At 38.5% G+C, this 72,089-nt stretch overlaps 2 protein-coding genes across 3 annotated transcripts; both read left to right on the top strand.

The window, feature by feature from the left end:
* The first annotated feature begins 61 nt into the window (after window positions 1–61).
* On the top strand, window positions 62–16,553 carry LOC125241415 (zinc finger protein 502-like). The gene is made up of 2 exons (XM_048149892.1): window positions 62–135; window positions 15,579–16,553. Exons 1-2 carry the CDS (start codon window positions 96–98, stop codon window positions 16,163–16,165), a joined length of 627 nt encoding a protein of 208 aa, XP_048005849.1. The 5' UTR covers window positions 62–95; the 3' UTR covers window positions 16,166–16,553.
* Window positions 16,554–29,372: 12,819 nt separating this feature from the next.
* On the top strand, window positions 29,373–58,501 carry LOC125241689 (transcriptional repressor CTCF-like). Of its 2 annotated transcripts, XM_048150279.1 has the most exons (16): window positions 29,373–29,480; window positions 30,829–30,929; window positions 31,750–31,886; window positions 34,089–34,244; window positions 35,959–36,131; window positions 36,696–36,865; window positions 38,129–38,265; window positions 39,481–39,631; window positions 40,263–40,429; window positions 43,510–43,646; window positions 50,915–51,032; window positions 51,703–51,819; window positions 52,294–52,311; window positions 53,829–54,027; window positions 54,930–55,078; window positions 57,649–58,501. In XM_048150279.1, exons 2-16 carry the CDS (start codon window positions 30,833–30,835, stop codon window positions 57,703–57,705), a joined length of 1,983 nt encoding a protein of 660 aa, XP_048006236.1. In that variant the 5' UTR covers window positions 29,373–29,480; window positions 30,829–30,832; the 3' UTR covers window positions 57,706–58,501. The 2 variants fall into 2 exon arrangements, with proteins under 2 accessions (XP_048006236.1, XP_048006237.1); XM_048150280.1 differs by lacking the exon at window positions 52,294–52,311.
* Window positions 58,502–72,089: the final 13,588 nt, after the last annotated feature.

Genomic DNA, 72,089 nt, shown 5'->3' with positions numbered 1-72,089 from the left:
TGACGTCTCTGATTTGAGCTAACGGTACTCATTCCGTCTTCGGAGCTCGCACGCGCTACATCTCACGCATAGACAAAGTTTTTTTTTGTGTAGTGATGGCGGTCGCTGGAAATTTTCAAATGCTGGATGTGAGCGGTAAGTGGTTTTTTTTTTGCGTTTCGCGATTTTTTCACCGGCGGCATTTTAGGGGTTTAATATTTTAATTTGCAGTGCGATTTGAATAATCTCTTTTTGCTGTATGCGTGTAAATTATTTATAAACGTCTTTATTAGCATTTCCAATATTCTTTGAGATTTGTTTATTATTATTACTGGCTACATTTTCACAAGAGTTAATTGTCCGATTTTATAGAAAGTTTGTACATGTTTTCATAAACAGAAAGTTTTTAATATTCGTCATTAGGTAATATGACACAAAACTCCAGTCTAATATTTAATTTTTGTTAGTTTTATTTGACAATTTGTGTGTATGTATAATAGTTACGGTCATATCTGTCCTACGTTAGCGATTCCTGACGTGCCTTTTGCCGCCGGCATACAATATTTGCGTAGTTATATTTTAACTTAGGTAAATCGATATTAAAAAATATTGCTCACTAAATACATAATATTTTTTTCGACATTTATTCATATTTAGTTCCTAAATTAAAGAAACATGTTTTATAAATACAACTACGCGATTTAGCGCCAAAAATATCGTACTATTTCAATAATACTATATCATTAAAATCCAATCATCAATTGCTGTTATTAAAAAGGTATCTATCGAGGTATACTTAGGCTATTAAATTTTAGTATATTAACACTATTTAAAACTACCTATCCTCATTTCAAATACCATTCTTAAACTTCAGAATTTAACACCGCTAAACAAAAATAAATTAAGAGTCATAATAAACAATACTGCGCGCCAATGCAAATATTTCACTTGTCTTAGAACACAACTGCAACGTCGGCAGGCATCCAGTTACCATAAGTACCTAGTACTAGTAGCCTCACGCTAGGCTAGGAGAGGGTCACGAGTTTCTGGCCCTCATTTTCGTCAGTGTAGGCACTCTGGTATTAGACCACGGTCGCTGGAAGGGGTCAACGCAGAATCTCCGACATCCCATGGTTCTTTCCTAACAGCTACGTCGCCCGTAGGAGTGGTTTTTAGTGGGTACACCTCCTCTCCTCCTCTCACTAGAAAAGGTGATACGTAGGATGGAGTCCCACATATCCCCCCCAATGGCTTCCCAGGCTGGGGGGAATGCGTAATGCATTTTACCACTCCTTAAAAAAAAGTACCTAGTAGCCTAGTACTGCAACTTGGTTCCAAGTTGGTGTTGGGGTCCATGTGTAAAAAAGCTGTTGTTTATTGTTTATAACTTTTATAAGAAACAAACCGTCGTATACAATCAGTTTAACACTTCATTTACAGTTTCCTTAATCCTTCTGTTACTGTTACTAATTAATATAAAAAATAATGGTCCGAAATATTGTTAGTTAAATCGCATATTATTAACGAAAGTAGCCGACTGATTAAACATTTAACAATTTATAAGTAAAAGTTATTTATGTGACTGTTTCATAATGAGATACATTAAAACAGGAGTGTTATTTTATGATACGAACCGAAAGGCGAGTTCCAAAGATGGAGATAAAAATGACTTTGTCCTCTGCCATCGCTCATTGCCCGTAAGTGCCCGTAACATATATAGGACAATCTAGCTTAAATTAGCATAAAAATCCAGGTAGGTTTTTACGACTTATTCACAGTAAGTATAGGTTTCGGTTTGAGATTCTTTATTTCCTTATAAGAACATACAGTTCACTAAAAGGAGCCTAAATATTTGATTATCGTATAGTTAGACTAAACACAGTTTGCATGATGGATAGATTTATATTACATTATTGTTTAGTATATGTTCTTTTAGATAATTTGACGTAACGTGAATGTTACGTCAAGAGACACAAAATTTAACAAAATTAGTTGATAGATTGAGACATTAAGATTTCAAGAATAATATTGAATTTATTAAGTACTGAATCACTAGCCGTCTTAATCAAATTAGATGTATGGCTTATAAAATAAATAAGATTAAAAACAAGTCCTGAATCACAATTTCATTTTCCCCTCACTAGCTCGGAAACACGTGTTTTGTCCTTTAATATCAGCGGGTAAAAACGCATTTTATCCACTAGTGGGTAAAGTAATTTGACCTTGAATAAAGTCAAATTAACTGCTTTAAAATTGATAAAAGTAGGTTAATCTAGTAATAAAGATGATTTACCACCTGTGGAACTTCTGGAAGCAGTGATAAACGCATTTTTTGCGTTGTAGTTTCCTCGCTATTGTGAGACGAAAAGTTTTGTGTTACACTCGGGTGCAATAGTTATTTGTTATACAAGGGGGCAAAGTTGTATTTTAACGCCGAGTGTGGAATTTAAAAACGAGCAAGTGAAAGGATTCTATAGTTGAACCACGAGCGAAGCGAGTGGTTCGAGAATAGAATCCTGAACTTGCGAGTTTTTTAACACACGAGAAGTAAAATACATTTGCACCCGAGTGTAACACAAAACTTTCCCCTCACTATAGCGAGGAAACTATAACGCAAAAAATGCGTTTATCACTGCTTCCAGTAGTTCCACAGGTGGTAAATCATCTCCATTACTAGATTCACCTACTTTTATCAATTTTAAAGCAGTTAATTTGACTTTATTCAAGGTCAAATTACTTTACCCACTAGTGGATAAAATGCGTTTTTACCCCCTGGTATTAAAGGACAAAACACGTGTTTCCGAGCTAGTGTGGGGAAAATGTATTTTACTTCTCGTGTGTTAAAAAACTCGCAAGTTCAGGATTCTATTTTCGAACCACTCGCTTCGCTCGTGGTTCAACTATAGAATCCTTTCGCTTGCTCGTTTTTCAATTCCGCACTCGGCGTTAAAATACAACTTTGCCCCCTTGTATAACAAATAACTATTTCTTTCAATCAATTGGCACTGAAGCTTACAGTTTCATGTAATATGCCTACCCCGTTTGGGAATACAGGCGTGAGTTTACATTTGTAAAGGCTGAAAAATACTTGCCATTAAGTATTAGGAAAATTTTCAAGAGAATTTAAAAATAAAAACTCGTCTTTTAATACTAAAAATAGCCTACGCGCTGTGACGCGGATTAAGAAACAATTATTTTATAACAGTTTTTTTCTGAGAGAACGGTAAGTAGTTGGACTAAAGTTGTAGATTTTGATTGGTTTCTGTTTTTTGTACATTGAAGCGAGTTTTCTTGTGATTGTTCTTAGTATATTAGGTTAGGAATGTTAAAATGTCTATCAGTGTGATGAGCACAAATTTATAATTGATGGATGTTTTCTATGTCTCTTATACTTATACATAATGTATGTCGCTGTCCGAGTAAGTACTTAGTACACAAGCCTTCTTGAGCTTACACCGTGAGACTCAATGTGTGTAAGAATGTCCTGCAATATTATTATTTACTATCTGTATCCACTTTGTTTTAAAAAAAGTATATTTGAGCGCAGGGACTATTTAATTTTTAATGTAAATATTTCGCTAGTTACCGCATATCCTAGAAACAGGGGGCCGATTTTTGAATCTCACGGCGTTCGAATTCAGAAAATTGTCACCGAAATTGCCTACTATTTTCAGTGACAATTTTCTGAATTCGAACGCCGTGAGATTCAAAAATCGGCCCCCAGGTCTTTTATTTCTAGGCCTTTCCTTGATGTGCTTTAAAAAAGCGATCCCGTTGCCTCAGTTACAGAGATTTGAATAAGTTATTCATTTTGCAGACGCGTAATATCTGAACAGTTCTATAGGGTTGTAAATACCGCAAATGTGTATGGGATAGCTTCGTTTCATGTATAAAGTCTTAAACTAGGTCGTAGGCAGATGCTCTGACCGCTCTGACGCCATGATTTCTAGTTCCTAAACGATTTCGAAAACTTGATTTGTTAAGCTTTAAAAGTTGACAAATTTGCTTTACTGCTTTCAACAATTGAAGGGTGTATATTAAGACGCTACAGGAGCGAACATGCTAAAATGGAAAGGAATGCGGCTATTTGGCTAGATTCAAACCAAGATAAGAAAAGAATAACCTAACCACAAAATTAAAATTTTGAAAAAACCCCCGACCGCGACATAGTACACCGATTTTCATGAAACATGGCTAAGAACACTCCCGATTAACTTAGCTTTCAGACAAAAAAAACCTAAATCTAAATCGGTTTATCCGTTCGGTTCGGGAGCTACGATGCTACAGACAGATACACACACAGACAGACAGACAGACACACACACACAGACAGACACGTCAAACTTATAACACCCCGTCGTTTTTGCGTCGGGGGTTACAAAAAACAGATGCGAGAATATTCAGAAACTACCGAATGAGCTCGACCAATTTTGCCAAATTTTAAATAATTGAAAATTGCGCTTAAAAACTTTAATAAAAAGTATTCTTGAAAACTTGATATCACAAAAAAGGGTCCCTTTTTTGAAGTTTTGTTCATTTTAAATAATTTTATTTTTATTGTACATACTTAAATGCAATGCCGCTAGCCTTCTGGGCACTTACCGGCCGGCTCCGACTTAGGTACTATTTTTTATTTTTTCTACTCCCGTACTGTTATTCGTGAGTTACAAGGTCGTGCATAGAACTTTAAAACCCTACATAAAAGATGTCAGGACAAGTCTATCTAGTCTATACCCTGAAAACATTTAGTAGCAGTAGCACGATATAGCTGTTACAGTTCAGTAAATACATTGCTACCAACTTAACAAACCAATTCGCAGAGTCGAGACTCCTTCGTTTTCTGCTGCGTTCATTGGCGACGTGTCGAATCGCATTCAAATGTATGAGAACTCGATTCAACTCGGCTCGATTCGTCTTAGTGGCCAGGCTTCAAAGAACCATACCATAGACAGTTTTATTTTCATGTTTGCACTCAAACTGCATATTCAAAATGGTAGGCGGTTCACTAGATAACTAAGATGACTGAAAGTAGGTATATGTTGATTTTTAATTTTCTTTCAACTTGCGAGTTTTTTAACACACGAGAAATAAGTGCTTGGTCGTAGACAAAAAAGTATTGTATGCAACGGTGTTTAACTGAGTCAAAAAATGCTCGTGGCGTCTTTATTAACAATTTTCGGCTTCGCCTCAAATTGTTACCCACGCCACTCACATTTTTTGACCTCTTTTAACCACCAGTTGCATAAAATACTATATAGTGTTTTATTTTATAGGTATTATAGATTTAGTTTAGTTATAGTTTAATTTATTAGTTCATAGTTATGTCTTTGGTTTTGTTGATTATAACTTTAACTTGCGTCGTGAATAAAACTTAAATGAAACAAAATGGTGAGTGACCCGGTTTAATAATTTTAATTATACCGGGTCACTCACGGTTTTTGCGAAACGTGTTGAAAAATTCGGGTTCCGTAAACGTGAGGGACCCGTTTTGGTAAATAATAACTACTTATAGTACTTATATGTTTATTGTTTATTGAATAATTTTTATTTATTCAAAATAAAGTCAATTACGATATAAATTATGTTTATTCTTTGAATTATTTTAAAGTGTTAAAGGTATGGTCACAGAACAAAAGGTATGTCAGGTATATGGTATGGTGTGACATGAAATATGTACTTAGTAAAAATAAATAAATAAAGAGGCCACTTTTTTCGTATATAACTAATATAACTGTAGCTTTTTCGTGCAATATACTCAAAAAAACTAAAACCTTCATACAGGTAAGTACCTACTTATAATCATTAATAATTGACTAAAATAAATAGGTACCTATACCGGGTGCCCCTGCCCGGTAATTAATGGACAACCTTTTAACCACCAAGAGGGCACCTTATACTGGTCCAGAAAATCGACATTAAGGTTTAGTAAAAGTCGCCTGGTTTTCGAGATTTTCACACTTTTTAAAATTTTAGGTAGTATTAAAATTTTAAAAAGTGTGAAAATCTCGAAAACCAGGCGATTTTTACTAAACCTTAAAGTCGATTTTCTGGGCCAGTATAAGGTGCCTTCTTGGTGGTTAAAAGGTTGTCCATTAATTACCGGGCACCCTGTATATACTAGATTGCATTGTAAGGCCGTTTTCACATTATCCGATCCGATATCGGATGTCGGAAGAATTTTAATAGAAAATATCCAAAATGGCGCCTGTAATGTATGGGATATCGGTCCGACATCCGATATCGGATCGGATAATAAATGTGAAAACGCACTTATGTAGTACCTTTTGTTTGTAGCGTACCTACTGTACCGCAGAGATCTCATTATATTCACGACCGGTCTGGCTCAGTCGGTAGTGACCCTGCCTGCTAAGCCGCGGTCCTGGGTTCGAATCCCGGTAAGGGCATTTATTTGTGTGATGAGCACAGATGTTTGTTCCTGAGTCATGGATGTTTTCTATGTATACAAGTAGGTATGTATTTATCTATTTAATTATGTATATCGTCGCTTAGCACTCCTCTTTGCTTAGTTTGAGCCGTTTGAGGCTAAGTAGATGTGTGTAAGGTGTCCCCAATATTTATTTATTTATATTGCAGGCTAATTGTAAAGTTAGTCATCATATTAATCCGCTCGTTTTTCCAACTGTGGGGCGTGCCCCCTAGTGGGCACATGGAAATTTCATATTTGACGACACCCCTGCCTACGATAGTATTCTTTATTATACGGTGCCCCTTCTGCTTAAAAAGGTTTGGGAACCCCTGGCTGAGACAATAGATAGAGACGTGTTCAGATATCTGTGAGTGCTTGGGCCGGCCACTATGGCGATTGTATGAAATGTATAAAGGCAAGGTGTGTTTCGTATTTACAAGCTCATATAGATGGCGCTGTACGAGAAGGACGAGAACTCTATCTATCGATAGATCGATACAACTTGTCGCAGATTACCGCAAAACAGTCATCGTAAAGCGACATCTACAACGCCAAGTATATAGTCTGAATCTGTAACAAATTAACTGTAGAGGGCAGCACCTGCGGTGACGTAAAGTTTTAAACGAGTAAAGCTAGGAACATACTACGCGGACGTCCGTCGTAAAACGACCGCGACCGCGACCTATCAGTGTGCACGGAACAAAACATCCAGAGAGCCAGATTTCGATCGGACGTCCGTGCGCTCAAGGCCACGTCCGCGTCCGTCGACCGATAGTTTGCACGGTTATGTGTATTTCCATTGTCCAGATTCCCGTCCGCGGTCGATTTACGACGGACGTCCGCGTAGTGTGTTCCTAGCTTAAAGCTAGGAACATACTACGCGGACGTCCGTCGTCGCGCGACCGCGGACGGGGATCTGGACAATGAATATACACTTAACCGTGCAAACTATCGGTCGACGGTCGTGGATGTGGCCTTGAGCGCATGGACGTCCGATCGAAATCTGGCTCGCTGGATGTTTTGGTCCGTGCACACTGATCGGTCGCGGTCGCGGTCGATTTACGACGGACGTCCGCGTAGTATGTTCCTAGCTTTAATGTACGCAACGCAAGTGCAATAAAATAACGATCAATAAGACTGATTCATGACTAATATGATCATAATTTTAGCTATGTTTTAGCTACGTGAAATGGTCATAAAATCTGGCAAATATCGTCTAAAATTAATGGCGCTTAGCCACACTGTGGCTTAGCTACTGAACACACGGCGCCACTGTCGCTCATACAACATGCAGTCATTGCATTGCAGTCAAACACTGGATGACATGGACCTAAAATTATACATAGTCTCTCTGCTTAGCCTTGAGGTTGACTGGTAGAGAATGCCTTAAAGCATTAAGTCCGCCTTTTGTACTGCAAGATTTTCTTTTGTGCAATAAAGATTAAATAAATAAATAAATAGTTCCTCTGTCTGTGGTCAAACAGTTTTTTTTCGCATCAACGTAGGGATGTGCCTAATCAAAATCACGCGTCAAAAACCACTTCAAAAGCCCTCATGATCCACACCTTCGCCTTAAAAAGAGAAGCCATATTATATTAGCAATTAAAAAAAAACGTAAGTGCATTCACTCTCGCCTATTTCGACTCCCGCGCTCGGCACAGGTGCATTCTGCGTCAGTTGTCTCCCGACCATCGCTCGGGACGGACGTGTTAAGCGTGGGGGGCCGCGCGCGCGGGGGCGGCGGTACCGGTCTTGCGACCTAACGACCTTATACACTTACTTCTGCTGACTAGGAGTTCGTGAGAACTGTTTTGAAGTGAGTTTCAAGTTTCCGTTCGCGAATTCCTTTGTAAATAAGTGTGGGTGAGGATTCCTTTCGCCAAAGCTGTGCTGTGCATTTTTAAGTTGGTTTGTTTATTATGGATCGCGCTTGATCGAATACGGTAATATAGAACCTAAGTTGTCCACGTTACTCTGTTTCCTAACTTAGAATATGCTCTAAAAGCATTCAAACACTATGCACTACACTTGTACTATTATATATTCTGTGGCACTACTAAACGCGGTTACTTTGCGATTTAGGATTCCGAAAATATGTGTGAAGATTTTTAGCATGCTTTTATTACTCCCAATCGTCATGTATGAGAAAATAGATAAAGGTAAAACAAATTCATGGCGATCACACATAGGCTTGCCAGATCGAATTACCCGATTATCGGGGAAAAAAATTTTTTTTTTCGGGATTTTAGGTCTCAAGTCGGGAAAAGAAAAAAAAACATTGAAATTAAAGTAGGAACTTAGTTATATTTAAAGAATATACTTTATAAGTTTGTATTAGACATTTGTGGCACACCTCCTGCTCATAGAAGTTTTTTTACTTGTATAATTATATATATTCTTTGAAATCTTGAATCTAAATATATAAAAGAAGAAGCTGACTGACTGACTGACTGACTGACTGACTGACTGACTGACTGACTGACTGACTGACTGACATATCAACGCACAGCCGAAACCGCTGTTCCTAGAGATTTAAAATTTGGCACGTAGGTTCCTTATATAGTGTAGAGGAGCACTAAGAAAGGATTTTCCAAAATTCACCTTCTAAGGGGGTCAAATGGGGGTTCAAAGTTTGTATGGGGAAACAAGATTAGTTTGACTATTTTATTCGAAACTTCACAGGAAGATTCTTTAAGACATATGACTGAATACGTGTTTCAGGTTTTTTGAAAATTTAACCCCTAAAAGCGTGAAAAGGGGGTGATAAAGTCAAAAAATCAATATGGGTATCGTTTTTATGGTTTATCGGGTCGCTGATTACGATAAATACAACATTTTTAAAATCTAACGAGGCGGAAGTGAAATACCTTCTCCCCTGTTGTGGTGCAATGGGGTTTAAATATCAAAAAAATATATAAAAGAAGATGTTGACTGACTGACAGACATATCAACGCACAGCCGAAACCGCTGGTCCTAGAGATGTCAAATTTGGCACGTAGGTTCCTTATATAGTGTAGAGGAGCACTAAGAAAGTATTTTTCAAAATTCGCCTCTTAAGGGGGTCAAATGGGGGTTCAAAGTTTGTATGGGGAAACAATGTTAGCTTCACTGGTTTATTCGAAACTTCACAGGAGGGATCCTTAAAACATATGACTAAAGACGTGTTTCAGGTTTTTTGAAAATTTAACCCCTAAAAGGGTGAAAAGGGGGTGATAAAGTCAAAAAACTAATATGGGTATCGTTTTTATGGTTTATCGGGTCGCTGATCACGATAAATACAACGTTTTTAAAATCTAACAAGGCAGAAGTGAAATACCTTCTCCCCTGTTGTAGTGCAATGGGGTTTAAATATCAAAAAATATATAAAAGAAGAAACTGACTGACTGACTAACTGACGTAATATATCAACACACAGCCGAAACCGCTGGTCCTAGAGATTTCAAATTTGGCACATCGGTTCCTTATATGGCGTAGAGTGCTCCTCTACGAAAGGATTTTTCAAAATTCTTCTCTTAAAAGGGTGAAATGGGGGTTCAAAGTTTGTATGGGGAAATAACATTAGTTTGACTATTTTATTCGAAACTTCACAAGAGGATTCCTAAAGACATATGACTAAATACATGTTTCAGGTTTTCGAAAATTTGACCCCTAAAGGGGTGCAAAAGGGGGTAAGTCAAAATCACAATATGGGTATCGTTTTTATGGTTTATCGGGTCGCTGATCACGATAAATACAACGATTTTAAAATTTAATGAGGTGGAAAATAAATTTTCTCCCCTGTTGTTGTGAAATAGGGTTAAAATGTCCATATAGCCATAAGTATAGGTTTAGTTTTTATCTTTACTTCTGGTTCAAGAGATTTTAAATTGACACGGAAGTTCCTTAGAGGAGCACTAAGAAAGGATTATTCAAAGTTCACCTCCTAGCTTGATAATTTGACAGGGACAGGGACAGGAACGGGATAGGGTTAGGGTTAGGGACAGGGACGGGGACGGGGACGGGGACAGATAGGGATAGGGATAGGGATAGGGGATGGGGACGGGGATAGGGATAGGGATAGGGATAGATAGATAGATAGATAGACGTTTATTGGTACTGATCATACACTGTCAAACATTGTTACAATAATGTTAAAATATTACACAAAAGATGTCTTAATATTATTTGTACATTAAAACAAAACCATACAAAAAAGATCAATAGGACAATTTATATAATATTTAAAAAATCACAATTAAAAATAATAGGTAATAAAAATTATAATAATAAATTAGAATTAATAAATACAATTATGTCGTTTTGAAGGATGTTCTACTCTTATTCATCAAGGAACTCCTTTACTGAGTAATAGGCCTTCGTCAGGCAAAACATTTTTAACTTTTGTATAAATTGACGTTCACTGTCAACATTCTTAATTGCCTCAGGAATCTTATTATATACTTGAGCGCCCATTATCTTGAGAGACTTACCCGTTTTCTGTAGTCTATGCGCAGGGATTGCCAGCCCAAGTTTCCTCCTTGCGAAGTTACTCCGTGCTAAGGGGAACTCATTTGGATTCCTTCTCACGTACTTACAGGGATAGGGATAGGGATAGGGATAGGGATAGGGATAGGGGAGGGACGGGGACGGGGACGGGGACGGGACGGGGACGGGGACAAGGATAGAGATAAGGACGGGGATAAGAATAGGGAATGGGGTCGGAATAATCGGTCGGCAATCAATATCTAGGCAGTGTAAAATGCAGGTGGCTCAGGGGGAAGGGATAAGTATGTAAGTAGGCATCGGTGAGTATCCTGCATCCGTAATAACTTTTACATTCAATGTGCTGTAAGAGGATCGTTGTTTGCTTGCCTTTTATATGTTTACGTTTGCAATTAATATAAGCAAAATGGAAAAAATTGTAAGCGATAATGCAATGAAGTATTTTTTACCTTACCGACCATAGCGTTGAGATTCGAGATACTGGCTATGTGGGTTGTATGAAGTTTCCCCACTATAAATATTTATATAGGTAAAATACATACATATTCGTACCTACTACCTACGCTGTGGTCGCTGTGTAACAATTCTACAATCATTGCAAGAATTTCTTTTAAAACAATAGTAATATGTGTAAGGTACAGTCAGCCAAAAAAGTGGTTTACCACTTTTAGATCAATAGAGTCGAACCTACCTACAAAGAAACCTACGGATCCAAATGAAAATCTTATTTTTTGTAAACGTTTCAATAAGAATACTTTTATTACGCGGGCGAAGCCGCGGGTAAAAGCTAGTAACAATACAAATCTTATCAAGAGGACTGATTCGTAACGAATTTGACAAATTCAGAGTGCTTTTTCTTGGATAATTTCTAGTCCACCATTTAAATTGCCTGAATCTTGAATCACAAAATTATTATATTTAAAATAATTTTTAAAAGCAAATCACAACTAACTAGATAAATAAAATTAAAGTGAACGCTGAAAATAATTCGGCGACAAACTGCTGTCAAAATCTTGATTTCTGTTGACGAAACTTGCATTTAAATAATTTTCAACACTGCCTGGCAACCAACATTATACCATATCTGAAAGGCAATTTCTTTACTATTTCTGTGAAACAATGAAAATGTAGACGTGTCTCCAAATATTATCTACTTTACCAGGAATAAGTTGATGCGGTATTAGTTACCTGGCAGTGGTTACTTTTCGATAGATAAATCTACAGCAAAGATTGCTGAAAGAATCTGTTAGCAGATTTTATTTAATAATACGATCTTTCAACTTTATTCTGACAATAGCTGGATATCATCCATGATATTTAGAAGCCAGCAGCTTGCTAAAGCCAGTGCTCTCGAAATCGGGACGAAAGACTTGACTTAACGAAGTCCCACAATATTGACCCATTAATCGGTATAGGATGTAGTGTCCAAGAAATTCGTTCATTGAAATGACACCCACGATGAGCAACCAAAATATTTTAAAAAACGTACCGCACGCGCACCCCGCACTGCGCATTGCAACAACGCGCTTCGCACACTAGGCGCGGGTTACAGTACTTGCTTTACGGTCATTCCAGAAAAATAATATAGCTTGATTTCTAGTTTGGAATTTGAAATTTTCGAGTATTTCGAGAAATCGGGACATTTTCTAATTTGTCGGGATTCGGGAACACATGTTAAAAATCGGGAAAATCCCGCCAAATCCCGACCGTCTGGCAACCCTAATCACACATGTGCTTACCTACCTACCTACAGATAACTGTAAAAAAGAAAAAAACACGAAGTGTACATCCAGTACATCAAGAAATAGAGTAAAATAAAATGAACACAAGCAAGGCAACCAATACTACTGAGTATAATATATAGTTATAAAGCCAGCGCCTACAAATAAGTACAGTCAAGGTACATATTAAACAAAGAAAGGACAAAATGCCAAAAATTTGTATCCCCCAAAAGTCGTGTTTACATATTTTTGGCATTTTATCCGCATCTATATTTAATACATATCGTCACTACTTTTTTAAAAACTTGTATCTTCGTCTGTCAATGAAAAGAAAATTGTAGTATAATGCATATAGACTTACTGCGTTTTAACTTTGAGGAACAGCGTGAGATACGAGATTTTTTTAAAGTAGTGACGATATCTACCTTAACTGTACAGTCAGCCAAGAAAGTGGTTTACTACTTTTAGACTCTTCATTCAAACACATAGGGTCAAAAAGTGGTAATCCACGTTTTTGGCTGACTGTACCTAAAGGCGCCCACTGACCATCAGTACGCCGCGCCGGACGACAACAACCTGTCAGTTAGAAGTAAAAAGACACCCAGCTTCCTACGGTCGTCCGGCAAAGGGATGTCTCAGACCAATTGGCCATATAAATATAAATCACATAATTATCACAATAATGATTAGAGACTTATTAGAGAGAGATTAGAGACACCCACTACTGTCTCTGCCTGGGTGCCTTATGTATGCAGACATTTTGATCCCTCCGTCTGTCAAAGCTTTAATAACTTAAATTAAAGGTCAATAACAAAAGTAACGTCGTCTACGACTTCGTAAAAAAAAAATACGAATAGGGTAATTGTGCCAGATTTCGCTTAGCTCTAGTTTTCGGCCATTAGACGAAATTTGAAAATAAACCTACTTGCACATTGCTTTCCTTATAAACAATTCACTTAGGTATATTAGGTATCTTCGTGGAATAAATAAATAAATACTAGCTTAGTCCTAGTTTCAATATGCAAATTACTTAAATCTACATAAAAATAGCAAATTAAATATTAAAGATGTTAATTGTTACTATGTAAAGTGGACGAAAACTGAAGCACGAACGAAAGCTAGCACAAAGTGCACATTAACATTTTTGCCATATTATACAGGGTGGGAAGGAGTAACGCGACATATTTCTAGAGGTACCTAATTCTGACCAAATTTGTATAACTTAGGTAGTTTAGGTACCTACTTTAATACTTTTTTATGCGTTTACGAGTGTGTTATTGATTACATTTTTGTGTAGGTACCAGTTTGCAAAGGTTCCATCGTCCCTTCAGTTTTGGATAGGTTATTAAACTAATAAAATAAAGTATAGATATCATGTGGATACATCGAACATCAAATCATTTATAGAGTCACACAAAATTGATTCATGATAGTTTATAATTGCTATTAAGCATTTATTTAAATGAACTTTACGTACCGATATAAACTAGAAACTAAGACTAAGCCTAAATAATTGATTAATATTTTTAGTTATAAGCACCATCTTTGAGACTTTGTGTAATCATGCTGTATGTCACTGAAATCCTTACTGTCAATATTTTATATACTTGTATATTTATGTAGTTTGAAGGTTGAAGGGTTTTGCACATGAGAGTTAAGTTACGAGTATTGCTGCGGATACACTCATTTTATTAAATCACAGTATAACTTTTATATCTGTACTCTGTAGCATAGCCTAATAAGTAAACAGTATGAGAACTTGTTTTTATTCAAATAATAAAACACCCGTAGACATATTTATTCACATTAGCCACGGTCAAAACATCCCCCACAAAAGCGCGCGCCTCGCCATTAAAAATGTCTATGAAAAATCAAAGCTCCCAACAGGATCTAAAGGACTGAATTCTAGCTTCTTCAAGTCCCTTTTATGTACCAAACCGGATCAACAATGATTGAAATGACATCATCCTTTGTATAAACCCTCCAGGAGACCCATAGCAACATTTATTACAAAACAGACCCCTCCTTACCTGAGTTTACGAAAAAAATGTCCCACGCCTCATAAGCCAAGGGGGGTTCTTGGCATCCGATTGGTCCATAACATTAACCAATAAGAAGCTTAGGATAGCAACGGGCAACGAAAAGGTGCAATGTAATCGGTCGGTAAATAGTGCAAAAGTACACCTGCCGAAATTCGCGACATTTAACCCGTGACAGAAAAAAAAAACTATTGTGTTTTTTGTGGCTATTTGCCTGCTATACGGAAATATTACGGAACAACCATCTTGGTATTAGTAGAACGGTATTTTCAATAAGAATTTTAAGATTAAATTGTACATCCGTTCTAACTAGCGAAGAAGCACAGTAGGACTGAGTAACTTTAACCAGAATTGGTATCCACTTAATTATTTGTTCTAATAAGAATGTCTATTTTGCTACCGTTACCTTACTTGGGCATTAGTGGTATTACCTACTCGTGCTTGAAAAAGTTATTCACTTTTTAATAATTATTACATTAATAGTCATTTGACTAAGGTGTAGTAGTTGTAAAGTCTAACTTTAGCTTGGCTCTTCATTATATCTGATAAATTTTTGTCAGGCGAACCTTATGATATAATCTTGTCTTGGGAACATTTTACATGAAAATGTTTTTGATCCGATAGATGCATAATTATTATGAAACCCTTACCTTGTTCCCCGCCACCGCCACATCTGTATGCGATATCCTCGAAAACCACTGCTGTTTTCATTGAGATATGAATTTGAGAACAGTTTAGGAGGTATAAGGTTGTGTGCAAATTGATTTAAATTAAACGAAGGTGAATAAAGTCAAACTGGCTCAGAGCATTAATCAAAACGGATCGCTGCCGAATCCGTTAGAAATTATAACATTCATAATTTGTTTATTTCCTCGTATAATTGTAACTACTCATTTTTATGTTATACTAAAGTTAGTTGTCTGTTCGCAGGCTGGACAGCGTTCGCGCCAGATGCGCGCGCGACCAACATGTGCACCACCAGCGTGACCGAGGCCCCGCGCAGCCCGCGCCACCTGCACAAGCGGCGCCGCCTCTCCCGTCTGCTCGACAAGCTCTCCATCCAGCTGCAGAACAACAACCACTACCCGCAGTGGGAGAAAATGCCCGAAGATGTACCTCTAGACTTATCTGTCAAATCCAAATCGCCCCCTGCCTACTCTTGCGACGCTTGCGGACAAACCTTCACGGTACACGACCGCTTAGCGAAACACGTAGCGTCTAGACACAGGAATAGGGTGCCGGAGAGCGAGCGCGCGTACGAGTGCGATATTTGCGAGCGGCGTTTCGCGCGCTCGGATATGCTGACGCGCCACGCTCGGCTGCACAGCGGGCACAAGCCTTACACTTGCCCGGCTTGCGGCCAAGTGTTCTCCAGGTCTGATCATCTCGCGACGCACCACAGGACGCATACGGGAGAGAAGCCGTACAAGTGTTCTGCTTGTCCATACGCGGCGTGCCGCCGGGACATGATCACGCGCCACATGAGGACACACACGCGGCGACCGCAGCCCGCCTAGCCGTGGAGCTGGACCTTACTGGTCCCGATTGTTGGTTTAAATTCCAAGTGACGTTTTATTTAGAACGTATCGAGTGCATTTAACATATTGTTTTTTTTTCCTATTTATAGAACGGGAGAATCTAAGTTAACTTGGCGCCGGCGCCGTTTACAAAATGTGCCGGCACCAACATTTTAAATGTCATATTATTTTAAGAAGTTTATGTTTGAGTTTTTACTTTGTTTTAAAAGTTGTTTAGCTTCAGAGCGTTTTCAAAATATTCGATCTGATATCGGACGTTGAGTACCTACTTGCGACTCCTTTGCATGTCATGGGAGCGACAATGACAATACGCGAATCTCATTCATCATTCTCATCTTCATTAAGCTTATGAAGCAAAATAGTGCACCTTTTTTTGTTTATTGTTCAAAAGAAAGCACTATTTCAAAAATAATTAAATGAGATGCCTTAGTGAATTTTCTAGCAGCTGTCCTCCATCTCATCTGATCTGACACGATATTGGATCGTTTTTGAAAACGTTCTAAACGTATTATAGATAAGATTTAGAATCAGCTTTATTGTGTTCATTTAGCTTGAAATGTGAGAAAAATTTGCATTGCGTGTAAAAAAGCTTATATAAATGTTAAACATTTATTTGATTTATTCGGAGTAGTTTAAGTTTAATTTATTTCGCTTTTCTAAGATATAAGAGGCATGTAATTAAAACGAAAACAGTTGAAATGTTCCTTTGAGAGTGTACGACAATAAGTAGGTAATGTTGTTTGTTAAGTACAGTCACAGTCAACCAATTGGAACCCTAGGTCACTGTAGAACTATGTCATAGTGACGTTATAAATCAGATTGTAAGAAATCTCTTACTGCTTGTTATTTTGACTTGATTGTAGAGTGGCCTAGGCCCTAGGGTTCCAATTGGTTGACCGTACATAAAAATCTTATAATTAATATGTGATAATACTAGAGTTCATAAGAATATCAAGAATGTCAACATATTGGGGAATGGGATAATTGACGACAGGTCTGGCCTAGTGCGTAGTTACCCTGCCTGCTAAGCCGCAGTCCCGGGTTCGAATCCCAGTAAGGGCATGAGCACACATATTTGTTCCTGAGTCATGGATGTTTTCTATGTATATAAGTATTAGTATATTAAATATATCGTTGTCTGACACCACAATACAAGCTTTCTTGAGCTTACCGAGGGACTCAGTTAATCTGTGTAAGAATGTCTTATAATATTTATTTATTTAATAAAGTGATTTTTTTTATTCTATGTATATAAGTATGTATTTATCTACCTATATCGTCGCCTAGCACCCATAGTATAAGCTTTGTTTACTTATAGTTTGGGGCTAGGTTGATCTGTACAAGGTGTCCCCCAATATTTGTTTATAATATTTATGATTTTATTTTATTATAGAAACCGTACAATAAATAAATTCCCTCCGATAGAATGTAGTCGGCTACATAGATTAAATACGAGCAAAATCATATGATTAAAATCCTAGACTAATACCTGCTTTTCTCAACCACTTGGCGTGCTAAGTGGAGTACCACAGGGATGTGTCCTATCTCCGACTCTGTTTGGACTTTTTGTGACTGACTTAATAGCACTTATAGAGTCGGAGTCATGCTTCTTTGCAGACGACGGAAAGTTCTTCGCTAATCCTCATGTTTCTTCTGGTCAACTGCAGGCCGACTTGGATAGGTTAACGACGTGGACTTCGCAGTGGATATTGAAATTGAATGTTAATAAGTGTGCCGTTCTGCACCTTGGTAAAAGAAACCCTATGGTCCAATACATGATAGGAAGCTCCCCAATTGCTGCAGTGACATCTCAAAAGGATCTTGGCGTGACAGTTACCAACGACTTAAAATGGGGTGAGCACATAAACAATATAGTAAAAAAGGCAAACTCGTTCCTGTATGTTATAAAAAGGTCCTTTCAATGCATATCTGTGGAAGTTTTTAGGAAAATATACAAAACATATGTACGACCCTTGCTTGAGTATGCATTCCAAGTTTGGAATCCATACTTTGTCAAAGACATTGACCTTTTAGAGAGTGTGCAGCGAAGAGCCACCAAGATGCCTTTCCAGCTGAGACGCCTACCTTACGAGCAAAGGCTAAGTATACTGAAGCTGCCCACGCTTAAGGACAGGAGAGCGAGAGGAGACCTTATCGAATGTTTCAAGATTGTTACCCACTGTTACAACCTCCCCGACATTCACAAAGTAGTCGCTATGAGAAGTACCAGCCGCGAGACCCGAGGTCACAGCCTAAAACTGATTCGCACTCCTACTACTACTAAAGCTGCATATCATTCCCTATCCAATCGTGTTGTAGCGGCTTGGAACAGTTTACCGGATAGTGTTGTTACTGCTCCCTCAGTGAATGTGTTTAAAAACAGACTAGACAAGTGGCTTTTAAATAATAAGATAGTGACATGACTTTGCTAACTATAAATCATGAGACACTGTGTGACATAGGCTCATCAGCTGAATAGCTGCTCGCCTATAATTGAATAATAATAATACACAAATAGTGCGACAATAGGGCCACATTATATACCTAACCTACTCTTAAAATATTGCAATATTGCAGTTGCTTTGATTTGATATATGGATCTAAAAAATCTGGATATCTTTTATGGATATTTTCTATGCCAATTGTTTCAAACTTTTACATCTAATGTAATGTTATTCAATACTGTTACTGTGTTTTCATAAAACTTTGTTTTTTAGAATTTAGTCTGTACATAAAGGCTAATTGAAGGTGATAAACAATAACTTAATATAAGGGAGTTATTTTCTTTAAATCTATTAAGGTTTTTTCAGTACAGATGTTATTTTTTTACGCACTAGTACGAGAAGTGGTTCATTATATGCCAGGTCGAAACTTAGGAGGCTCGTCTGTACTGAAAAACGTCGTACGATACACGTGCGAAAAGGAAATTCGTGTTTTAAATTATCGCCACTCGTTTCGAGCTTCCTTTTTTACGCACTTGTATCGTAATGTACTATTACAAACGTGTCAATTTTAGATGATTGTATTGTATGCCGGTAATCAGTACGAATGTCGCGACAGCATTTGTATTTATTATAGTATGTACTTTTCAACTGTCAACGACACCTCAAAAGTTTTCCGGATTACACATACTATTTTGAAGAATAGTTTATATTTTGACGTAAAAATGATGAAAAATATATAAAAACTGTACTTGTTTTATATATAACATTATTATCAGTGTCTATTAAGTAGATTAGGGATATGTTTTTTTTGTAATTTTACGTTTGAATAGTAAATATTTTTACAAAAATATCACATAAATAGTATGCGTTTGTTTGGGATTTTCCTCAAGTGTCACAGAACTCATGCCAGTTGGAAAATACTATAAAACGCCCTGTATAAATATAAACCGAGTTTATGACAAGTCAATTAAAAAAAGCTCAATATGAATGGAAGTTTATTTATACATATTAATTAGCGAGTAAGAGCGTAGGTACGAGGCCTAAAGTTTCTTATTAAGTTTAGTATTGTTTTTTTTTCTTTGTAAGTCGTTTTTATTTGAGTGCTGGTTGATTTTGTATTGGTATTCATGTTCAAATATTTGTTGATACCTAAAGACTGACCAGAAATATATGACTATTGTCAAGAGGGCGCTGTTATTCTGATGTATGCAGTGACGGTTCAGTAAAATATGAAGAAATGTCTGGCGCAGTCGGTAGTGACCCTGCCTGCTGCGCCGCGGTCCCGGGTTCGAATCCCGGTAAAGGCATGTATTTGTGTGATGGGCACAGATATTTGTTCCTGAGTCATGGATGTTTTCTATGTATATAAGTATTTATATATATCGTTGTCTGAGTACCCACAACACAAGCCTTCTTGAGCTTACCGTGGGCCTCAGTCAATCTGTGTAAGAATGTCCTATATATATTTATTTATATTTATATATTTCTGGCCGGGCTTTACAGAGGTACGGGATGAATTGTTAAAAATATCACATTTATTGTTACACATTGGGATTCTAGATGAAAATAACCTTTGTACTAGTATAATAGAAACAGAGAAACATACACAAAGAAATAGTCCCGCGAGAAGTGCAACTTGATAATATTAATACATAAAAAGTTATAAACGTTTAATTTTATGCATCCTCCTTTCATCTGTGTTAGTATTGATAGTGTTACTAGGTGTTACTGCTATATTCATTTGTGGGTCTCCATTAAAAAAAGGTACCTTTGCTTCATGTGCAAATCAGAATTTTTGTATCAGAAAATCTGATATAAATCCAATTAGAAAAGACTTTATTCAACTTGAAGCACAAGAGGCTTATATTAGACGGTTATTTTCATTAGACTTATACTGAGCGGGATATAGACCGTGATTACCTTTCTGATTTTTGTCGAGCTCCCATATTTGGGAGTAAGACAAGCGCGGAACCAGCTTCGTGCCCGGGGGGGGGGGGGGTCACGTGGTAAAGGCCCAGGCCCCAGAGGGGGGGTCACGTGATCTATTTGTATGGCCAACCCCCATGTCCCCCCCCCCTGGATCCGCGCATGGAGTAAGATCTAGGAGATAACTCTAAACTTATAGACGTTAAACTGTCGCGAAACAAATTCAAATATTTAAATATACGGATGTACTTACATACACAGGACATATTTCGAGTCATATCGAGACCCATCATCAGGCATGAGTGCTAGCGGCTAGACTCCGTGCACTGATTGCCGCTGCGAGCAGTCAGGAGGATGGGTCTCCATATAACTCAAAATATGTCGCCATACGCGGTGTATTAACGTGAGTACTTCCGTATGATTTGGTTATTATTTTTAACCGCCTTCAAAAAAGGAGGTTCTCAATTCGTCAGGATCTTTTTTTTTTCACCTTTTTGCATGGAGAGCCACATTCAATGTGTAATTAATTAGTGTTATCGACTGGATGTTGTTTTTGTAATTATAAAAGTTGTGCCAAATTAGAGAGTCTGTTTGATCTAACTTTGCACCGATTTTAATAAACCAGTTTTTTCATAATTATAAGACATTAATGATGACAATGCCACACTTTGTCATTTTAACGCAGAGTTAGCTTGGTCAGACCCTTTTTAGAAACTTGGAACTACGTGTAACAACGAAGCGATGTTATACTGAACAAAGTGATGTTTCAACATGTTATATTATTATAATAAAGTATAAAACATTCGTAAATTCGTATTTTTTTTTGCCCTTTTCCAAAAGTCTAGACCCGGCGCTGTATAGGTCGATATATTATAAAATACTCCATTATCTGCCCCGATAAAGCAATTAGCGGTATCTCAAAATCAAATGCATTTGAAAATGGAACTGTCATTTAGAAAACTTAAGGTACATGTTTGCATTCAATTTTTATTTGGGATACCGCCAATTGCCTTATGAGGGCAATTTTGACAACACCAAAAAAAATATTTTATAAAATGCCGATTTTACTAACAAACATTTTTATTTATTTATTATTCCTCAACATGTTAAACGACCTCCCTCGAACAGCCAAGTTCGTACATTACTGTTGTCTTTCTCTCTCACTCTTAACCGGTGTAAGAAGAACAGACTCCTCAAGTTTGCGACTTTTTGTCTTAATAAATGCTAAAAAGGAAGGGAAAAAAGGTCAAGTAAATTTTGTCACTAGTAATGGCGGCAAAGAAAAATGTAGGGTTCATCGGTCAATTGTCTTCATAAAGCGCGTGCCTTCCTAACCTTGACGATAACAATATCACGCCTTTTTTTAGTGAGAAGATTTTGTTGACCGTTTATAAAAAGAAAAGATAGTTCATGCTTTAAAAGCTGTACTGTACAGACTGGGAGCTTGGTCGGTGCAGCGGCAATATATCATATAATTTTCTCGCTCTCACTTAAGGGGACTTTAGCAAAGGAAGGGGAATTAGAATTTTTACAGTAGATAACTAGATATAGGTATAAGAAATGAAAATTTCTAGGAAAAGCAGTCTCCTATTCGTTCCTACATTTTTCAAATATCGCCATTTTCTACTTAAAATAAAAACTAAATACGGGTCCGCCAGAGCATTATTACTTGGTATTTGTTCCAGCAGTTTGCTGAGGTTTTTTAATTTCCGTCAAATTACTCTTCATTTTTCGTCCACAAACGGAATAGGAAATAATTATTATTGCAATAAGTGCAGCCGATACAGTTTTCAAATTTTGTCTAGTGAACGAAAACTAGCGCTGGACGATAACTAGCACAGTTACCCTACTTTGCCTTTTTGTATGATTTTTAAAACCTATATATTTCCTAGGAAGTCTTTATAAAGTTCTACTTTTGTGATTTTTTTCATATTTTTTAAACATATGGTTCAAAAGTTAGAGGGGGGACGCACTTTTTTTTCCTTTAGGAGCGATTATTTCCGAAAATATTAATATTATCAAAAAACATATTATATATTATATATTATTATATATTATATATTTGTGTGATGAGCACAGATATTTGTTCCTGAGTCATGGATGTTTTCTACGTATATAAGTATTTATATATTATATATATCGTTGTCTGAGTACCCACAACACAAGCCTTCTTGAGCTTACCGTGGGCCTCAGTCAATCTGTGTAAAAATGTCCTATAATATTTATTTATTTATTTTATTTATAACAATCTTAGTAAACCCTTATTCATTTTTAAATACCTATCCAACAATATATCACACGTTGGGGTCGGAATGAAAAAAAATATCAGCTCCCACTTTACATGTAGGGGGGGTACCCTAATAAAACATTTTTTTCCATTTTTTATTTTTGCACTTTGTTGGCGTGATTGATATACATATTGGTACCAAATTTCAGCTTTCTAGTGCTTACGGTTACTGAGATTATCCGCGGACGGACGGACGGACGGACGGACAGACAGACATGGCGAAACTATAAGGGTTCCTAGTTGACTACGGAACCCTAAAAAGGATTACATTATCTGCACGGGTAGCATGGTCGCGCGATAGACGATAAAATATCAGATAGGGACGGCCAGCACGGGAAGCATGGTCGCGCGATAGACGATAAAATATCAGGCCGTCCCTATCGCACTTACACATAGTGCGATAGGGACGGCCTGCTATTTTATCATTTATCGCGCGACCATAATTGCCTGCCATGTTTTATAATTTATCGCGCGACCATAACTGCCTGCCTGAAAGATAATCAACCTTATAGCAGAATGAATGAAAATGAAAATGGAAATGAAAATTTATTGATAACATTAGGTTACATGTCAATTGCTTAAGTGAAATTTAAATTATTTGAAATATCAATAGTATTAGAGACATATAAAATAACACGCTATATACCCAGTAAATAACGCGATTTACCCGAGTTTGAAGTTAACAGTTGTGTTGACGGTTGTGTTCTTGCGCGGCACAAATTTGAAGTCGCGCGCGTGAATATCTGATTTTTTACTGGTATGATCGTGCAACGGATGCGTTCATAACGCCATCTTGTTTGTCTCACCATAGACCATTTGACATTGACGAATATTCACGGCTGGCAACACTGAAGCAGTTTTGTACTATTGTTTTTTTTTTTTTTTTCTTCGTCCTTCTGGACAGGCTAGGATTGTACTATTGTATCGTAAAAGGGCGGGAAACTTCGGTCGCGGCGGACGCAGTTTTCGTAACTAAAGTTTTTGAAATTCTATTTTAAAGGATTGGAGTTGTATATTGTGTATATATTTGTAGATTTAGCTTTAGTTTTTGACTATATTTAGTAGTTAGGTGTATATATTGATTGGTAAGTACTAATTCTATGTAATTTTTATGGGGGACGCTAAGCCCCCTGACCCTGGGGGAACAGTTCCCTCAGGGTCGAACACTCCTATGGATTATCTTATATCTGCACTTGAATCATCAATGGATACTGATGCGTCTGTATCCAATACCTCAGACATAACTTTAAAAAGGAAAATACTTTCGCGAATGTGTACGAATTGCAATAAAAGGAAACGCAAATCTGGGTCAGGAAAAAATAAAAGTACGGATTGTGTGTGTGCTGATGAAATTAAAGTTCAAAACAAAAAAGATAATGTTCATACTAATCCACAACTGACTGAAAAACCAAATCCCATTGTAAATGCAAACTCTGAAAGTTCAAATACTAATAATGTCCCACCGACTCATGTGCCTGTTGGCCGCGTCCGCTACCAACAGTCTGACATTGCTCCTTTTGTTGTTCATGTTCAAAGAGAAGCCAGCAGTGATGGCACAACTCTCCATCCCATAACTTTTGGTCGCTTTATGCGACAAAATAACATCCAAGGTGTTGTGAATGGCAGTTTAAAGAGAATAGGCAGAAATAGAGTCAGTATTTCATTTGCTACACACACTGATGCCAACAACTTCCTAAGTAATGACAACTTAGGTAAAAACAAATACAATGCTTTCGTCCCAACATTCAATGTCACTCGCATGGGAGTAATTAAAGGTGTACCCCTTGATTTGACTGATGATGAAGTACTGACTTCTATCAACTTGCCAATTGGTTGTGGACCAATTATCAAAATAAGAAGAATAAAAAGAAAAATGTTTGTCAATGACAGTAGTCAATTTGTAAATACTGGTACAGTTATACTTACCTTTGATGGACAAATACTACCTACTCGAGTATACATGTGTTACATGGCTCTGCCTGTAGAGTTATACATATATCCCACTGTTCAGTGCTATTTTTGTTGCCGATATGGGCATGTGAAAAGCCAGTGCCGCTCCAATCCAAGGTGCTTTAAATGTGGACAAGGTCACTCTGGTGATTCTTGTGATGTTGAGGAGGATGACTTCCAGTGTTGCTTGTGCAAGGGTTCCCATCAAGCCACAAGCAAGAAATGTTTGGAATATAACAGACAAAGAGCTATCAAAGAAACAATGAGCAAAAGTTGTATTTCATACATGGAAGCTTCTAAAGTACATCCACCAGTTTCGAAGGTATCATATGCTGAGGCTTTACTTGCAACACCATTGTCATCCACCTCACAATCACAAGAAGATTTATATAACAATCAGGATAAAACACCTATGTTGAATAAACAATCATTTAAAAAAACTGTCTTCCTCAAACCCAGGGCTCCTGTAAAGCTAGGAAAAGGTTATGATAAAAATGCACATTTTGAAATCACTAGACAACCTACTATACAAAGAGATAAACCAGTTTTTAACAATAGCACAAATGAAAACCCTAGTTTTGATGATATTGTAAAATCTATCATTGATTTAATGTCTCAGTCAAAAACCTTTTCACCGTCCAACGTTGCCGCAGTAATTAATGCTTTATATCAAATTAAGATCAACAATAATGGATCACAGGGCCCTAGTGGTGCAGTGGAATGTTCGCAGCCTAATCAGTAGGAAACAAGATTTAATACATGTTATTAATAAAAATGACCCCTTTCTCATCTGTGTCCAAGAAACATGGCTGAGAAAGGATTCATTGTTTAAAATACCAGGATATGTCTGTCTCAGAGAGGACAGACCTGATGGGTATGGCGGAGTGGCCATACTTGTCAAAAACTTACTAACTTATAATTATGTCACTTTACCTGTACATAGTGATGAAATATCTGTTATAGCAGTGGTTGTAAATAGCATTTGTTTTGTATCATTATATTATAAACAACCAAATAATAATATTCTTATAGAAATAAATGAAATTTTTAAGTCCCTGCCTAAACCATTTGTTTGCTTAGGGGATTTTAATGCTCACCATGAGTTCTGGGGCTCTGCTCAAACTTTATACTATGGAGAAAGGTTATTGGAAATAATTAGTGAACATAATTTATGCATTTTAAACACTGGATCTCCTACTAGGCTTGCTCGAAATCCAAGTGCAATAGATCTGTCTATATGTACTCCAGATCTTGCTTCATCTTTATCATGGTCAACAGCAGATTCCACTTATGGTAGTGACCACTTTCCTATATACATTACCTTTCCTTTTTATAAGACTCCACGAACACATGCCAGAGAGTCCCGTATTAAACATAAACTGATTGATGACAAATGGGATGAGTATAGAGAGGCTGTAGTAAAAAGAATTAATATTTTGCCAGTAATAAACAACTCAAATATATTAGAGAGCTCTCAAGCATTTGCCTTAGCTCTGGTGGAAGCAGCTAATGAAACCTTTCCATTAAAGAGCAGAGGTCCGGAGTTCATTCCATCCCCACCTTGGTGGGATTCAGACTGCACTGTTGCAATTAAGCAAAGAAAGGAGGCAGAGAAAAAGTATTGTCAAGAAATGACTGATATTAACTTTGATAACTACTTAGAAGTCGCTAAATCAACTAAAGAATTACTTAGAAAAAAAAAGTTTGAAGGGTGGCATAGATTTTGTAAATCATTGAGTCCAAATGTAGCTCCATCAATTGTTTGGCAAAATATTAGGAGGTTTCGATCAGCATTTAAAGACACACAAAGTAAAATATCTCCATCTTTAGCAGACCAGGTTATGGATCGTTTGGGTCCACCTTATGTCCCAGAACACCCTATGATTCTCAGGCCACTCATGTTATCTAAAAATGATTCAGAAGATGTTTTAAATTCCCCTTTTTCGCTTTGTGAACTGAAAGGAGTACTTTCTTCGACTAAAGATTCCGCACCCGGTGAAGACGGGATCCCTTATTCTTTCGTATCAAAACTGGACGATAACAGTCTCTGCTACCTTCTTTCTTTGATTAACAATGTTATGATTGCAGGCTCTGTTCCCAAAGAATGGAGAACACAAACATTGATTTTAATACCAAAACCAAATAAACCTACTTCAGACCCCAAATCGTATAGACCCATAGCCTTATCATCTGTAATAGCTAAAGTCGCAGAACACCTAGTAAAAATACGATTAGAATGGTTTCTAGAACACAATAAACTCTTAACTTGTAATCAATTTGGCTTTAGAAAAGGTAAATGTACTCTTGACAGTTTAAGCATCCTTACCACAGATATAAGAATAAGTTTCTCTAAAAATGACTCCTTAGTTGCTGCCTTTTTAGACATAAATTCTGCTTATGATAACGTCAACATTTCAATCTTAAAAAATAAATTAATCAAATTAGATGTTCCTAACTTTCTTATTAATTTTATAATCAATATGCTGTATGAAAGGTTTATAAATTATCACTTAGAAGAACCTGGAAATAAATTTATTAAAAGAACTGTCTGGAAGGGTCTACCACAAGGTTCGGTCTTGAGCCCTTTATTGTATAACATTTATACTTATGATCTAGAACTTTCTGTTGGAGGACAGGTGGACGTCCTTCAATATGCGGATGATTTGCTTTTGTATGTTTCGGGGAGTTCTTTAGAAAACATTAGTAACACAATGTCCTCATCCTTGAATGCCTTAAATAGTTGGTTGGATAATAATGGGTTAGATCTTTCACCTTCTAAAAGCTCTGTTGTTGTTTTTTCACGAAAGAAAAATACTCCACTTATTAATATAAATTATAATGGTTGTCCACTGGTAATTAAAGATAGTGTTAAATTTCTGGGAGTTATATTAGATCGTAAGCTTACTGGAATTCCCCATTTTGAACATGTTGTTGTAAAATGTGAACGTAACCTGAATATATTAAGATGCCTGACAGGGGTCTGGTGGGGAGCCCACCCTTTTACTATGAGATTACTATATAATGCTTTAATAAGAAGTGTTTTAGATTACGGCACCTACCTCTTACACCCTGGAAATGTTAAAGCGACTAAAAAACTAGATTCAGTACAGGCCAAAGCTTTAAGATTAGTTACAGGGGCTATGAAATCAAGCCCAATAAGTTGCTTGCAAGTAGAATGTTGCGATCCACCTCTTGCCTTTAGAAGACAGTTTCTATGTGACAAATTCTTTTTCCGTTCTGTGCAACTATATTCTCATCCACTACTTCCAAAAGTAAAGCAATTAGCTGAACTGGTTGAAACAGGTAACTATTGGACCCATAAGGATTCTCCTTGTGTTGTTAAGAGTTATAAAAAATACAAAAGTCTAGAAGCACCGACTTATAGAAGTGAGACTCTTCCTTTATATCAACACTCATACAACAGTCTCATTACTAATCCAGATATTAGATTTAACATCGGTATATCTAAACACGATATAAATCCAAAAATAGATTTTTTGAACCTTCTTAACAATGACTGGAGTAATTGGCACTGTTTGTACACAGATGCCTCTAAACATGGTGATAGAAGTTGCGTTGGTGTTGGAGTCTTTCATTCACAATACAAAGGATTACAACTTATTAAACTGCCACCTGAAAGTTCTGTCTACACTGGTGAATGTTATGGTTTACTTAAAGCTATAGAATATGTACTTATGTTGAAGATACCTAAAACAATAATTTTTTCAGACTCCCGTAGTGCTTTAGAAGCAATAATGAGGTTTCCATTTAAGTCACATAAACAGTCCCCTGTCGTGTTTAACATTAGGAGCCTTTTATACAAATGTTCCCAAAAGAGTTGTGCTGTCGTGCTGGCTTGGGTGCCAAGCCATGTGGGTGTCCCTGGGAATGAGAGAGCTGACCAACTGGCAAATGAGGCTATTCACGTGGGAGACATTGTACCATATCATAACTATTGTCATGACTTAATCAATTTGTCGAAAGCGTATTTGTATGATAATTGGAATGGTATTTGGAATAAGGAAACATCAAAAGGTGAACATTATCGGCATATTCAGCCGGCAATTCCAAAGAAACCATGGTTTACAAGAGTATCATTTTCAAAAACTGTGACGTCAACATTATGCAGAATGCGCCTGGGGCATGTTTGTTCCCCGGCGCATTTACATAAAATAAATAAAAAGCCGGATCCTCATTGCTCTTGTGGCGAATATGGGGACCTAAACCATATTTTCTTTGCATGTACTCTTCACGATCGCTCTGATTTTCTTTCTAGTCTTGAATTACTACGCATCCCATTTCCCACATCCATACTTTGCTTGCTGTGTAATTATTCGTATGATATTTATAAGGCCATATCAGTATTTTTAGAAAAGAACGATATAAAATTGTAGTATAAAATGTATATATCATATCGAATCCAATCCTTTCCTTTCCAAATTACCGTAATATCCGTATTTCCTAATTCCTAGTTTCCCTAACTTTAACTCTATCACTTGTCGTTGGCTAATGTAACAAAAGCCAGAAGAAAAAAAAAAAAAAAAAAAAAAAAATATTGTATCGTAGTTCACGTTGCGCCCGCCATTTCGCGTCAGCGTCACAGTCGCAATAATTGATCGAGTTGAAGACCGAGACGCCCTCGTTGGGAAAAATTAGAAGTTATAGTTTTCCCATTTGCGGGATCCAGGTACATTAACGTGATTTTGTTAATTAAAATGCACTTTTCAGGATTTCTAAGCAGCTAGACGGTTATAAGTTGGTCAATCGAGTGAAATTTCTGTCGAAATGTGCTTCATTTTCGTAACATCATTTGGCATATAGACGACCTGACGACAGCGCTCTCTGTGATGCCTTTTGCTGGGTAGTTTTCACTTAGTGGCGCAAATTTGTCATTATCCATTGATATTACGATAGTACGATAGACGTTAATTATTTATTTTGTTCTTTAGTTTTCTACAAAGCGTGTTCGACTATTTGGCGGAATCCCTTCATAAGATGGCCGACATCCTAACGCCATTTATTCAGTTATATGACGAGTGAGCCGTTTGATATTCGTTGTGCAGTGTTTGTGTTGAAAGATACTCTGAAAACTGCAGTGTGATGAACTCAAATTCGGTGTTTTAACAATTAAGTGTTCGGTGTTTAATAAAAGTACGTATGATCCTCTGTGGAGGGTTTTTTTTCTCAGTTTTACGCATATCGGTGAGTCGGTCAAGTACGCCGGTTATTGATTGGGATTATTATTTATAAGACTGCGAGTTGCTCTTTAGGTCATTGGGATGATGCATCTATATAGCTAAATAGTAGAAAACATCCAGGTTTTACTGTTTGTTAACAATTAGTATTAGATATCAATAAAATACAAAGAACATAAACAATGATTTTACTAGAATTTGATACACGTGCTGAGCTCTGATGCTGACCTGTTAGCTTTCAGTCTTCTGTGCCTCTTTCTGATTTATAAAGTTACAAGTGTACAAAGGTAACAGTCAATATGTATTCTACATTTAGTACGAAACCAAATCAATGTGTCAGACGTGTGTTGCTCCACAAGTGATAAAGTTACTGAAAACAGAAACAAAATTCTCTGATTTAACTCTAAATTGTCTTCACTTCACCCTCGGTGCCTGTAAAGAAAAGAACTGTCTATGATGATATAACATATCAAAAATATTTCAATCAGAGGGTTTCCGAACAAGTATTACAAGGAAATCATTAAAGTGGCTCAGCGTGTGTAGACTGCTCATTCTCTATGTACATAAATGTTACTTACTGCTTTCTGCTACCCTTTCCCCGCAGATATTTTGTCAGTTGCCTTTGGCATAGGCCCCCTCTCATATTTCTCCATGTTTCTCTGTCTAGAGCTTGTTTTCTCCACAGGGCTCCTTCTGAATTCATTTTTTCATCTCATATTTTGTCCGCCATCCTTTTTTTTTGCCATCTCTTGGATATGTTATGTCCTTTGACCATTTGACCATGGTCATAGTCCATACATTCTACAGTATAACCAATCAAATAATCCACATTGTCCACAGCAAAATGCCGCCGCCCGATAAGAAGGCTATTGCAGACGGGAAGCTGATTCAGTCCTACCTGAACAACTACAATGCTACCAATGAGACACCCGTCTTGGACTGTAAGTTATTGCATACTATTTATCTATGCTTCTTCCAAGTTCCCGAAGATTATTTGTCTTATCTCCTAGAAGCCTTATTTTGTTATTCAATTTGGAACCTTTACTCAATAAAAGTTCAAAATACATACCTATATATTTTGGAATGTTGTTGTTGTTGTTGTATGTCCTAAGGCACCCCATAGGTGCATAGGGCCTCCACAAGATCCTTCCACGCCTTTCTATCTTGAGCCACCACCTTGGCCTCGTTCCAGCTCAGTCCATATTCCCTCAGCTCGTTCTCAACGCTCCGTCTCCAGGTGTGTACGGGGCGTTTGCGGGCCCTCTTTCCTCCTTGAGGCCGCCACTCAAACGCGATACTGGCGCTGTTGGTAGCTCCTCTTCGAAGGGTATGACCGATCCATCTCCATTTCCGCAGAGCCACTTCCTGGGCAATCGGAGGTTGTCGGCACATACTCCACAGATCCTCATTTCTTATAGTTTTCGGCCAGGAGATATTTTGGAATATGTACAAAAAATTGTTCTCAAGGACTAAGGAAGCTAGATATTAATGTGGTCTGGTACCACCATTTAATTAATTAGATAAAACAATTTTTGTATAAAAAAAAAAGATATTTCTCTATGGTGGGGTAAATTACCAGTAACTGGTCAGCGTCTAATAACTGGTCACTCTATACTTAAAAGGTAAATTCTTTACCTATAAACAGTTCTTACTTACCTATAAACTTTACCATTTCATTTTTATTATATAAAATTTCTAAACTCTCAATAACTGGCCTATTGGCAAACATTTGTATTAGCTATTCAACTCATCCTTTTTCAGTGAACGGTGAGGGTGCTGATGCAGACGAGGTTCCCACCAATGGCGTCACCTACTTCGTCGACGAGCAAGGCCGTTACTACTACCAGCAGGGAGAGAACCAATCTATCATGTCTCTCCCCACACCGGACGATAATGATGTAAGTTGGTTAATTAATTCCAGAATGAACCTGGCAATACTACCAAGAAGCATAGGTCCAGAATTAATATAAGTTCCTTGTATCTTTTTGTCATTCACATAGACCTGCAAAAATAGAGCTATATATGGGCTAGCTGGTCACACTGTAAGATGTAAGACCAAAACATGGAGCCAAAAAGTCCTCATTTGGCACCCCAGAGATGGATCAAGAGCTCAACGCCCACCACTCAAACATTGCGAGGATGAAATTATAACAATTGTAGGGCCTTTCTGGACTAGACTGGCCAGGCAGAGGAAATACTGGAAAGAGCTGAAACCTTTGCCAACAGGCACACTGAATTACGCGACTTCATCTAAACAAACAACCAAAAATACCTGACCATGTTCAGAAGAAGAGGCTATATAGATAGATGCTTCTATCAACCCTAGATGATAGTGATGCAAGTTTCTGCCCTGCACAACTTGTAGACTGGGCTTGGCTCCTTGGCTTGGTTGGACGTTAACTCTTTTATACCTTCAACAAGAGTTAACAGATTTTACAGAAATGCGGTCACAAGTATGTAGTTTATGGTAGGTTGCAGGATAGAATGCTGTTGTCGCTATTTTTTTATTAAACTGTCCTGTGATTGACCTTGGTCGCACCTGATGCAAAGTGACGACAACGCCGAAGTTGGTTCAGTAATAGCATATTCACTCTTGAGACGTTTTTTAAATTACATTCAGGCGGCGTGGCGCGGACGTCCGTTCCGCGCCTCAGGACATGCGTCTCTTGTGTGGGGGATGATACCTTACATACCCTATTTTAATGTATGCTCAAAGGCCTCTAAGTTAGGTCTTTAATCTTCAGTGTATTAATTTGGAATTTCTACTGTATTTTATTTGCAGTTTTTTTTTTCAAGACACGAAACAATTTTAATTAAAAACTGTACCTACACGCTAGCCGTTCATTCGAACGAACAAGTAGCCGAGAGGCGCCACGCGCCCGCCTGTATAGTCGCGTGGCACGTGCCTACTATTCTTCTGAGTTTTACGTAGTAACTCATTAGTATTATTTAAATAAAGCGTGGGTATTTATCGTTTTGCGAGCAAGTGAAGGATCTGTTACGTTAGTAACTTATTAATAATCTGTGACTCTGTTACGTTTGAATAACCATTTTAATATCTTGTGTGGTACCGAAGATTCATAGTTCAAACAAACTTCAAATGCACGTGAATGCATAATCAAGCAAATATTGAAAAGCATGATTATGGAGCGAGTGTAATTGGTTTGTTTACTTACATCTTCGATGTTTGTTATTGATTGACCTGGATGTAGTAATATTCCATCGTTAAGTAGTTTTGCTTGAAGTTAAAAGTGGAGCGAAGAAATAAGACACAAAATTATACAGAATTACAGATATAGTGCGAAAAGCTTTTCCTTCGTATTTTTCCGGAATTTGTCATGCTAGTTCAGAAAGTGAAATAGCATGACATGTTCGTATGTTTCCGTAAAAATACGAAGAAAATTCTTTTCGCCCTACATATGTACATAATATGATATATTTGTTAAGCATTGGATCGTGAACAATGGAGATCCCTCCTGAGAGCCCTATGTCCTTGATGAGGCATTTTAACTGGATTTCATCTTACTTATACCACTACAGTCTCTGTCTGTACCCTTCTCGGTTACCTCACAGTTACCGCCTGTCAAGAACACGAACAGTCGACCTGTCATATTTCGCTCATACAAGCATAGTACGCGTTCACCTACACGAGCTTAGACTGTGTGCTAGGAACGCGCCTCTTTCATATATTTGATCGCCAGTGCCCGAGGTGTGCTAAAGTTATCAATCCAATAAAGTTCGTTTGTCCCTTTCTGTCGTATTGGTGTGGTGTGATAGAAAGGGACAAACGAACTTTATCGGCTTGATAACTTTAGTGTACGTTTATGAACAAGACGGTTAAGCTTTGTGGTATATTTATCTATTACACAGTCCAATTTAGCCAACACTTGCAATTCTTGCAAAGCATTTGCGATTTTCATTGAAAGTATTGTTACTTTGATCTATTCAAATGGGCACAAAGTCAGACGGACTTAAATCATCACCAATAAAATGTCACTAAATATGAACAAATTCATATTCTACTGGACAATATTGGCAGATTACCATTTATACATAAACTTTACAGTATTACATCAATTAAAATATAGCCAACTTCGCAGGAGGGTATAGCGGAGGATGAGAACAACCTCATGGAGGAAGGGTATCAGACGGTGACGCTGGTGCCCTCGGAGACAGGGTCCGGGGAAGTCAGCTATGTGCTGGTGGTGCAGGAGGAATCGAAGCCGGTGCTCAATGTGGATATCAAGATTGACCAGGTGTGTTACTAGTCTTTATTTTATACTAGCTTTTGCCCGCGGCTTCGCTCGCATTAAATTCGAAAATTGCGGAATGCTTCATACAAACTTCCACCCCCCGTTCTAGGGAAATGGGGGGTTAGAAAGAGACAAAAAGTAGCCTATGTCACTCTCCATTCTTTCAACTATCACCACTTAAAAAATCACCTCAATTCGTCGTTCCGTTTTGCCGTGAAAGACGGACAAACAAACAGACACACACTTTCCCAATTTATAATATTATTAGTAAGTATGGATTTACACATAGTTTCGTAACCGGCTCCGAACTAGAATCTTGATTCCCATTTTGTAGCCGGTTACGTATTGTTCCAGAGTAGTGCCGTTTGGTAACTAAGTTTTGTAACAGGCTACAAATTGGGAATCAATATTTCCGATTTGTAGCATGTTACGTATTGGGCCAACGTGGTAACTAAGTTTTGTAACTGGCTACCTAACGGGAATACAAAATTCCCTATTTGTAGCTGGTTACGTATTGGGCCCGAGTTGCTGATCGGAGTTTCTACCAAATCAAAGCTAGGACGGTGTACTATAAGAGGTTTCATATACAGAATGAAACCTAATAACTAGAATGAAATGTATGGATGCCCTTCACCAATAGGCCGTCTCTCTTACAGTACATACGGGCAGACGGGCAGAGCGTCTTGACAGATAATGACGACCGGTCTGGCGCAGTCGGTAGTGACCCTGCCTGCTGCGCCGCGGTCCCGGGTTCGAATCCCGGTAAGGGCATTTATTTGTGTGATGAGCACATATATTTGTTCCTGAGTCATGGATGTTTTCTATGTATATAAGTATTTATATAAATCTAAACATATAATATATCCGTACCAGTCGTTTTTGTCCCATTTGCATTGCCATATCACTCCAGCTTGTTAATTTATGTATGTTTTTTAGGTTAGACCACGCTGCTTTCTGTGTCGCGGAATGCCCATTTTACTTGAGGCTGTAACATTACCGCAACTGCATATACACCGACATAATAGTCGTAAGGATGTTTGTTACATGACGCGACCACATCAGTAAAACAAATTATATTTGCTTGTGCTTTGTAGCCTTTTTCGCTGCGAATTGCACCAATAACACGTTAGTTACGTTTGTTGCCACCGGGCTGGGTGGCGCTAGATGCGGCAGGCTGGGCTGACAGCTGATGTGGTCGCGTTCAATGTAATGTAGTTGATAATGTTTTATTAAAATTTGTGTTCTGTTATGTTTTCCTTTTTTTCCCGTTTTTTGTGATTTATGTGTATTCTTGGTTTTTTTATGTAAATAGTTTTATTTTTTCTATCTCTTTTCTTCATTTTCTTTTTCTTTTTATTGTTGTGTGTTTGTTATCTGTCGTGGCATCACCGAATGGGCCCTACGGAAGACCAGCGCTGGCTTCCAGCCAGCATTATGCTGAGTTGGGTCCATTTCGTGATGCGCACTTACTTAATGTTCTGTTCTCTGTTTTTTGTCCTATTCTTGTGTGTACATGTACGTACGTGTTTGTGAGCGTCATGAATAAATGTCTTTTATCTTTATCTTTTATCTTTATATTATATATATCGTTGTCTGAGTACCCACAACACAAGCCTTCTTGAGCTTACCGTGGGCCTCAGTCAATCTGTGTAAGAATGTCCTATAATATTTATTTTATTTAATGGGGGATAAGTACCTTTACACTATATTTTCGCAGGAGGAGGAAGAGGACAAAGGCAACGATGACGTCTACAATTTCGAGGAGGAGGGCGCCGAGGAGGCCTCCGAAGAGGAGGAAGAGGGCGCCAAGCGCAAGAAAACGCCAAGCAAGCGGCGCAACATACGCTCCAAGTTCACTTGCACCTTCTGTAACTATACCAGCCACCGACGGTGAGTCATCGAACTATCCTGGCTATAAGCTAACAACCAAGGCATTACAGTATTGAGGAGGCAGGAGGGCGCCGAGCGCAAGAAGGACGCCAAGCAAGCGGCGCAACACGCTCCAAGTTCACAATGTGTCGCCCACCGCCTCTCGGTTACCTCACATTTACCGCCTGCCAAAAACGCTAACAGTCGACCTGTCACATTTCACCCACGCAAGCATGGTACGCGATTACATACACGAGCTTAGACTGTGTGCTAGGAACGCGCCTGTTTCATATCGTCACTACTTTAAAAAAATCTCGTATCTCACGGTGTTCCTCAAAGTTGAAAGGCAATAAGTCTATATACATTCCATACATACTTACTACAATTTTCTTTTCATTGTAAGACGAAGATACAAGTTTTTTTAAAAGTGGTGACGATATATTTGATCGTCAGTGTCCAAGGTGTGCTAGAGTTGTGCCTGCTTGTTCACTGAAAAGATCGCTCCCAATTCTGTTACTTGAAGAAAGGGTTTTTTTATAAATTAACTCTTGAGAATTTCTTTACTCACAATCTCCCTTATTCCAGCTACCTCCTCCTCCGACACATGAAGACCCACTCCGAAGACCGGCCCTATAAGTGCAAGGTCTGCGAACGGGGCTTCAAGACCATGGCGTCCCTCCAGAATCATGTCAACATGCACAATGGGGTCAAACCTCATGTCTGCAAGTATTGCAACAGTCCGTTCACCACCTCAGGTCAGTGCTTCTCTTAACTTGCCTATGTATTATTCGTTTAGAAGGCTAGAGCGAAGATGGAAAGGCTTGAAAGGGTCTTGTGGAGGTTCTGTGCGCTTCTAAGATGCCCTAGCACAAACAATAGAAGGCTGGATGTGTAAGATGTGTGAACAGGGCTTAAAGACCATGCCATCCCTCCAGAATCATGTCAACATGCACAACGGAGTCAAACTGCCTGTCTGCGACTACTTCAACAGTCCGTTTACCACCTCTGGTCTGGTCAGTGCTACTCTTAACTTACCTATGTATTAGTATTATAATGACGAATTTAGAAGGCTAGAGCGAAGATATAAAGGCTTGGAAGGATCTGGTAGAGGCCCCATGCACCTCTAAGGTGCCCTAGGACAAACAATAGAAGGCTGGATGTGTAAGATGTGTGAACAGGGCTTAAAGACCATGGCGTTCCTCCAGAATCATGTCAACATGCACTTCAACAGTCCGTTTACCACCTCAGGTCAGTGCTACTTTTAACTTACTTATGTATTACTCTATAAGGCTTGTTTAGAAAGCTAGAGCGAAGATAGAAAGCCTTGGAAGGGTCTTCCGGAGGCCCTAAGCATAGAACAAACAATAGAAAGGCTGGTGGTGTAAGATGTGTGAGTGGGGCTTCAAGATCATGGCATCTCTGCAGAACGATGCACAATGGGGGGGGTCAAACCTCATGTTTGCAAGTACATCCGTTCACCATATCAGGTTAATATCATAAAAAGTATTTACAAAGATTCTTTCACTGACCGTTTTTGTAGACTTAAGATTTTGACTGGGAATACTAGAGATTTTTTTATTGAATCTTCAGTATTTTAGATTCGAAAAGGACCACATTGGGTGGCCGTGAAAGATAGTTATTAAACCCACACAATAATAGAAACTGTGTTACATCATCATTGATATTTTTATTACGAGCTTTTATTCAATTTGCCTTGTTAGTATGTTAGTGTGCGTCAAAACGTAAAAGCTAAATTTGACCCACTTCCCGGTGTCCGATTGAGCTGAAATTTTGCTCGCATATGTTAATCACGTGACAATGCAATATTATGGTACCATGGAGCTGATCTGATGATGGATTAGAAAGGTGGTCATAGGAACTCTGTCATGAAACGTCGTGTTCCCATCGAGTAAGGGGTTTTCAGAGACGTTTCAGATAGATGACTGTTGAAAGAAAGGTACAGTCGGCGATAAAAGCTTGTGCCAAAAATGAAATTTTAGCAAAAATCTTATGCACAGGCGAGTTGGTGCGACACGTCCGCTACCGGCACACGCACGAGAAGCCCCACAAGTGCACCGAGTGCGACTACGCCTCTGTCGAGCTGTCCAAGCTGCGGCGGCACGTGCGCTGCCACACCGGCGAGAGGCCCTACCAGGTACATCTTCCCAGTATACAATACAAAGCATTTATTCATGGTCATACAAAGTGGTCTGGCTCAGTCGGTAGTGACCCTGCCTGCTAAGCCGCGGTCCTGGGTTCGAATCCCGGTAAGGGCATTTATTTGTGTGACGAGCACAGATATGTTCCTGAGTCATGGATGTTTTCTATTTAAGTATGTATATCGTCGCCTAGCACCCATAGTACAAGCTTTGCTTAGTTTGGGGCTAAGTTGATCTGTGTAAGGTGTCCCCAATATTTATTTATATTTATTTATTTATGGTAAACATACATCGGCTGCGTTCCTTCTGCTCCTTAGAACCGGGTTGGCGAACTGTCAAACCGAGGCGGGCAGAGGAGCCTAACTCGGTTTGGACCGGGTTGGCGAACCGGGTTGACACATCTCTAGTATACAACCCGTAGAAGACTAGCAAATTGGCAACGTTACGCCACGTGTTTTGTTTAAGTTTTCCCTTAACATCCTTCATCAAAAAAAATGTATATAATAAAAAAAAAGACCGAACATTCTCCTCACGTGTGAAAATCAACACTACGGTAACACCAAGCCAACATTGACATTGGCAAATTCCCCCTGTGCAAATTGGCAGGGAGTAAACGCCAAAGCAGGAAAAAAAAAACGTCACGCCACGTCAACCAAAATGCCTCACGCGTATTGTGAATATTTGTCCCTACTTTATCCGTCTTGGTCCAAATTAATGCTAATATTAGCTAGGTGCCCTCATTTTGTAGGATTTTCGAGGCACGTCGCGAGGAAAGTTTTCGCAGATTTGCTAATGATACAGAAATTATACTTTATTTGGTTCATGAAGGATACAAATTAGATTGCAACAACTATGTACATTATAAAGTACATTGGATCTTACGAGGCTAAATCAGCCTAAATAGAGACAAAAAGCAGCCTATGTTACTCTCCATCCCTTCAACTATCTCCACTTAAAAAAATCACGTCAATTCGTCGCTCCGTTTTGCCGTGAAAGACGGACAAACAAACAGACACACACACTTTCCCATTTATAATATTAGTATGGATTAGTATGGATATAGTATGGATTTGAAAAGACCAGTGACTAACTCAAACAGGTCGCTCAAGTGATACTGGTCTTTTTAAATATGTAGATAACGCCGCTGCCACCCACTGCCGGCCGCTGCCATTCCGGTGTGTGCCGACCCTAACACAAGTATTTTATTCCAGTGCCCGGACTGCACATACGCGTCCCCGGACACCTTTAAGCTGAAGCGTCACCTGCGCACGCACACCGGTGAAAAGCCGTACAAGTGCGATAGCTGCAACATGTGCTTTACGCAGTCCAACTCGCTCAAGGCGCACAAGCTCATACACAACGGTAAGGGTCTCTCTCTCATCTTAACGATTTCCCGGTTGCATCCCGGGGTCCGCTACACAACGGTAAGGGTGATATAGAGTTATCTCAAACTAACTCATTGCTTTCGGCTGGAAACCGCCAAATGCAAACCGTGGCTCCGGGCAGTGGACTACGAGCGGCTGGTTTGAGGGCCGCTGAAGATAGGAAGGCGTGGCGCGAACTCGTGTAGCCCTTTGCACCTCTCATTGCCATTGTCAATGAATGTTCATGACTAAGGTTCGAAAAAACACCCGCCCCTTTTCTGTCCAGAATCAGAATGGTTTATTTGTGTTTTGCCAGTTGGCATACAAATGTCAAGAACTCGAGAACGAGAACTAAAACAAATTAATATTCAACATATACTTCCTTCAAATATACCCCGATGACGTCCATTAGACAACGAAGTAACATTTAAGACTCAAAAATAAGTCTTAAATTAAGGTCAGGTATTCATCATGAAATAAAACAAACATAGCGTAGGCAAACTCTTTAAAAGTATATTAGCTATAATTTTAGATAATGTCGGCGCGTAGTTCATTTCAAAGACCCCATATATGCACAGTTTATATCACCACTATATTGATCAGCAACACTAATATCTATTTTATTTCAGTGGCCGAGAAACCCGTGTACCGTTGCGAGCTGTGCCCCGCCAAGTGCGGGCGCAAGACCGACCTCAGGATCCACATACAGAAGCTGCACACCTCGGACAAGCCGCTCAAGTGCAAGCGCTGCGGGAAGACCTTCCCCGACCGCTACTCCTGCAAGCTGCACAACAAGGTACACACCCCCTCGCTTCGCTCGTTGTCGTAACCCTTCTTTCCTTATATACTAACGTTAACGAAATTAATTTGTCGTTTAGGCACTGGTCCCACCGCGAGCTAGTAAACTATGAGCTATCGGGTATAAAAACTGCACTTTTATTTCTTACAGAAAATCCCCAAATGATTTCAAACAAAACAAATATAAAATGAGAAAATGAAAATGAAATGAAAATGAAATATTTATTTTTCAAGTAGGCATATTACAATGCGCATATGAACGTCAAATAAAGCTACGCCGGCTCTAACCCTACGCCTCAGCCTCGAGAAGATTTCAGTCCCCCCTCAGTTGGGAGGGGGGTATCCACTATGGGACCGGCAAGAAACTCGGCGGGCAACTTCTTTTCAAAACATTACATCTTATAATTAACATGCAATAAATAACAAGATACAATTTAACATGCAAAAGTATTCATCAAAGAATATGAACAGACTAGGTACTCTATGGAAATTAATTTCAATAAATTATATTATTGCTTAATAATACGTCGTTCTTCTTCAGAGAAAACATATCAAATTGTCACAGAAGAAAAAGATAATATGAATCTCAATATCATTAAATATGTAATTTACCTACACAACATAAAATATAAAATATTTGATGTGCTTTCTTATCTGAACTGTGTCCTCTATACATAATACAATTATTTTAATTGCTATTCGTTTTTTGTAGTTTCTGGTTCGGGCCATGCATGTTTGTCTGTCAAATAGTCCTCGACTCTGTAATAAGCCTTTAACATCAATGATTTTTTTAAGTAGTTCTTAAGAGCTGGGAGGGGTAATCTCAAAGCAGTGTCAGGTAACTTGTTATAAAAATGAATGCATTGCCCAACAAATGACTTCTGTACTTTACGGACACGAAACTTCTTTATGGCAAGCTTATTTTTGTTTCTAGTGTTATAATTATGGATATCAGAATTCTTAGTGAAACAGTCTAAATTCTTAACAACATAAATTATACTATCATAAATGTATTGGGAAGCTACAGTTAAGATATTAATTTCTTTGAAGAGTTCTCTTACTGATTCACGTGTTCCTAAGTTGTAAATAGAACGAATGGCTCTCTTTTGTAATACAAAGATAGTCTGTATGTCAGCTGCTTTGCCCCAAACCAGAATACCGTATGACATTACACTGTGAAAATAACTATGATACACTAGGCGAGCTGTCTCAACATTAGTCAGTTGCCTGATTCTCCTAACGGCGTATGCGGCTGAACTTAATTTGCTTGCTAGTTTCCTTATATGAGGACTCCATTGTAGATTTTTGTCCAATGTTAAACCAAGAAACAGTGTTGTATCTACCATCTCTAAGCATTCATCATTCAAAAGTATTTTTGTATCGATTGGTTTAACATTCGGCAGAGAAAATCGAATACATTTGGTTTTCTTAGAATTAAGAAGTAAATTGTTGACAGTAAACCACTGCAGTACATCAGCTAACGTGCTATTAATTACATTGTAATCCGTAGATTTTCGGTCAACATTAAAAAGCAGTGATGTATCATCAGCAAAAAGTACTATTTCACAAAAGTTTTTTACTATACATGGCAAATCATTTATATAAACCAAAAACAGGAATGGACCTAAAATTGAGCCTTGTGGCACTCCTAATTGGACTACAGTCCCGCTAGAGCGAGTTTTGTTAACAACTACTGTTTGTGTTCTATTGCTAAGGTAAGAAGACATAAAGTTTAGGGCATTTATAGACAAACCATAGTGTTCTAATTTCAAAATGAGCGTTCCATGATCCACACAATCAAAGGCTTTTGAAAGATCACAAAATATGCCAATTGCATCACAAGAATTTTCCCAAATATTATATATATGTTTAATGAGTACCGAAGCAGCATCGGTCGTGGAACGGCCCCTTGTGAAACCGAACTGTTTGCTTGTAAGTAATCTATGTCTGTTGAAGTGTCCCAGTAGATCATTTAACATTAGCTTCTCAAAGACTTTACTTAGTACAGGAAGTATTGATATGGGACGGAAATTGGTTATATCACTCGAATCACCCGATTTAAAAAGCGGTATGACTTTGCTACATTTCATAAGATCTGGAAAGGTGCCTTGTGAAATTGAAATATTATATATTACGGCCAAGTAAGGTGCTATTATATCTATGACATGACTAATTACTTTAACTGATGTTCCCCATAAGTCTTCCGTTTTCTTTAAATTGAGTGACTTGAATGTTTTAACAATATTTACAGAGTCTACTTGACTAAATTCAAATGAATTATTACATTTCTTAACATTAGCACAAAGTAATGAATGGGCTTGAGCCGCAGAAGAATGTAAACATTTTGTGGTGTTAACGGCTATATTTGAGAAATAATCTTCGAATGCCGAGGCAACATCGCTGTTCGACACTATTTGTTGATTATCTGATACAATGTTGACTTGACAATCGCGTGATTTACATTTACCAGCTTCTTTATTTATAATACTCCAAGTTGTTTTCACTTTGTTGTCCGACACTTTCAATTTAGAACTAATAAAGTTTTTCTTGGCAGTTAAACACACTTTCTTGAAGATTCTTGAGTAGTTTCTTACATAGTCCAGGAATTCTGAATTCTTGTTCAGCTCTCTCTCACCATAAAGTTCATAAAGTCTTTTTCTACTTTTGTGAATACCTACAGTAGCCCATTCACTAAACTTTGTTTTAACTTTTGACCCACTAATAGATTTCACTTTGAAATTGTTATTAAATTGATTAAGAATTACATTGAAAACATCTTGATACAAATGATTACAGTCATAATGCGAAAATGGTATTATAGACAAACTATGTTGAATTTCATTTTTGAATGATTCCAAGCGAGATCCAGTAATGGGTCTATATGTTATTGTTTGTGGAGTATCATGAATAACGTTTAAGAAAGCTGCCCTTTGGCCGCTGTGATCGGAATGAAAACAGTTAAATAATTTCTTATCTATACATTCACAGTTACAAAAAATATTATCTAGGCATGTTGCACTAGTCAAAATACTGCTATAATAATTTCAGTGATTGTTCAATACTAATCTTTTTGTCTAGACTCACGAAGGCGAGAAGTGTTTCAAGTGCGAACTGTGCCCGTACGCGTCGACCATGCTGCGCCACCTCAAGTCGCACATGCTCAAACACACCGACGAGAAGCCGTTCGTGTGCACCGAGTGCGACCAGAGCTTCCGGTAACTATACACTCACGGGGGAGTGTGTCAAGTGCGACCTGTGCCCATACGCGGCGCTACCTCAAGTCGCACATGCTCAAACACACCCGACGAGAAGCCGTTCGTGTGCACCGAGTGCGACCAGAGCTTCCGGTAACTATACACTCTGCTATACACTCACGGGGGAGTGTGTCAAGTGCGACCTGTGCCCATACGCGGCGCCACCTCAAGTCGCACATGCTCAAACACACCCGACGAGAAGCCGTTCGTGTGCACCGAGTGCGACCAGAGCTTCCGGTAACTATAAATATAAATAGATAAGTAAATATTATAGGACATTCTTACACATATTGACTGAGAGGTCCACGGTAAGCTCAAGATGGCTTGTGTTGTGGGTACTCAGACAACGATATATATAATATATAAATGCTTATATACATACAAAACATCCATGACTCGGGAACAAATATCTGTGCTCATCACACAAATAAATGCCCTTACCGGGATTCGAACCCGGGACCGCGGCGTAGCAGGCAGGGTCACTACCGACTGCGCCAGACAGTCGTCGAACTGTACAATTGTACATTCTGCTATCATAGATTACATATAATAGGTCATACCATCCCATACATTAAAATGCGACCGCCTAAGAATGCGCATACACTACACCACACATAGATAGCGTCACAAAAATGCCTTGTTGCCATCGATTATTTGTAGAATGGCGTTAAGTGCCACTTTCGAGCCATAAATCTATGTCAAACGTGACACTTAACGCCATCTACAAGTATAATCGAAAGGTACAAGACATTTTTTTTTGTGACGCCATCTATGTGTAGTGTAGTGTATGCGCGTTCTTAGGCGGTCGCATTTTAATGTATGGGATGGTATGATCTTATATTTTATCCATGCTGCTATACACTCACGCAGGGGAACAGTGTATCAATCTACTGCGCAAGCTAGCTAGTAGCCAGATCCACACAGAGCGAGGCACGTCGTAAAACAAATTACTCGCACTTTGTTGACGTTGCTTCTAGTGATGGGTCGTCGGTAAAATACTCGTTACCAGTATTTTTCCATTTGGGAATATTACCAGTAAAATACCAATCTTACCGGTAATATTACCAAAACCGGGTAATATACAAAATTTGCGATTTTTATGACACGCGATGGTTATTTTTTTAATTATGTATTACTAAGTCGCCATCATAAAACTTAAAAAAACTCGTAGAGTGCCTCGGGGAGTAAATTACCAATCTTACTAGTAATATTCCCAATAATACCGAGTAAATTACCAGTCTTACTGGAAACATTCCTTTCCTATATTGTCACCAACTGCAAATATACTTCGTATAATTTTGTGGTATCTCGTGGCTTGTGGCAGATATATCTAATATTTGGATATTGTATGTCTAATGTTGTATATCCGGGTGCCTCAGGAGGATGGCAATTAATTAATACACAAATCACTTCTGAGAAACACACCAATATATTTTATATTAATTATTTAAACTATTACATTTTACTAGTTCAACATACTAGACAGAAGTGAGCATGTCAGCTAGAGACACATCCATACCGCGCAAGCGCGAACATTTAAATTAGGAAACTCAAAATACTACACTCTTCCCCGCATAACAAATAAAAATTATAATTTAGTAATTAATGAACAAACAATGTTTGGCTTTCAACCAAACAAATACTTAAGTATGTTACAACTTTAATATTGTTTTAAAAGTAAATCTTGGGATAGAGGATTCCAGATTTCTCTTCTCCCCTACATAAGTTTTGGTGGTGACACATACACCCATATATGTTAAAAATGTTGACAAAAATGTCGCATAATATTTAGGTATAAATTCCGAAAGTAACTGCTAATTCTTCTCTATCAAAACCACAATATTTAATATAATGAAGTAAAGTAACTGATACAAATATTTCAAAAACAATAGAGATTCCATCTTAATGAATTTTATATCCAAACACCCCAATATTTTTTTGTAAAAATTTCCATTTTTGAAGTTTCAGTATTATTTCTGAATCCTTAAATATTGATAGTACAGCCTCTAAGGTATTGTATATATCAGTTAAATTTTTATTTTTATCACACATATATATTATGTTGTCCATGAAAGCAATCAATTGTGTGTTTAGGTAGTCAGTCAGGTTTTGTAAAACTGGATCCAACAGTGCCTGTAAGGGCTGTAAGTAGTCTTCTTTAAAATCTAGCTCACAGTAGTATACACCACTTTCAAAGGTGTGAAATATGCTATATATATTTTCTAACCGTGTATCAATTTCATTTTTTTCTTTTTCCATGAACTTATTTTTATTTCCTTGCACTGGATCACAAGTTTCATTCACCTTCTGATAACATATCTTATTTTCTAACTCTAGAGGCCACCGCCCAAAAGCCATTAACCAGCTTCTACCTAAAATAGTGGGTTTATCATTGCCCACGACATAGACATCAACCTGTTTTGACATTTCATTCCAACAAACATTAACATTTTTTACCATACCCACTGGTTGTGATAGACTTTGGTCAAAGTTTTTAAATGCAACATTACTTCTCTCACAAGGTTTTCCTGGAAATAATGTATTATGTGTCTCAATTGTTATTGTACTAACCTCAGAACCAGTATCTAACTCTAATTGAACAGGCTGTCCTTCAACAAATAAAGTAACATACTGTGGAGGCAATTTCTTATCATCAAAAGCATTCAAAGAATACATACTGTAGTACATTTCTCTGTCATTCTCAGCTTTAAACAATTTTTGTATGTCCTCGCCAATGCTGTCCTCACCAACCACATCTACAGTTTTTGTTTGCCGCACACTACACACTCTAAAAATATGGCCCTGTTTACCGCACTCAGAGCAGAACTTATTTTTTAATGAACACTCAGATCTCACATGATTGTCTTTACCACAAACAAAACATCTTATACCATTCTTCATAGCTGCATCTGCTTGTGTTGGCCTACTCCAACTATGCCTTTGTTTCGTTGGTTGCACTTTATATGTAGAAGTAGCATTCTGCTGACTAGCATAAAACATATCTTTCACTCCATGTGATAATTCACCGTGTTCCTGTTCCACCTTTGACTGTTTTAAGATGGCTTCTACCGTTCTAGCCAATACAATTAATTTCTCTAAAGGAACATCACCATTCTTCATAAGTTCAAATTTGATCAAAGGTTTGTTGACCCCATCAATAAACTTTTCTTTAACTTGGTCATCTATATCTTTAAATTCACAGCGTTTAGCTAATTTCTTTAACTCAATGACATAGTCTTCTATAGATTCATCTTTCGTTTGATTCCGTGAGCGAAATGCCGTTCTGTCCAAAATCTTGCACGTTGACTTGGCATATCTATTCTCTAATAAGTTAATCAAATCCTTGTATGGTTTATTTATGGGCTTGTCAGGCGCGCATAAATGATTGAGGGTTTGTAAAACCTTCGTAGTTAAGTTTGTAATAAGTAATGGCGTCTGTTTCGAAGGCTCGATATCATATAATGTAATAACACATTCTAATTGTTGTTCAAACAATTCAAAATTATCTCCATTGAATAATTCTATTCTCCCTATAAAATTATTCATTTTGACCGGTACTTAAATTGGGATTCTTCTAGGCGATTCAAACTTTTCAGTATCGTCTTCTTTCGAGTCCAAAATTGTCCGTAATTTTCCACTTTTGGTCAACTCACGAAGCGATTTTCTAAGTGATTCCACACGAATCACGATATTCCAATATCCTGAAATAAAATGACTAGCTCTTCCTTTGTGATCCAGCTAGTTTTATTTTGTTTAATTTGCGCAATGAATTGCTGAACCACCATTTGAAATTTTTCGCAATGACATTATTTTATTTATTTTCAAACAACGATGTCAAAAATGAACGAACATATTGAATGAGTTAAATGGTGAATGAATGAAAAACTGTCAATCTTAGTACATCCATAGACTGATTTTGTTATCTAATCTGTGGTTCACCGTGCTCTTCCCGGGATATTCAAATAATCAGATTTAAGATGGCTGTCAATTTTTTTCCAAAGCTATTCAATTTTGATAACGTGTTTTCTAAATTTTCCGGTTTCCTCGTCGCCAAATTGTTGTATATCCGGGTGCCTCAGGAGGATGGCAATTAATTAATACACAAATCACTTCTGAGAAACACACCAATATATTTTATATTAATTAAATAAACTATTACATTTTACTAGTTCAACATACTAGACAGAAGTGAGCATGTCAGCTAGAGACACATCCATACCGCGCAAGCGCGAACATTTAAATTAGGAAACTCAAAATACTACATTGTCCCTGTTCCATTATATATAAAAACTATTTTACTACTGGGGTTACTTTGATACTTGGGGTTACATTGATAAAAACTTCGTTTTATCTTTAAACACAAAATTCTACATGTCCCAACGCATCTGTCCATTTTTAGGGTTCCGTACCAAAAAGGTACAACAGGAACCCTTATGGTGTTTTTAACGGCGTTGGCACTATCGATAGTTACTACCATTAGTTGCACTAACGCAGTGAACAAGTATGGTCATGGGCAGTGCAAATCTCTTGTCAAAATGTAAGTATAGTTTATCGCTGTTTATCATGTTCAAATAACTTCTAAACTAACTTAGTGGGTATTAAAGTAAAAGGTTCACAGTGAATATTAGCTTGCCAGAAATATGTTTAGGTATATCATTCTATTGAGTTTTGTGTTAAAATTCAAACTAGGCATTTTATTACTAATTATTTAGTTTGTGGGGTGTCTTTGATCACCTGCATGGGGTAACATTGACCATACTTAGGTACACAAAGTTGATTATTGTGTATTATGTTAAGGTACTTATTGAGGCTGACAATTTGATCTCTTTTTGTGATAAATATTGAGACAATCTTAAATAAAGTTGATTTTTTGAAGATGGTAATTTATGTCTTTGATCAAAGTAACCCCAAAATAGCATTAAACAGCTGTAACTTTTGAACTTGCGAAACGATTTTTATGTTTCCTTGAGATAAAATACTTCTGTAAGGGGTTACATTCGGTTACCAAAAAAATCCTAGTTTTCGTCATTTTTTCTCTCTCCGTACATTATTTTGTTAGCCTTTCTGGATTTTTAGCAGCGAAAGACTAAAAAAAGTTGATGTTCCCATTTTTTTTTATTAAATTTAGAAGTTAGAGCAGTTGAAACTATAAACTGATCAATGTAACCCCAGTTTACGGTACCTATCTATTGTAATACTTTAATGCAAGTCTGCATTAGATACCCAATAACTTTGTGTTAACTATGTGTTGTTGTACCGAATAGGTAATGTGAAAAAAAAAATACGCCAAGTGCAAGTAGGCGGGCGCTTTTTTTCTCTCTCTTTTGTACTCGGAGGTACAGTAAGAAGTGAAATTCCATTATCGGACCATTTTTCTACTATTTACAGTTTAACGAAAATTTGTTAGATGAGATTTAAGCAAAAATAAAATACTACCCTATTAACTATAAAACTCCCGTGAGACTCATACATATTTAAAAATATTTTAAGTTTTTTTTACTAGACGTCATCCCAATTTCAATCGTGACAGTGGTTGGTCGGTGCCACCTAGTTGAAAAACAGTTCTAGGCACTACGTCGGTCCCCAGTGTAAACGCACTCTTAACAAGTGACGTAGTAAGTGTTGTGTGCAATCCTGCTTTTGACAAAAGTAACATAGTGGGTAGCTCCGATTTCGCCACGGTGACGCCGCGCACCGAGCAAGCGCCCGCAGTATGCGTCGCGCTCTCGATATGTAAAGGCGGGGTCGCTACTCTTGAGAAAGGTTCTCGAAATTGGACCGAAACATATCGAACGCTATATCGACTTAATACGTGAGTGATTACTACCCTATTAATTTTCTACTATTTACAATACATAAACTAATCTGTGTGCCTACGGCTGTGTAACCCTGCCTTACCACCTTTCGGTTCTATGGTCCTGGTTCTACTGGTGATAGGAAATATGGAGTAGGTATGCAGGAAAATTTCTATTATTTCGCCTTCCGGATCTGCGGCCCTGGTATTACAGGTGATCAAAAATATGGTTTAGCTGGGAAAAATCATAAATGAAAATGTTTATACAGACAGACACGTTGCTACAGATGTAGTGCAAAGCCAGCGGCTGTCTAACCCCGCCTTACCACCTTTCGGTTCTGGAACGGGTTATTTATTGCCTCTTTTATTAAATTCTTTCTAAATTAATTAAAAACAAACATTTTTGAGATGCCTACAATTCTATAATAAGCTCTTTCATGTGATAGTATGTAAGAAACTTTCATTCAAAAATCTTTAATTTTTAATTTTCACATTACCCCCAAAAGTGACCCCTATGATAGAAATGTATTAATGTAAGTTACATGTCCGTCTTCGGGTCACAAGGTTACATACGTCTATCAAATTTCAAGTTATTCGATTCCGTAGTTTCGGAGAAAATTAGCTGTGATGTGACTGTGACAGACGGACGGTGATCCTATAAGGGTTCTGTTTTTCCATTAAGGTACGGAACCCTAATATTGGTACGCTACCTTAATACAACAAATTAAAATAGATTTCAAAAAAATTCGTTATATTTTCGCCATATTATTCCTTAAAATTATGATTCATTGTAACTTTCATATCATACTACTATAGTAATATTACCAGTAAGATTGGTAAAATACTCGGTAGTATTGGGAATATTACTGGTAATATTGGTAGTTTACTAATTGACGTTAGGTAGGTAATATTTTTTGTTATAATACAATGCAACATGTATCCTTTGTATCAATAAACACAAAAGAAATATTTTTTATCTATTTTTATGTCTATATTTCTCTAAATTACCGCTAAGTGGTAATATTACTAGTAACATTACTGGTAAAATACTCGTTTTAGTAATATTACCGGTAACGACCCATCACTAGTTGCTTCTGTCATGGCCTCATGGGCCTGCGCGCGTTTTGCTCAGCTGAGCAACCTGCCTAAGCCCCGGCTGAGGCACGTTTGCCGAGCGAGGAAATTGCCTCGCGTAGTCTGACTTGAAAAGGAAAAGTGAAGGTTACTCTGACAGCGTTCTCCGTCACATTTATAGTTAACCCTAGCACTGTGGACAGAATGAGTTACCACCATATTAGGTATTCTTGGCGTTCAAAAGGTTAATTAAGATTCAGTTCAATTTAGTTCTGATTCAGAAAAAGTGTTCAAAAATTTGTGAGTCATATGGTAAAATTATCTTAACTTGGGATTTTTGACAATAGTTTTTGTGTTTTAGTCAAAAGCAGTTGCTGCGGCGGCACCAGAACTTGTACCACAACCCGGACTACGTTCCCAAGCCGCCCAAGGAGAAAACGCACGCATGCCACGAGTGCAAACGGACTTTTGCGCACAAGGTAGGCCCTGGTTTCAAATACATACAACTGTGTCGAAATATTTAAGGACCATTTATCATGTACAAAATTGTACGATGTATATGCGAAAAAGTAATTTACAACTGGTATAAAATCACTCCCTCATGTGATCTGAACTGATCGCCATTCGATAATGAAACATTTTCATTTTGAAATGATGCAAACAATATGCTAAATTTCAGATTTTTTTTATGCGACATTAGCTATTTTTTCAATGAACATGAAAGCGAAAGCTACAATATACCGGCCGATCAGGACAGTAGCCACACTAGCTGAAGAAATTGGTATAAAATAAGTGCAATTTACAGAAGGTTTCCAAAAAGTTGAAAGGTTCTTGGAAATTTCATGAAAGTTTTACAAGAAATATAGGAAATTTTAATTTATGAAATGGAAAGTTTCTCCATACACAAAGAGGACAGTTTCAGATTTTTCTTTTTTCGCAATTTGGAAAGTTTCCGCCGGCACATCAATAGTATAAATACAAGTCTAAGGGCCAGTTGCATCAACCACATTTAACAGACACATCATCGTCACGCATAAAACTTAAACAAACGCTTTAACGGTGACATACGGTTTGTTGCAACCCATCCTAAATCAGTTTTTGATGTTTTTCTGACCGATTTATCTCACTAAGGTCTCGTGTTGTTAACAGGGCAACCTGATCCGACACTTGGCCATCCACGATCCGGACTCTGGGCACACCGAGCGCGCCCTCGCGCTCAAGATCGGCCGCCAGCGCAAGATCAAGTACATGCAGCCGCGCGCGCAGGTAATATAACATATTAGATATACATCCTCTCTTCTCAGTCGTTCCCTCATGGCTGAGGATCGGGACCAAAAGTGATTTCCTTCCACTTGACGCGGTCTAGAGCCATATGGACTGCCATCTGCATACATACATATAGTGCGACGTAACATATAGAAATAAAAAAAGAACTTATTACGAAAAAAGTGGCGCCTACAATTAATTATTCACCACTATTTTATGTATGAAGACAGATAGTCTATATGGCTATACCTTTAGTTGATTCTCGGCTAGATGGCGTTGATATTAATTGATATTTGACAATTTTAACGCATTCACTACCAGACAAAAATATTATTTCAAGTCATTTTGTGTAATTCAACATCGTCAATCGGCACTAAATTAACTCATTATCGCCACAATCATCGCTTGGATTAAATCTTGTAAGGTCTTGTAACATGAAAACATTGATTATAAATACGTTTTATATTCATGCAGCCTTCGGAACTATGCCCAGTGAGTATCTTATCAAATATTTACAGACGAAAATTAAACATGGTTTTAAAAATTTAAAAAAACACAGCTAATGCGAATATTATATTTTTTTACTAACATAAAACATAATGAACCTACTTTACCTTTTACGACGGGAAATGAATTTTATAAACTACCTACGTATGTATGTAAGTGTACCTAATTCGCTTGATGAGTTATACACTTTGAGGAGTCTAAACTCAAATTGCAGGTGTGACGCCGAAACTAAAATGTATCACAGAATTGTATGTATGTTTTATCAGTTTCTTATTAAGAATTTGTTCTATTCCAATATAAACCAAATGCTGCCTTGCGAATTGGATTCTGAAAAAATTTACTGCTTTGCGACTTTAAAAACAATTTGTTAGAAAGAATGTTTTTTCAAAACATAACAATGTAAATTATAATTTAATCTTGACATCAAAATAAAATCTAAATGACAACATTTTTAGTTTTTAGTTAGATTAGCATAATACTATGTTATTGCAATTGCGAAATAAAAGTTTGCTAAATATTTTTTATTGAATGATGCCCGTAATCAGTAATAAATGTGAATTTCATAAGTTTTATTCCTCTAAACCTCTGTAAATATTACAATTTTTGACGACCGGTCTGGCCTAGCGCGTAGTGAGGTAGTGACCCTGCCTGCTATGCCGCGGTCCCGGGTTCGAATCCCGGTAAGGGCATTTGTGTGATGAGCACAGATATTTGTTTCTGAGTCATGGACATGTACTGTTTGAGTACCTGCAACACAAGCCTTCTTGAGCTTACCGTGGGACTCAGTCAATCTGTGTAAGAATGTCCCATAATATTTATTTATATATAATTCCATTAAGTACCTAGTCTAACCATAATTAAATATTTGGCAGTTAGAAAAGAATCGTATAAATTAAAAATACGTAAGAAAATAGGACGATACATTTCTTGTTATGTTGAAATGCGTTTGCGAATGAACAACGCCAATAGGCTAGTTTCCTATACTTAAAATAAAATATTTTATTCAGTGCACGAAATAAAGCATCACATAATTAGAAGAAAAATATGGACAGTAGTTATTTTTAAACATAATTTCTATTTAATAAGTCGAAGAGAAAGATATAAAGTAAATGAGTTGATCGTGACGTCACTCCTCAGTATTTCATAGTAATTCCATATTAGCAAATCGTTTTGACAGTTCATAAAAAGAAGCTGATTTGACTAGTAGGAAACTAGCCTATTAAAAGTACCTAATCATAATAGGGAACTTGACTGTAGATAAAATAAAACATAAGAAAAACATGGACAGAAGTTATTTTTAAATCCAATTTCTATTTTATAAGTCAGGTAGAAATATATAAAGTAACTGAGTTGACCGTGACGTCACTCAATTCGATTTCATATAAATTCCATATTAGCAAGTCGCTCAAATTCGTTTTGACAGTTCTCAAAAAGGAGCTGATTTGACTAGGAGACAAGTAGCCTATTACACTATCAAGACTAACCAAAACCCCAACCCCCAGGAGGAAGCGAACGACTCAGACGACAACAACATGGTGAAGCTCGGGCTCACGTCCAACGAGCTGCGGCGCGGCGAGCTGGTGACCGTGGCCGACGGCGACGGCCAGCAGTACGTGGTGCTGGAGGTGATCCAGCTGGAGGACGGCACGGAGCAGCACGTGGCCGTGGTGGCGCCCGAGTACATCGAGTGCGAGGAGCCCGGTCAGTACGCACACTACAGCCGTCAGCGACGGGCAATACACACACTACAGCAGTCACCGACAGGCAATACACACACTAGCCGTCAGCGACGGGCAATACACACACTACAGCAGTCACCGACAGGCAATACACACACTATAGCCGTCACCGACGGGCAATACACACACTACAGCAGTCACCGACAGGCAGTACACAGGTACACACACTACAGCCGTCACCGACGGGCAATACAAACACTACAGCCGTCACCGACGGGTAGTACACACACTACAGCTGTCACCGACGGGCAATACACACACTACAGCCGTCACCGACGGGCAATACACACACTACAGCCGTCACCGACGGGCAATACAAACACTACAGCAGTCACCGACAGGCAGTACACAAGAGACAACAGGAGCTCGATCTAACGCCGATGATAGTGCCGTGGCGGGCTATATTTGGGCAAATACATGCCCATCAATATGAACCGGAAATACTGCTAGTAATACAGGTCAATTCACAAGAGCTGGCACGAATGGAACGAATGTTTGAATGAAAATATGCATGTGTGTGACAGATTAACCAATAAAATCTTGACAGTTACGATGAACAATACAGGTGACTCAACAATCAAAGTTTCGTTCATTTCAGTCGTGAATCGATACCGACAGAAATCACCTAGCTTGCAATAGAAATCACCAGGTTTTGTTTGTCCAAAGAGTCGCAAATAGAGCATTTCACTCGAGCATAAAAAATCATCGCCTGCTTTTAAAAATGGCGCGGGGTACGGGCCATCTCGTGGAATGCTCTAATTATGAAACCAGCGTTCAATGACATTGTAATGAGGGAAGTTACTCATGCGTTTACAAAGTCCACATATACATAGAGCTTCATATTAATTTTGTTTTTTATTTCAGCGATGTCCGCGGAAGAGGAAGAAGATCAAGAAGAACAGGAGGAGTCCGTGGCGAGCGGCGGCGAGGAGGTGCGGCACAAGGAGATGGAGACCGTGATGGAGAAAAGCATCAAGCTCGAGAAGGATGTCACCACCTGCTTCGGCTTCGATGTGAGTGTAGTGTAGTGGTCTCCGGGCAGTGCTCGCCAGCTGCAGACTGTCTCGAGAGCAGCAAGAGGCTGTGGCGAGGAGGTGCGCCACAAGGAGATGGAGACCGTGATGGAGAAGAGCATCTAGCTGGAGAAGGATGTCACCACCTGCTTTGGCTTCGATGTGAGTGTAGTGTAGTGGTCTCCGGAGAGTGCTCGCCAGCTGCAGACTGTCTCAAGAGCAGGAGTCTGCAGCTACCAGAGCGAAGGAGTGCTCGCTAGGTGCAATACTGATGCTGCCCACAACAAAATGTCACCACATGCTTGTGCTTCGATGTGTCAACTTACATTGGCCACTTACGCGTCAGTAGAGGGACAGTCATACTTCTGTCCCTTTTCATCTGGCGCGACTGCCCGCCGTCCTTGAAACGGCCAATCACAGCGCGCTTAACACATTCCCCGCCCGCTCCTCGCACCCCAAACACTGGTGACTCGTATCGCGAACCAAATATACAAGACTGCCACTCTATAGGAGGTTCTCTGTGCCGCTAACAGATGTAACAAGCGCTTGGCATCCATTAGCTCGTTGGGTGGACGACATCCGCAAAATTGCGCACAACTGGACGAGACTAGCTCAGGACCGGAATACATGGCGTAATAGAAGAGAGGCCTATGCTCAGCAGTGGGCGATAAAGGGCTGACATGATGATGATGTTGAGAGCGTTTTCACATTATCCAACCCGAACGGATGAAAGATGGAGCCTTTAGTGTATAAGAAATCGTCCAACATCCAATACCAGGTTGGATGATGTGTGTGAAAATGCACTTAGATATGCATATAGTAGCAGGGTTCGAGGATATATATCGGATATATATCCAGCAAGGTTCGACGATATATATCAATGGATATAAATATCCGATATTTATTATTTTTTCTATAAATATTTCAATACAAAAATGGTTTAAAAAAACGTAACATTGATGAAAATATAGTTTTCTCAAACATGCAATGAAATATTGTCTTTACGTTCCTTAAAATGGGCTGGGAAGTATCGCTTTTTGGGCGCAACAACTCGAGAGGACTGTAAAGGGATTTCATATTATTTTTTGGGCCTAGGCCTGCAAAGTAACTTTTTTTTATAAAATATTGTCCTTTAGAGCATTTTTTATTTATTTCATTGTATGTTTGAGAAAAGCACTATACATGCCTCGGCGTGAAAACGGATTCCCGGCCTCGTATCCCTATCCGGTATCCTATCCTATATAGCCACTTGGCCGGAAATCCTCATTTTCCCGGCCTCCGATGTAATGTACTATTGTGTGTTTGTTACTGTTTTTCTACTAAATTTTATGTTTTTTAGTACATTTTTCATTATCTAAAGTCGTATTCATAAATAATTCAACAAAATAATAAAATGCCTTCCATACAAAATGGATATATATCATAAATATCCGATATTTTGATATTTATTATAAATATCGGATATTTTCGAATCCTGTATAGTAGAGGACAGATACCATATTTTTTACCTGGTGGTTTACAACTTGCGTTCTGACACGCGAGTCCATACATCAAGCGCGACTTCAAGTTTGGACTCACGGGCGGAGCGCAAGCTGTGCCTGGTTTAACGTGATGGTTTAGTTGTATTATAATTTGTTTCTAGAGGCAAGAACGATTTAATACTGGACTGAAAAAGCTCATACAAAAAAGTGTACCCCTGAAACGCAGACCAACCCCTATAGACAGCCATTACAAGACGACTCGCGGTCGCCAGCCTTCCTAGTATTTGCACTGATATAAGCGCGGGCGCTCGCCGTGCCCGATCAGTATCGACCAAGTAACAGACCCGAAAGCAGCGCGTGTTTTTCGCACTAAAAAATTGGAAAAGGGTATTTTGATGCCTTAAAGATGTCCACCTGTAGTGTGAAATGGTGTGGAAAGGTAACAAGAAGCTCAAATTTAAAAACAGACGGCATTACATTCCACAAATAAGTCATATTTATAATTTATTCAGAGCCGGCATAGGTCAACTTACATTGGCCACTTACGCGTCAGTAGAGGGACAGTCATACTTCTGTCCCTTTTCATCTGGCGCGACTGCCCGCCGTCCTTGAAACGGCCAATCACAGCGCGCTTAACACGTTCCCCGCCCGCTCCTCGCACCCCAAACACTGGTGACTCGTATCGCGAACAAAATATACAAGATTGCCACTCTATAGGAGGTTCTCTGTGCCCTGAAATGTATGGACCTTAAAGGCTTAAAACTAGAACGATGTTTCGCAGCCTGAAAGTGGCCAAAATCATATTTTCCCCAAGTATTTTTACGTGTTTTTATTTTTTATAATTACAAATGACATATTTCTTTATTTTAAAATCATAATATCACGTCAATACACATTTTGGAAAAAATAAATTTGTAGGCATCCTCAGTGTAGTTATGATAGTATTTAATAGGTGGCGCTAAAAAATCGAGGTACGATTCTTAGTATGCAGTATGTAAATCCTATATAAATAATCCTTGCTAGAGGTACATAATAAAATGAAATTTTGCTTATGCTAAACATATATAAAATGTAATCATTTGTTTACAGGAGGACGACGAAGGGGACAACGATGAGGACTACGAAATGCTGGAGGCGAGAGGATAATACCGCTAGTGACCTGACTAAAGTGACCGTGACGGCAGTGACGTTTCCACAGCGGCGGCTTACGAGTCAAGTGCAAACGTAGGCGGTAAACGGGTTTAGGCTTCTTATGTAGCCCACAAGAGGACAGAACAAACGTACGAGATTGTACAACTTGCTTTGGCGTGACTATTAAATGCTGCACCTGGCTAAAGTGCCAGTAACGGCAAAGACTTAGCAACGGCTTACGAGTGAAGTGCACGCAAACGTATAGGCGACAAAACATGGCTTGACCGGGCAAAGACGTTCTCACAGCGAGTTAAAGCCTGGTTCCGTAGCCGAATGGCATTTCTGCGACGCGAAACGAAAACGAAATCAAAAATCAAAATAGTTTATTGATACAGTGAAACTAATGATTAGACATGATATGTTACAATATTACTTATAGTTAAACACTGCTAAATATTAAAAAAATAGATGTTGCCTGTAACACCTGCACAAGGCTATGCCTGAATCGCAGGATGTCACTTTTCCTGGATTGCCAGTTATAATGATTATACCGCGAAAGGTAGTCGTGACTCTGTCGCGCCAATATTTTCATATTTATATTTTTTCATATTTATTTATTCCAATCAATTGGCACTGACAGATTAACCTTACGTGCTAATTGGCATTATATATTACTTAGTGTCTAACATGCATTAATTACTATTAATAAGTTACAAATGATACATCAATAATTAATTAACAATATCAAATTTAAATACAATTAAAATATACCAAATAAATATTAAAACAATGTCATAATGTACAATTAGAATTCAATAATAATTTAATAAATAATAGGCTATGTATAATATTATTATATTATTTCTCTAATAAATATGCAAGAGCGATAGAGATAGATATCTACGAGCGATTCGTTTCATGAGCGTTTGTGCCATTCGGTGACCAGAAATATATGATTATTGTCAGGAGGGCGCTGTTATTCTGGGGTGACAGTTCAGTTTAGTATGAAGAAAGTAGTTCTGATAAAATTCCGCAACATGGCGCGCAGTTATATATTTCTGGTCAGGTTTTACGAGTGACGTGCACACAAACATAGGCGGAAAAACATGGCGTGGAGTATGCTTCCGATGTAGCCTAGTAGATGGTTGGTGTCATCTGTGAGAATCTTGTGACACGTTAGAAGACAGGACACGAAGCAAGGACGACCAAAGACGATTAACATTTCCCGCCGCACATGATTGGTGTGGCGTATTTACGATTAAATTGATGTATTTATGTTGGCATGGCTGAATTAACATTTTGTAAGCTATCAAATTATACTCTGTACTTTAGGTACTTAAAGAAACGTAAATAAATGTGAGTGTGCAGGGGAAAACGTCCCACTTTGTCGATTGCCATAAAGCCGTTTTGTCAGTTCGTATAAAGATACAAGTAAATCTCGCCTTAATGGTAACCGACAAAGTGGGACGTTTTACTAAACACACTCACAAGTTGTACATTTTCGGATAGTTACATCATATTTGTCGGTTAACCAATCAAATACATTAACCCAACCACAAAATTAAAATTTTGAAAAAAAAAAAACCCCGACATAGTGGACCAATTTCATTTTTTTTTTTTTTTTTTTTTTAATAAAAAATAATTTATTAATAACCAAATAATTAATTAATTAATACTTAATAACTAATTAATAATAATAAATAATTAATTAATTAATACTTAATAATTATTAATATTTATTAATAATTAATTTATTAATTTCATTATTCGCTAAGAACACTGGGAGAGTGAACACTAACTCAGTTTTCAAACAAAAAAACTAAATCTAAATCGGTTCATCCGTTCGGGAGCTACGATGCCACAGACAGACACACACACAGACAGACACGTCAAACTTATAACCCCGTTGTTTTTACGTCGGGGGTTAAAACTAAGCGGATCTGTTACTGAGCGGCCAGTGTTTGGTTGGGTAATGTTTTCATTTAGCCACAAGGGGTTTGCGGATCCTTTTGAGGGTATATTTTGCTTACATTTATTTAAATACCTAAAGATACACCCCCTTTATTCATACATTTTCATTAAAATTATCAAGCCGATAAAGTTCGTTTGTCCCTTTCCTTCACACCAATACGTCGGAAAGGGACAAATGAACTTTATCAGCTTGATAACTTGAGTGAAAGTTTATGAATAAGGGCGACAGACTATACAATTAAATGCCCGATGTGATATGTGTTATGTCATTGCGAATGAATGGTTCCTAAGGAATATGTTATACGCTCTTGCGTCGAAATCATAAATTACAAATGCTAACGATTCTTAATGGATTCTTAATTAAAATATGTGTTATACTTACTATTTCACTGTGTAAATTGTGATTTTGTTATTGCTAAGCGAAATCAATTGGATGTTATAAATGAGAGTATGAGTAATCAAAATCATTTCAAAATATTCATACTGAAAAACGCGAGGTCTTTCGATTCTGATAGGAGAAACAAAAATGTCCCAAGATTTCCATACATTTTTCAAACCTTCCATGCCGTTACCGCCATACAAAATGTATGAAAAAAAATGGTAACGGAATGGGAAAAAACCTTGGGACAGTTTTCTTCTCCTATTAGGATTGATAGAGCTCGCGATTTTGAGTGGAAACCACAAATCCACAATAAACTCTAGAAATTACTTATATTCCTGTACCATTTCGCGTGGCAATGATATTCTTCATAATACACGATGTCTGTGTATTATTACTATTTCTGATGAAGGAACACTCTTGTATATGAGTAAAAGGGTTTCGGACCAAATCATTATGTTAGTGAGTTCAAACTCGAATATCTCGTGTAAAAACATCACAGCAGTGGTCATAGTCGCCATCAGATATATCTGTCTACCAATAGTTAGGCATTGAAGTATAACCTCTGCGTAACTTGCTATGGACCTCTCTCTACTATGCCAGTACTTGCTATGAGCCTGTCTCGCTAATATGCCAGTACTAGCAATATGCATAGAAAGTAACACACACGTGTTAGAAAATATGTCAATGTCAAAATCGTGGCAAAGCCTACTCAATAGCCGGGTCCATACAGCGAGGCATGTGCTCTCGTGACGAACGTGCTACACAGACGTGCGCGCGTTATGCTCGGCTAAGCCATTACGGTTCGTTACAACCAAACAAATTTTTTTTATAATACTATGTTCTTAGAATGTCGCAATGTTCAAACGGATAGTAGTAAAATGTCTAAAATTACAAAAATACCAATTTTCAGTACATCAAAATGATAATGCCTAAATGTGTACCTACATAACAGTCACTTAGTTGTAAGACCTGCCGGCGTATCATGCTGCCAATTTTATCACTTATCCACGTGGATAAGACATCTGTCACTCTCACACTGACATACTTGCTAAAGCGTGACGGATGCTTTATCCCCGTGGATAAGTGATAAAATTGGCAGCATGATACGCCGGCAGATAACTCAATTTCTGTTAAGTTTTTTTGTGTGTACAATAAATACTTTTTTTTTACTTTTTTTAAAAATGCCGAATTGACATTGGCCTATTACATCCAATATCGAAAATGTGTTAGTTTCATAAGAACCAAAATTCAAAGTGAAACTTTCTCAGAATACCTAAAAATGTATTTACAGTGTGCATTATATTCCTTTCATTGTGTTTTATTATTAACTTTAGTGTTCATTTAGTTAATTAATGCTAACGATTTATGAATAACTGTAAAAATACAGTTTTCATGGATACTGAATTCTAGGCATTTTGAGAAAGTGAAGTTATAGTTTTAAGTTAATTTGACTTTTAGACATTTTGGGAATACGGTTATTTGAGAAGTGGATTTAAGTCATTTTAGTTTTAAACAATGGAGAGTTGAGACTAATCTGTTTTGGCATTGCGACGTTTTAGGAATATGGTATTATAAAATTTGGTTGTAACGAATCTTAATCGCCTCGCTCTCTGTGTGGACTTGGCTATTGATGCACGTATAAATAAGTTTAAAAAGCCGTTGACCTGTGGACATTTGAATCTATAAATTCGAACTAACCAAATAAGAAGTGGTTTTCGAATGACGGATCGCTTTGTGTATTTTATTGTGTACATTATTTTGTATTTTTAATAATTAGGTGATAGATGACGTTCCCAATAGTTATAATTTTAGTTATTTATGTTTAAGTGCGAGTTGTGTAAGAATGTGGTTGAACTTGAAGAGTTTTACTCAATGTGACGTTTTTAATGAAAAGGTAATTGACGCTTAAGTTCAAATACTATAATGCAAGTAATTTGTATAACTACACAAGCAAATTTCGTCTTTTTAGTAAGCGCACAGACTCAGATTCACATTATGAAGCGTTTTTACAAAGTTGGCTTGAATACTTCATCTAGTAATTGACAATATGGTACCTTTTACTTGAAAACGTCACAAGTATTGACCTTAATGTATTTTATATGAAGGTTGACATATTTTTAATTCATGCGATGAATAGAAGTAAGTTTAATTTAGAAAAATGATTTTTATTTGAGACCTACGCGTATCGAAATCAATGATTTTGAATAAACCCAAAGTATACGTAGCTAAATACTACAAGATGCAGTGCGAAAAGGTTCTTCGTAATTTTACGAAAACGTACGAACGTGTCATGATATTTCAGTCAGTCTCAGTACAAGACGTGCTAACGCTGTCTGAACTAGCATGACAAATACGAACGTTTCCGGAAAAATACGAAGGAAAAGCTTTTCGCACTACATCTGTATACCTTTATCTCGTCTTTTCGTGGTTCCGTGGTTCGTGGTGTTTTAAGTGAGAATGTTCTATTTTAATTTTTTTTTTAACTTCAAATAAGCTTACCTACATATATGAATAAATGAGTAAATGGTGGGGACCAGCATTGGAGGTGAGAGGTATATAAAGCTGAACGATCTCTACCCGAAAAAGAATCTGATATGGTTTAGTTAGGATAGTCTGTTATTTTGATACACAAGTTTAGTAGCCTTATATTAGATTGCTGCCTCCCTCGCATTGACATCCGGCCTCTCTGGTAATGAAAAGTATGTTTGGTCATAAATTAAATATAACAAGATACTACCATCCCGTACATTAAAATGCGACCGCCTACGAACGCGCTTACACTCCACCACACATAGATGGCGCCACAAAAAAATGCCTTGTTGCCACCGATTATTTGTAGATTGGCATTAAGTGTCAATTCCGAGCCGTAAATCTATGTCAAAAGTGACACTTAACGCCATCTATACTCCAATTGCTAATTCGAGTCCAAAAAAACTACTACGATGTTGCCACTGCAATAAAATGTTTGTAAAATAGTATAATCCTTTTTTATAAAAACACACGCCAAGATAAATTATTTATTATTTATTTCAATCTTTTGATTTATATATTTAATAGTCTTTTATTATTTACATAAATACTAGGACGCTCGATTTTTTTTCTTTTTTTCCGTGATTTTTAGTTGTAAAGTTGGTATTGCGCTTGTATCACTTCAGGTATCAATAACATTTGGTGCTATATTTTGCGGTATAGAACAAACTATTGATGATAACAAAATATTGTGACCAATTTTTTATACATATATTTTACAATTAGCTAATCAGCGAAATAGTGTATAGTGGGCTTTATGGTTGCCACGGCCGCCATTGTTTTGGAAGCGGCCGTGACACCATGGTCTGTCAAACTGTATTTGAATTTATTATTATGTATGATACACAGATATACAGACTACATCTCTGATATATGATAGACAGACGTTAATATGCAAGTAGCGCTTTATTGACAACCGACACTTATGAACCTTTTAGATAAAAAATGGCACATGTAATGATCTATTGTTTTAGATCGGGTGAGGAATGCCGAGATCCGTCGTCGCACCAAGGTGCTAGACGTGGGTTTCGTCATTACCAAACTAAAATGGAGTTGGGCGGGACATGTTGCTAGGCAGAGTGATGGCAGATGGACTAAAATGTTAACAGAATGGTGGCCGCTCACAGATGTAAGAAGCGCTTAGCATCCGTTGGTTCGTTGGGTGGACGACATCCGGAAAATTGCGGGCCACAACTGGATGAGACTAGCTCAGGACCGGGACAAGTGGCGTACTAGAAGAGAGGCCTATGCTCAGCAGTGGGCGATAAAGGGCTGATATGATGATGATGATGATGATGATTGTTTTACCTTAAAGAGAGTATGTAAGTAAGTTTGAGTAATATTCTTCAATTTATGGTTCCAAATCTCCTGAGGAGTCTCAGAGATACATTGGGCACTCGTTCAATACGCTAAGGAAATACCTTTCGTGAGTCCCTGACTTCGCCACGCGCCATTCTGAGAGCCAGTTCAGGTGCTACCCTTCAGCAATAACATTCTAATATTGGTAATGGGTTGTTAGACTCCAATGACTAATTTAATAAACATTGGCGAAAATTGCACCTGACTGAGATAGGGCAGCTTTAGTGCATACATTTGTCTGGTTTAAGTTTTATTATTATTAGCAACGTGAATGAAGGTGATGTTGATTGTCACATATACACGTAATATAATGCGAATTACCAACATTTATCATTAGTGGCGACCGGTGGAACTAATTTGACGTATGAGAATTAAAACAAAAAAACTAAAACGAATTTTCTTCACAATTTTATCATCAAGTATTCTTGGATTTCTGACGTGCCAAATAAAGAATGTAGAAGGTTGGCGAAACCTGAAAAGTATTTTGACAGTGACATAAGTGACATTGACAGCTGTGACATTGACGTATCTGTCGTAGTTTTTTTGGACTCGAATTAGCAATTGGAGTATACAAGTATAATCGAAAGCTACAAGACATTTTTTTGTGGCGCCATCTATGTGTGGTGGAGTGTAAGCGCGGTCTTAGGCGGTCGCATTTTAATGTATGGGATGGTAGTATCTTGTTATATTTAATTTATGGTTTGGTATAAAATTTTAAATACTAGTACGAATTACAACCAATGAAAATAAGTACATAGATACATATTATGATACCACATGGTTTTTGTTTGTTACTGTAAAACCCCGAAGTATGTTTAAAACTAGGTGTTGACCGTACTTTGGGCAATGTATACGACCAACAACAGTCAGCTTTATTTTATACTAGCTTCTGCCCGCAGCGTCGCTCGCTTCAGAAAGAGACAAAAAGTAGCCTATGTCACTCTCCATCCCTTCAACTATCACCATCTAAAAAATCACGTCGATTCGTTGCTCCCTTTTGCCGTGAAAGACAGACAAACAAACAGACACACTCACTCCCATTTCTAATATTAAGTATGGATGCCGATACATAGGCACTGGTCCCACCGCGAGCTAGTAATCTATGAGCTTTCGGCTATAAAAACGAAAAGAAGCACCTCCGTGCAAATAAAAGAGACACGGCGATTTTGATAGCTCACCGCTGGGCGAGTAACTATAAACATCGCCGTTCTTATTCACACGGGAGTGATTATCTTTTGTTCGTGTTTGTACTTAGTTGTTTTACGTAGTAACGGTTGTTTGTTCGCGTGGTTAGAACAAATTACCTTATAGTTTTCACCCCATCAGTCCATGTATCAGGTGAGAAATAAGTCCCTCGTGACTATTAGATAGGTCGACACTGAGCGAGGCATCCTAGCGTGGCAACCGGTGAATGTGCCGGCCGAGGTATCGCGCGCTAGAAAATTGCCTTGCCTTCGAATGCCTTGTCCTGTATTTACGCCTATCTGGGCACCTAACGTCATAATATCACCAAATACGTGCTTTCACATATTGATGAGGTTTAGGTTTCGGTTCACGGGCATTTACACAATTAGCGTAAGTTGTAAACAAAAATTAACTCACTGTCAGTTTTGTGACGATAATTAAGCATGAAATTTCCATGAAAATATTGTTTTTGTGTTAATTACATAAGCTTTAAGCGATAATATACATTCAGAATGTGAAAAAAGCAAAAATTTTATGCTTAATTATCGTCACAAAACTGACAGCGAGTTAATTTTTGTTTACAACTTACGCTAATTGGGGGGTACCAAATTCTGAAAATGCCCTTACCCTTCTTTTTCAACAGTTCCGTTCGCCTCTTTTCATTGTGAAATTTTGGCAGCAATTAAATACTTCCCCCATTATTCATAAAGGTGCACTAAAGTTATCAAGCCGATAAAGTTCGTTTGTCCCTATCACACCAATACGTCGGAAGGGGACAAACGATCTAATATCGACGTGGTAACTTTAGTGGACGTTTATGAATAAGGGGGTTTGTAACCAAAGTGAGCTTGCACTAATTCACATACTTAAATTTCTGTGGTACAAATGGTTGGCAGTCATTTATTTACTGACTATGCATCATTAATATGGCTATATAATTCTTAACATTCTTACTAAGGTCAGGGGCGGCTCACTCCGCGATTCTATCGCCGCGCTACAAGTACATCCTGGCGGCCGCGAGTTCGCGGCCTACTCAGGGGTTGCGCGCGTTCTCACGGAATGCACGTTCGCACTTTCTATTGTTACTTTACGTCGCGAGGTTTTTTTTAAGCGATATCCACGTGTGGAATGGCTAATAATACTTAGTTAAATAGACATATTGAATAAAATAAATACCATAAGACTATAAGACATTCTTACTTAGATCTACTACTGATTAAGTCCCACAGAAAAGTTCAATAAGGCTTGTGATGTTGGAACTTGAACAAAAATATATAAATACAGTATATATACCTAGAAAGTACCCAAGACTTGAATATAATAGTATAGCATTTTATGTGAGTATTAATTCGTTTGGATCCATTGGTAACCCTATCACCGGACGCCGCGCACGTGCGGCTCGTTTCTTTATAAGAATTTTGTAGGTATTTAAAAAGGCGGCATTTCGTGAACATCAAAGCAGTGGGCCTTCTGTACTTGTACTATTATATATTCTGTGCTAAGGTAAAGAATTGTATTATATTGGTAGGAACGGATTTTGACCTAATCATACATTTAGTATAGACTGGCAACGGATAATAGAAATATAAATGTAAATAATTGTAAATACGATTCATTGTAATGTACATGTTGATGTTAAACTTTGTTATGCATTTGACTATGAAGTTATAGTCATTATTTGAGCATTACTTTTTTTGCCATTTTTTTATTTTGATTTTTTTAGGGAATTGTAAGTCAATTGTACTCAGAATCACGAGTACTTTCAATCTCACTGGGAGACAAAAAGTACTATTATACAACACAAGACTACATGAATGATAAAACAACGTGGGATTAATTGTTATTCGAAATGGTTTCTTATTTTTACGTTTTTTATTATTATTCTCAGTATTTATTTTCATTCTCTAGGCTACTAGGTTTTTTACAATATGTATATAAAAATAAAATATAAAAACATTTACAAAACAATATAAAAACATATAAACATATTATAAAAAACCTAACCTAGGGTGCCGCCAGCAGCGGGGCAGGGCCCAAGCTGCCGGTGGTTAGGGCTGCAGAGAGAGGAACCGTCGGACTATCCGCGCCGTGTCCAAGATCACTGCCTTCTGCATCTGGCCCTTGATCCAGCCACCAAGCGAGAGTCTCTTAAGATGTTGGTCGAGACTCTTCGCTATGAGACCGTTCGCTGAAACGACTATCGGAACAATGATCGTTGAATCAACATCCCACATGGCGGTTATCTCGTGAGCCAAGTCTAGGTACTTACTGGACTTGTCCTTCTCGGCTTTCACGAGATTCTCATCATGGGGGATGGTGATGTCAACGAGCACGGCCCGGCGTTGCGGTCGATCTATTATCACAATGTCAGGCTTATTGGCTACAATAGTCCTGTCAGTGATAATAGATCGATCCCAATAGAGCGTGGCACGACCATTTTCAAGAACTGGCGCAGGCAAGTACTTGTAGTACGGTACTTCGCGGTCCACAAGGCCGTATTGAAGAGCAAGTTGCTGGTGAATAATCCTGGCTACGAGATTATGTCTGTGCAAGTACTCGCCGTTAGCAAGATGAGAACAACCGGAAATGATATGCCTGAGTGACTCTCCGGGACGGCGGCATGCCCGACAAATGTCGACCGTACCGTCCTTCAGGATATATTTCCGGTAGTTGTTCGTCATCATAACTTCGTCCGCAATTGCACAGGCAAAACCCTCGGTTTCTCCGAAGAGGTCCCCGAATCGTAACCAGTTCACCGATGCGAGCAGGTCTACATCGGGTCCCGTGAGGGCCTTGTAGAACCGCCCGTGTAGCTGCTTGCTCTCCCATACCGCCTTGCGGTCCGCAGTACTTAGTACCACAGGTTTGCGCCAGTTCTCTTTCGCCAAGGAGAGCGGCGTGAGGTTTCCGTCAACTGCCACCACATCACGATGCATCCCACACTCGTTGTTAAGGAAGTAATTCCTGAGATTGTACACCTCACGGTTGTGGAGATCTTTGGCGTTTAGGAAGCCTCGACCTCCGCACTTCCGTGGGATGTACAATCTCATAACAGACGAGCGCGGGTGTAACATACGATGTGTGGTAAGCAGTGAACGGACCCTCCGATCCAGGGCGTCCAGCTCAGTCTGGGTCCACCGTAGTATGCCAAAGGAGTATGTGAGTAGAGGCATTACCCAGGCGTTAAAGGCGCGCACTTTGTTGCCTCCTGACAAAAGACTGTTAAGGACTTTTGTGAGCCGACTGAAAAAGCGCTCCTTTACCGACCGTCTAATGCCAACATCCTCAATACCCAACGACTGTGACATACCAAGGTACTTATAGGTTTCTGATTCAGAGATAGATCTGAACGACATCGTCTCAGAAAGTTGTAAATTTTCTGAATTTACAACCTCCCCCGCTGTACATGCATGACCGCACACTTATCGACACCAAACTCCATTCTGATGGCGGTACTGAAAACTTCTGTGGTTTTCAATAGCACCATCAGGTCTTGGGTGTTCGGTGCAAATAGTTTGAGATCGTCCATGTACAGAAGGTGAGAGATGACTTCACCCTCTCTCCGAAGCCGGCAACCTAGCCCAGAATCCTTCAGCAGCGTGCTGAGGGGATTCAGAGCTAGGCAGAACCATAATGGACTCAAACTGTCACCCTGGAATATTCCTCGCTCAATCCTTATGAAGTCCTGCGGGCCAGGGGGGCCATCAATGCCTCCTGGTTGACGAAGGACTGTGATCCACTGCCTCATACATGCAGCCAGGAAGGATATTAAAGCTGCATCAAGTTTATACAGCTCCAATACCCTTCTCAGCCATGAATGAGGCACCGAATCATAGGCCTTCTTATAGTCAATCCAAGCGGCCGAGATGGCTCCCTTGTTCCGCCGAACTTGTTGGCAGATGGTCATGTCTATGAGGAGGAGCTCTTTAGTACCACGGGACCCAACCCTACATCCATTTTGAGCGGGAGCCAGAATGTTGTTAGCGACAATATGCGCGTTAATTTTTGCTCTCAAAATGGATGTAAGGAGTTTGTAAAGTGTAGGCAAGCACGTAATGGGTCTGTAGTTTTTTGCTTCCGTGGTACTACCGGACTTATAGAGCAGGAAAGTAACACCAGTTGTTAGGGAAGGTGGGAGAGAACCAAGATCGAGGGCTTGTTGAAATTGCGTTGCCAAACGCGAGTGCGAGCATCGAAACCATTTTAGCCAGAAGTTGTGCAATCCGTCCGGTCCAGGACTTTTCCAGTTCTGGGTCGTACGGGTAGCACAACTTACGTCGTCGGGGCTGATGGTGATAGCCCCCATAGGTTCGATGTTCTCGCACTCGCGTTCGACAACGGTCATCCACTCACTCTCCGTGTGTTCGACGGGCACCGACCAGATGCTACGCCAGAAATCAGACATGGCAGTAGCATCCGGCAGCTGCACGTCAGACACACGAGGGTCGGTTTCCTCCCACCTTCGGTATACTTTCCTTTGGTCGCTTTGAAAAAGACGATTCTGCTGGAATCGGTCCACACGCTTTCTGTAGCGGCGAATACGGCTTGCCCATGCATAGACTTTCTGCTTCAGGAAGTCGATGCGCTCTGTGACATTGGCCAAATAGTCGCGGGGCCTGATGTCCGTCCCCGCGAATGCCTGGTTCACAAAACGCATTACTCGAGGGCGATTATTACCCCCTCTGAAGCAGATCAGCTTTGCAATGAGAGTCCTAAACGAGTTGATACGACGCTCGATCCGTACTTGCCATGCAGGGACACCTCCGGCGGTCCTAGTTGCACGGTCAGCGTCCGGAAACTTGACTCGAGCAACACGGCACGCCGCGATGGCTCCGCAGTACATGATCGAGTGTGTATCATCTAGATCTTTACTAGTCCGTATAAATGGCTCTAGTAAAGCGTTTAAGGCTCCCATTAACGCTAGATTGCGTCTATTCATAGGCAGACGTGGTAATCGTGGCCTAGGATTGTTTGTGGAGCGATACTGCGTAATCGCCTCTTCCAAAGACCTCCTCAGTTGCTCATTAGCAGGCTCACTCACGCTCTGACTCGCGAAGTCCCCGCCGTCGTTACCGGAATCAACCCGCGGCGCATCCGGTGCCAGGTCGGGTTCGGGCACCGGGTCCGGTGACATGGCGGGCAAATTCCGCCCCGAGGCGGGGTCCGCGCGAGCAGCGAGAGCCTCCTGGCGAAGCCGATCAAGTGTGGCGTCATCCAACCGCCTTGACCGCTGAATGACGCGCACCTGATCCGATAGTCGCTGCTCCGATACGGTGGTGGTGGGTTCAAGCGTCTGAAACAGAAGCAGCATTCTCGGACGATACGCTGACAGCCTAGTTCCCCCCTCTGTAGCCCCATAGTACGCTCGCATGACGTTCTCGTTCATCAACTGAGACCATCTCATGCGGCGCACTACACCACCGGCAGCGGGAGCCGTGGGCGGGGCAGGATGTCCCGCAGGCCCCAAGCGTGCCGGCAGCGGTGGCCGCCCTCGTCGCGCAGGTGGTCGTGGCGGCGGCGGCGGCGGCCCGCTCTCGTCGCTCGACTCGCTGGTGTCGGCCGCGGCGGTGGCGAACTCGTCGCTCGACGGCGGTTGCGAGGAGACGGACGAGGCGGGCGAGGGTGGTGGGCGTGCGCTTTGTAGAACCGCTGATTGTCCGCGTGCTTTACTTCTCGTAATCATTCCGTGATATTTGTCTTGTACATGTCGATCATTTTTATGGTGAAATATACCCAATATAAGTTTGGTCACATGTAGAACTGGCTTGGGTTCTGGTTTCCACAAAAATTAACTCAAAAATCAACATGTAAATACAAAATATACAAAAATTTTTTAGAGAGATTAGAAAAACACGTTTGAAGTTGACAGCGTCTTTTTTTTTTTTTTTTTTTTTTTTTTTTTTATTATTATTGTTGATGAAATTAATATTGTATTTTTTTAGACATTGGATTTTTCCTAGAAATATTCTAGACATGTATTTTTATATATACATATACCTAATTATATATATTTTTTGTTTAACGATTATTTTTATATGAAATTGTATATTATAGACTCAATATTATTATGAACAATAATTTACAACAATAAATTGCTCTGATAATTAGGTTAGATTAAGATCATAATATATATGTAATGAACTATTCATAAGAGCTTGTAACTAGGCCTACATGAATAAAGATATTTTGATTTGAAATTGAATTGTCCCAGAATTTCCATACATTTTTGTTACTTTCCTCTATTGTTACCCCACACAACATGTATGGAAAATGGTAACAAAATAAGAAAAAATCGCATGGGACAATTTTTTTAACTGCTAGGATTGAAGAGGCTAGTGATTCTGAGTAGAAATACCATTTTTTTTTTTTTCAAAAATATCACATTTCATAAAAGTGGCGAAAAAAAAGAAATGCTCATTTAGGAGAATAATATAGGATAAAATTGCCGTGTTGTATAAATAATTGAGTCAGTTATACCTATCGTTAATAAAATACCAGTGCAATATATCGATTTTGATAAATATCTAACGACCACCGCTAGAAAATTTGCTTCCATAAAAACATCAAAATCTGTCAAAGCTGCGAAGTAACATACAAACCTTTCCAAACTATTACATTACGATACAAGTGCGGAAAATAGGAAGTTCGTAACAAGGGGCTATAAATTAAAACACGACCTAAGGTAGTGTAAAACACGAGTGCCCTGTTCGCACGCGTATCGTACGACGTTTTATAGTACCTACATATGGCAAAACGTTTCAACATAGGCACAAAGTACTAATTTGTGCACAAGTGCGAGAAAGTAGCAGCTTGTATGCTGTAAAATAACTTGGGGGGTAAAAAAGAATAAGGTCCTATTGTCAGAGTTGATAAATGTGTTTACACTGATCAGCCTCTGGGTAGTTGACAGCCCACTTGTTAAGCGGGTGGTATAAGTGGCCATAATCGTCATAGTCATTACATTCATTACCAG

This window comes from Leguminivora glycinivorella, chromosome Z (assembly GCF_023078275.1).
Source record: "Leguminivora glycinivorella isolate SPB_JAAS2020 chromosome Z, LegGlyc_1.1, whole genome shotgun sequence".
Lineage (NCBI taxonomy): Eukaryota > Metazoa > Arthropoda > Insecta > Lepidoptera > Tortricidae > Leguminivora > Leguminivora glycinivorella.
This window is presented reverse-complemented; position numbering and strand designations above follow the sequence as displayed.

What these genes read in the sequence shown, in the direction of transcription:
- LOC125241415 (XM_048149892.1), top strand. Translation starts at nt 96, where the DNA reads ATGGCGGTCGCTGGAAATTTTCAAATGCTGGATGTGAGCG. An exon ending in TCAAATGCTGGATGTGAGCG is followed by an intron (nt 136 to 15,578) that starts GTAAGTGGTTTT and finishes GTCTGTTCGCAG; the next exon opens with GCTGGACAGCGTTCGCGCCA.
- LOC125241689 (XM_048150279.1), top strand. Translation starts at nt 30,833, where the DNA reads ATGCCGCCGCCCGATAAGAAGGCTATTGCAGACGGGAAGCTGATTCAG. An exon ending in TGGATATCAAGATTGACCAG is followed by an intron (nt 34,245 to 35,958) that starts GTGTGTTACTAG and finishes ATATTTTCGCAG; the next exon opens with GAGGAGGAAGAGGACAAAGG. An exon ending in GCACAAGCTCATACACAACG is followed by an intron (nt 39,632 to 40,262) that starts GTAAGGGTCTCT and finishes ATTTTATTTCAG; the next exon opens with TGGCCGAGAAACCCGTGTAC.